The sequence below is a fragment of the Lissotriton helveticus genome, chromosome 1_1 (assembly GCF_964261635.1).
Source record: "Lissotriton helveticus chromosome 1_1, aLisHel1.1, whole genome shotgun sequence".
NCBI classification, from domain to species: domain Eukaryota; kingdom Metazoa; phylum Chordata; class Amphibia; order Caudata; family Salamandridae; genus Lissotriton; species Lissotriton helveticus.
Genome location: NC_136057.1, coordinates 2,103,190,025 through 2,103,262,113, shown reverse-complemented (window position 1 = coordinate 2,103,262,113; position 72,089 = coordinate 2,103,190,025).

Below are 72,089 nucleotides of genomic sequence, written 5' to 3'. Positions count from 1 at the left end.
AGATAATGATACAAATAGTTCAACATGATTGTAGAAACATTATTTTTATTTATGTTTCACAAATAAAATGTTATTTCATTACAAAAATCTTTTTATTACATTTGGTTTTATAAACATATTTTATAAACACAATGATAAGCAACTACACAGAAGCATTATTATTTTCATACTTTTTGTACAAAATGAATATTATTTATTATCTCTTTTACATATTGTAATTTCATAAAGAAATGTAGAAATAACAAAAGTATTTTTTACACTTTATTTCAATACATAAAATATTTATTATGTAAGTCACATATTTTAACACATTTTTCTATTATTATAATTTTTGACAATGTAGTTATATTTCTATACATTGTTAATATAAATATTATTCTTTTCATAATATGTATTTATTACATTCATTTACATATTTGTTAATCAAATCATTGTAGGATTAAAGTAAATATTTCTTTACAATAATAGAAACTTAATGTTCATTTTTGCATATTTAGTGAAGTATATATATCATATTTTATACTTGGGACTATTTTATTGCATTTGGGTGCTTTATTTTGTAACCGGGTAAGGTCGTTTTGGGTTATTTGGAAGAAGGGCTGATCGCGGTTGGGAGACACTTCACGTCGCTTCAGGTAAGGTTTATTTTATATGTTTTATGTGTATTTTAATGATGTTTTGAGATTAGTGACCTTATATTTTGTGTTGTTGAATGTGAAGGAGGTATGTTTTAGATTTTGAAAACAGATAATTACTTATGGTATATACATGTAGTGTTAGTTAGTTAACTCATTATATATAGAGTGAATTTTAGTCTTTTACGGTATATCTACAAGTGAAATCCTCTATTTTAATATGTTTGTACCTAATTACTAGCTAATTAATGTGGGTGGGAATGTCTGTTTTCTATGTTTTTGTCATAGGTGTACGCTACATCGGAAGTTCCGGTTTTTTTAAAGGAAGTGTTTGTTTGTTTAATTCAACACTGCTTTACAAACACTTCTTTACATTTTTCGGTTTTGCTGGAGCGATTCTTTCTATTTTTCAAATTTTTCGGGTTTTTTATGCTTATTCGATGGCTCTGGATAACGTGGATGTCTTAATTTTGGAACAGTTGTATTTTTACATTTTTTTTTGGGTTAATTTGGGACTACCTGGATTACTTTGGTGGACAAGGAGGTTATTGGATCGACAACATGATTGGTAAGTCCTTGCTTTCTTATTTTGTGTGGGTGGGTAATGTTATTTTTATTATGGAATAGTTTTTTACTTGTTATTTAGTTTTAATGTGTGCATATATTATAATAATATCTCTATATATTGCATACATTAAATACTTTAGAAGCTCACGTTACATATTTTTCCATACTTAGGTGATACATTTATAACATTTTGGGAATTAATTAGAGTAGTGTTTTGGCAATGATATTTAGGTATTCTATGCCTTTTGTACTAGGGTAAAGTTTAACTTGTTCTTCCAGGTACTTGTGCATTTGTTTATTTTGCTTTGATGTTTTAGGGACAAGTTCAGTTACAGATTGGTCCATTCTAAATTCCTGGTAGCTCTGTTCTTTCTGTAGGCATTTAATGAAATGTTCTAGAGTAGGTTTGGTTCTGCCAGTTGATTGTACAAATGCATTGTGCCAACCTTCCACTGCATTGTTAGTTTTTGAATGTCCGTTAAGGGTACTTCTGTAAACGTTCCACCAGGATATGAGGAATTTGGGATTTTGTCTGTGGCCAGATCTGTGGAGTCTGCCTACCCAGGTGTCTTCAAAGTAGTCGAGAAATGGACTTAATTTAGCTTCATTTTGTTTGTAGAAGGGGCTGTCTATAAGAATGTTGTAGTGTTCAGCTACGTCTGTTTCAGGTACATAAGCAAGTGCAATGAGTTTTTTAATTTGGAAAGCAAAAGATGAGTTTGTAGCATATTCGACACTTAGGGTAGTTTTTTGAAGGTGTCTCCATAAACACTGGTTTAAATTATAATAGCAGCCTTGAATGCAGGTATGGGGGTGGATTTTTATGATAGTTGAGAGCATTGCTTGCTCAAAATCAAGAATGATACTTTCAGGAGAAAAATCATTAGTTTTTTGTTTAATTATATTTATTAATTCCATATACGTGGAATTATTTTTGTTTGGTAATAGTGCATATAGCAAAGGTATGTTGCAGTTGTGGTAGAGGCCATGTATTGTGTATAATTGGAAAAATGGTTTGGGACAGATGTTAAATGTTCCATCCATCATCCAATATTGGCTTTGCTGCAGTTTAACTAAATTCATACTGGTACCAAAAATTATAAGCCTTTTGTCATTGTTTTCGTTGTCGTAAACTATAAATGGTTGTTTATTTAAAGTTATTATTTGGTTAGCAGTTAAATTTATATCCTGATATGTTCTGGGAGATGGTGTTGTAGAAGTAGTAGCTTTTTTAGTTCGTGCTATAGTTCTTTTTAAGGAGAGGATATTTGGCATTTGAGTTGTGGCAGTTTTTGGGATTTTAGGAATGGCTTCTTTTAAAATGACATTTGTTTGCTTTTGGGAACCTGTACTAGCTTCTTTTATATTTTCCAAAGCTGTTCTAACTTCTATTTCAGTAACATTAGGTGGATGATTGTGTTCCCTAGTATACAGTACTGTAGCTTCTTTAGTTGTTGCTCTGCCATAGCACTTGTTAGAATAATATTTACAACATTTCCAATTAACTTGCATGCCATATTGCTTTTCTTGTGTATAAGTGTAACCCATGTAGCATAGTAATAGTTTTCCTTTCTGGCTGGTCACAAATTCGGCTCCTTCGGTCATTTTGTACTTTGTATATCTATAAAATGTATATATAATAGTTAATGTCAAATTAAATGTGATAAATAATCTATGTTAGTGATAAGTAGGAATGTTTATACTTACGTGTTTTTAATTTACAGCACAATTAGGAGCTGCTTGCTTCTTTAGTTGGGGATAATTGTTTGTGATGTTGTAGCTGTTATGAAAAACATGAAAGTAGTATATTATTAATTAATGTTTCGGTACATTTGCAATGTTAGAGTTCATTTCTACTACAAAAGTGTATCTTCATGATTCACATTGTGAAGATACTTACATATTTTTTTAGGTTGGTCTTTGCCAGTATAGTTGTTTCTTCAGCTTCTGGAGAGTAGTTTGTAGTGTTATCTTAAATAAAAAAGGAACATATGTATTAGAATAATCACCATGTTGGTATGTTTTTTAAAAGATTATCTGGTAATTATGTTCTTTAATATACTTACTTTGTGATTGTTATCTGTATTATTCAGAATGTGGAGTTCTGTATTATGTCTGTATATCTATTCGTTGTGTTTGCTCTGTAAATAAACAATATATAATAGAACATAATTAGAACAGTTCTAAATGTTTGTATTGTTTTTCCACATTTATTTCAGTTGCATAATACTTACGTAGTAAAATGTATTGGAGAAATAGTACTGATGTCCTTAGTTCATTAGTAGTGCAGTTTTCAGTAGTAGAATCTACAGAAAAAAAGAAATATGTGGGGCAAAAGTCATTATTTCTGTGTGTTTAGATGTATGTGCACATAATGAATCAATGTGAAATTACTTACATAGTTATTAGAATCTGTATTCCTAGGGTTTGTTCACAGTTATTTTGAGTAGAATATACAGTACTCGTTGTATCTAAAAGAAATAGTTTCATATAATTATTTAGCATGTTAAGTAGTATGAATAGCAAAGGGGCACTGGGTATTTAGCAGGTAAGTAAGTAGTATTAGCAAATAATGCATTTTCTATTTTATTTACTTACTTAGAAGATGTGATAGTAGGTTGATAGTCTGGTTCTTCTAGTTGTTGTGCAGCAATTCGGATAGAGATGAATCTCCTTCAGTGACTTTTGGCAAGTAGTTTGTGCTTAGATTTTAATTGTTTATATAGGGGAGTGTCAGTAGTAATTACTTTGGTATTGGTTCATATAAAAAATTAGGTTTGTGATTGGTTAGTTAGTATATTTGAATTTCAGTTGTGATTACTTTGTAATAGAAGTGAAAAACAAAAACAAATTATAAAATTATACAAAGTAGTATAGAATATTTTTATAGGTGTAGGTGATATAATTATACCAATAGGATATTTTTGACAAATTAATAGTGTGTCTATAGTATTAATTTAAGTATTGTGTGTTTATTTAGATGTGAAAACATATAAAACGTTAATTAATTATGCAAACAGATGCATATAAAAAGTCGATATAGCTGATAATCCGATATTGAAGTGCACGATATTTTTGATGTCGATATTATAGTTAATGTCATTATTTTTTGTAGATAGCGATATTTTTGTTTTCCGATGTAAATGTAGTCGATATAAAAGTAAACGATGTTTTTGTATATCGATATTAAAAAATCGATATTTGTGTATATATCTAGTTAAGTATAGGAACCCGATATTTTTGATTTCGATATTTTTGCTCCGATATTTTTGTACGTCGATATTGTGAATCTCGATATTTTGTCAGACATTCGTCCAGACATTAGTACTTTGTTAGTAGCAGAGTCACTGGGACAAGCATTTTAATATTGAATGAGTCTTTAACTACATGTTGTGTGGGTTAGCTGTAACAATTTTATAGTATTAGGGTCACTTTGGTTGGCACAAAAACAATTATCAACATGGTCCAGGTATTCTCCCTATACCTCCTTGGGCTGAGTGCAACAAAATGATTTAACAGGATCTATCGATTGAACGACTGATTAAAACTCAGGCAGTATCACTTTTTGTTTAAGTAGTAGGGCCCCTGAGTCCAGCATTTTAACTCTGTGTGAACTTCTACTCTTTTTTGTGTTATGTTTTATATAAATATTGTTTTGGCTAGTTACAATAAACTTACAGTATTATGGTTGCTGTGAAATGCTCCCTAAGAGGGAATCCTGGTAGGCATAAAATATTTAATGTGATCCAGCGACAGATGTACTTCTGGCCAGCCGCAATACTTTTGTCGCAGAAGAGCTAACTTTTCAAGGACAGCTCACTTGCCTAGGCATTAGCACTTTTTTATTATTAGGGATGTCACAGCAAGCACTTTAACACTGTATCATGTTAATCTGGCAATCCTTTCAGTAATTTATATGGTGCCTTAATTTTCACCCTCCGATCAGTTTTACCTAATGTATTTTTTTATGTATTTGTATTCCAGAGCTGACCACTTTTCAAGAACCGGCATGGCTTATTGTTATGGTATGTTTAAACTAATGAAATATGCTATTAACTTTAAAAGTATTTACATTTGTTATGTATGTTGTATGGCCTGTTTATGTCAGGCTGATACAATAAATAAACTTGAAACTTGAATTTGTTCTTGCTTGCCTGCCTTTCCTAAGGGGATCGAGTGTGCTGGCGCACTCTGACATCAAGTTTTTGAACGTGGTTATGTCATTCTTTAGGTTGTCCGTGATGGCAGGCTGATTGTATATGAGTGCTCGAGTCCAGTTCACCTCTGCTATCTTGTTCCAGGTGCATCTAACGTTGCTGCCTGGCTTCGGCTTTCTGGAGTGGGGTGCGTTGATCTGAAGTGTAAAATGGAGTGTTCTGTCAATGTAAGCAGGGTGATGTGGTTGAAAGTGACCTTGTTTCTAGCTGTGAACATGGGGTTGAAGATGTGTTCTGGGTGGAGGGTCAGGCCAAGGACGAGCAGTGTGAATCTAATGTTGTTGAGTCTCTTGGAAAGGATGGTGGAGTTGGGATCCATTGAGTCATTGAGATGAAGGTTGTAGTTAGCGAGCAGTTAGAAGTCTTTTGATCTCATGGCAATGTGGGGATGAAGTCAGGGAAGAGGTTGCTGAAGGTGGTGCAATGTCCAGCTGGTTGGTTTGCGACGATGCCTGTGATGGTCATGGCTAACTTGTAGTCAGAAATGTATGTGTTCCATGAATGTGGTGGGTTTGTCAGTAGAAGTGGTGCAGGGAATGGTATCTCTGTGGATGATTGCAAGACCTCCTCCAGGTTTGTGGTGCCAGTCTTGGAGGGTGATCGTGTAGCCTGGAGGGATGGCTGCGGCAATGGCTGGGGTGGATGACGTGTTGAGCCAGGTTTCTGTGAGAAAAAGGATGTCCAGGGAGTGTGTCTTGGTGAGGGTCCAAACCTTGGTGGTGTGCTTGCAGAGAGATCTAATGTTGAGAAGTATGCATGTCATATGAGGTGAGGCAAGTGTGGGCGGCGGAGTAGGAGTGTTGTTGCAAGAGAAGTGTCAGTGAGTGCATGAGAGCTTTTCTGCTATTGAGTGAGGTGTGGCACAGAAGCAGCTGCCATGGCAGTGTCTGGGGTTGAGTGCTTGCAGGTCAGAGGATGTGTAGGGGTGGAGGTCAGGTGGACCAGGGACTATGATGCTGGGTGTAGTCCAGGCACTTAGTCCATGTCTAAGCAGCTCCTGCACTTAAGTAGCGCCTGGGTGGGGGAGAAGCACAGTGGTAGGGCCAGTGAGGCACGGGAAGCAGAAGGACAGAGAAGGCACGAGGAAGATGTAGGAGAAACAGATGAGGAGAGGGGGGAGGTGGGAAAGTACTGAAGGGGGAGCAGGAAAGCCCCTGAAGAGAAGGGAGAAATAGGAAAGAAAAGAGGAGAAAAATATTCATGGCACAAGAACAAGGCAATGCACAAACAGGCATAAACATGAGGCAAAGCAAGAGTAAAAGGACAGCACATGCGAGAGTGGAGAGAAGCGAAAACTGTGAAGAGTGCGACATGAGGGTCAAAAAGGCCAAGAGGGAGTGAGGCAGATGGGCTGAAGGCGAGAGTCCAGAGAAGGAGGCAAATAAGGGGGGACCATGAAAGGCGAATAAGTGAGAAACCAGAGACAAAGTTAAAAGTGTGAAAGAGAGCGAGTTTAAAGCAGGCACAGGAGCGAGTGAGAGAAGGAGCAGAGTAAGGTGCAAAAGTGAAAGTTGCCCAGGAGCAAGCATAAGAACAAAATCAACAGCAGTGAAAGAGGGAAAAAGGTGGAGCGCAATGAGGCAGGATCTCGAGGCAGACAGCTGGGTCCAAAAGGGCCTTAAACTGGTCAGAGGACCATTCCAGGTAAGTGGAATGCAACCTAGGCACCTGCTCAATGAATTTGCGGAGCGGCCGCCATTAAGTAGGTCCTTGGAGGGGCAGCAGCACGGGTATGGCTTGGGAGGGGCAGGAAGCAGAAGAAAGGTGAAGGCATGAGGAAGATGTGAGAGAAAAGGTAAGAAGAGGGAGAGGCAGGAAACCACAGGAGAGGAGAGTCAAGGGAGGCCCTGAGAGAGGGGAGAAAGGAGGAGAAAATCAGTCACAGGCTCAGGAGTGAGGCAAAGCACAAATGGGCACAATAAACAAGGTGAAGCACAAATGGGCACAAAAACTAGGCGAAGCACGAGTGAAAGGGAAGCACATACGAGAGAAGCAAGAACGGCTGAAAGTTTGACATGAGGGTCGAAAAGATCATGAGTTAGTGACGCAGATGGGCTGAAGGTGCTAGCCCAGAGAAGAAGGCACAAAAGGGGTGAACATGAGTGGGCAACAGGCGAGAAGTCAAACACAGAGTTTAAAGAGTGAGAGAGCGAGTCAAAAGCAGGCACAGGAGAGAGAGTGAGAAAAGGAGCCCCGTAAGACCAGAGAGTGAAATTAGCAGAGAGGCGAGAAGGAGAGCAAAACCAACAGCAGTGAGAGAGAGAGCGAGAGAGGTGGAGGCAGTACCTCAAGGCAGACATCAGGATCCAAAATATAGACTGGTTGAAGGACCAGTCAAGGTAAGTGAGCGCTGAGACCCTCTGAGAGTTTGGAAGGCCACTAGCAAAGAAGACACTACGGGAATATGTAGAAGGAAGTGGAGGAGAGAGGCGTCAGGCTTCCTGGCTTAACGCCTCTCTCCTCCACTTCTGAAACGAAAGGCTGCACCATATTTACAAGAATGTGGTGCCGTTTTGCGTTTCCCCTAAAGTCATTTGTATTGCTAATGGTATTGTGTTATAGCTATGTATTATTTAGTGTATGTATGTGATATGTTGTGGTTGTATGTTGTTGGAATTGTATTTGTTAGCTGCGTAGTAGTTTAAAGCATAGTGTTAGGAGTACAGGAATGCTCATGGGTGAGCAGCTGCCTAAGCGATGAATGAGCTGTGGGTATGTAAAGACTCTGGCTTCGCAGTCGGCGTTTTACATTTCTGCCCTTGTGCTATTGTCTTTTTTATATTGTAAAGTGGAGCAACCCTCGCCTGTTTTATGTCTGATGTTGCAACAGTAATGTTGTATCTTATCAATGGTGCATCTTCCCTTTAATATGCTAATGTCTCATGCCTGCTTACAGGATTCTAGAATGTAGAATCCAGATAGAGTCAGAGCTGACTTGGTTGCTGAAGGAGTTGGTCCTTGATGCCTGTGGGGTTGATCTTACCAATAAACTATCATCTCCTCTACACTTCGTGTACCTCCAGTCTTTTCAGTGGCGACGAGGATGGGATACAGAACCAAAGATTTCACATTGGACTATCTGGAAATGAATGAATTTATGAAGTATTATTGAGAAGATTTTTTCTCATCTCACGGAAATCTTCAACCCCCGGGCTGACATATCATCAACAAGGTACCTTTGATTATACAAATAACTCCCGGTGGACATTCAACTATCCATTTTCGTTTGGATGTCGTTCGTATGCTGCCTTTGAATTGTTGACATCGCGCTTTGGATGAAGAGCGTTTTTGAATGAAATGCATTTTTGCTTCGTTTTTATTGTGACCTTGATGCCAATGATCAATTTTTGATACCAGTGATCGTGTCATGATGACCCTGTGAAACTTTAAACATTATCTTGAACGGAACATCTAAAAAAAAAACGCCACTGTTTACTTACAGTTCAATCGCGTGTATCTTTCAAAGGTGCTGCGCGCTTGCTTCAGCGTTCTGCTTCACCCGCGCCTCCTTCCTTTACACGCGTCATCTCACATCCGACGTGGAGTGCGTCACAGCGCAATTCTGACGCACGGCAGCCATCTTCAATCACCATAGTAACCACAAACAAGCAACCTGCAGCGGAGACATCGTTTCTCTTGAACTGAAAGCGGTATTTTATTTTGACAATTCTGTACTGAAATTGAACACGATATATTGAACTATGAATAAGAATTTTCAACAAACATTACCTTAGAAATTTTCAAGCGAGTGAACCTGAAGGCAAACTCACAAGAAATTCAAAACTTAGCATTTCTATTCTATTCATTCTGAACTGTGTCTATCAATCCACAACTACATTAATTTTTTTTGTTATTTTCATCTGCATTTATAATGGATGTCAACTCTGTCACCGCTCCTCCCAAATTTCTTCAAAATCCTGGTTCACCTTCCATGAATTGGGAGGATTGGTCTGAATCGTTTGAAACATATTTAGAAGCTATAGGGGGGGATGTGTTTTTACCATCTAGGAAATTAGCATTACTCAAACATAATTTAGGGGTGGAAGGAAGGAAAGTTCTAAAAACCTTACCTGCAATTAATCATGTTGTATCCACTGTTGTTGACACCATAGATGAAAGTAGTGAAACCAGTGAAACTAGCTCCAACGAAACATCTATAGATGTTTATTCTGAAGCTTTAAAAGCATTAGAAGAAAATTATGGAAAAAAAAAACAGCATTGTGGTGGAAAGACATAGGTTTTTCTCCAGGGCACAACTACAAGGAGAAAATGTTCAACAATATGTAGCTTGTTTAAGGTCTTTAGCTATAACTTGTAAATTCAAAGATTTACATGAAGAAATAATTCGAGACCAATTTATTAATAGAGTTAGAAACATAAAAATTCAAGAGCGTTTACTTGAACTTAAAAATCCTTCGTTACAGAAAACTTTAGACACCGCTAGAAAAATGGAAAACACGTCTCATTATGTCAAAGAGTTAAGTTCTTCTCAACAGAAAGATAGTGAGGGATCCAATAGCGTCAGTGTCATAAGCCACGGCAAAATGAAAAATGATTTTAAATCTAACCAAAAAGACACAAAAGTCAATTTCTCAAAAAATAAGGGTAATTTTGGCAGGCGAGTTTGTTTCAGATGTGGTAGTCAGAAACATACTGCTGACTTCAACAAATGTCCTGCTATTAAAATTACTTGTAGCAAATGCAAGAAAATTGGTCATTTTGCAAAATGGTGCCGCACTGGCGATAATAGTAATTGGAAACGCTCTGTTAATTTTATTGAACCGCAAGATGAGAGTGAAGATGATGATAATGTAAATAGTGAAATTGAAGTAATGGTTATACAAGATGATTCTGTTTGTGAAATTTCAGATGACTATCAACCTCCCAAGTGTATTGTGAGGATAAATGATGATGACATGGCTCTGTGGGCAGATTCATGCTCGCCATATACCATTATAGATAAATACATGTGGGAAAATGGCAGTAAACCAGCTCTAATTTATTCAGTTGCGTCTCCTAAAGGGTATTGTGGTGTAAAACTACCCATAATGGGGTATTATGATGCCCGGTTAACGTTCAAGGGAAGATCCTGTTTAAGTCCTGTATATGTAGTTGAACAAGGACGTGCCTTATTGGGGTGGAAGGATACAAAGAAAATGGGCTTAATATTAGATCCCAACCATCCTGATCAAGTGCTATTATCCCAAGATTATATTGATCAAGTCTTGTTGACTGAGGATAAACATTTATCCAAATGGGAATCTGTTTTTCCAAAACTGTTTAGCAAAAATCTAGGGTGTTTAGTTAAATTTGAACACAAGATCATCCTTAAGTCTGACAACAAACCTGTAGTTCATAAAGTGAGGAATGTGCCATTTGCTTTACGAGGTCCGTTGAAGGAAGAATTAAATAGACTGTGTGAGGCCAATGTAATTGAGCCTATCGAAGCATCTGATTGGCTTAGTCCTATAGTTTTGGCTCGAAAAACCAATGGAAAGATTAGGATGTGTGTGGACCTGAGAGATTTGAACAACAATATCTGGGTTGACCGTTATCCTCTTCCGCACATTAATGAAATGATATCTAGTATAAAGGATGCCATGTATTTTTCATCTATCGATTTGTCTAATGCTTATCATCAGATTAAGTTACACGAGGATTCCAAACATTTAACATCTTTCATCACTCCCGAAGGTGCCTTCCAGTATCTGAGGATGCCGTTTGGATTGGCTTCTGCATCTTCAGTATTTCAAAGAGTTATGTGCAACATCTTAAAAAGTGAGGAACATGTAAGAATTTTTCAAGATGACGTGTTGATTTGGGGTAATGATTCGTGTTCTCATGATAAGAATTTACATAGTGTTCTTAGTAAACTGCAGGATGCTGGGCTAACTGTGTGTGGAGAAAAATGTAAATTTGGGGTGAAACAAATCGACTATTTGGGTCACACTATATCAAATGAAGGAGTTAAGCCGAAATTGAAGCTATTAGATGCCATAGAGAAAGCTCCGCATCCGATCAATAAAGAGCAGCTACGATCTTTTTTGGGACTAGCGGAATATTATTCCAAATTTGTTCCTAATTTTGCGGACAAGGTACATGAATTAAGGTTATTGATGAAAAAAGGAGTGTCATTTATTTGGTCTACCTTATGTCAACTGGCTTTTGATAACATCAAGAAAGATATTACTAAAGCAGTGGCTTTGAAGCCGTTTGATCCTTGTCATACTTCGATTATAGTGGTTGATTCAAGTGCGTATGGTTTAGGTGCTGTTCTTATGCAAAGGGGCAATGAAGCCTCTGAGAGGATTATCGCTTTTGCTTCTCGCACCCTTAAAGGAGCTGAACCATCTTATTCTGTAATTGAAAAAGAAGCTTTAGCATGTTGGTGGGGGGTAGATCATTTAAGACATTTATTTGGGGTACAGCGTTTGAGGTATGGACTGATCATAGACCATTAATTGATATTTTTACAACCAAAGGTGCTTCAAAAGCCACACCTAGGATTGTGAAATGGTCTTACAGACTGCAGGAATACAATTTCAAGATAAAGTATGTACCTGGTCACAAGAATATCAATGCTGACTGTCTTTCACGTCTTCCATTGAATAGTGATACTGTTAGTGTAGATGATGACAAGGATGAGTGGTTAATTGCCAACATTGAAGATTCATGCAACAATGCTATAAAAGAACAAGAGTGGATAGATGCTGTAGCTATGGATGACGTTTTGCAGCAGATGATCAAAAAATTGCAAGAAGGTGTGGATCCATCCACGTTAAACAAGACAGATTTGGCTGATTACAAAATGGTATGGGGAGAGTTATCTATGGTTGGTGGTATTCTTAGAAGAGGTGACAGGTTGGTAGTGCCTTCTTCTCTTAAAGAGAAGATGTTAAATTTAATGCATGAAGGGCATAGTGGCATGACCGGCATGAAAAGGAGGGCTAGGAATGATTTTTGGTGGATAGGCATGGACAAGGATATAGAAAGATGTGTCAGAAATTGTGTGGCATGTATGTGTAGTGATAAATCTCACAAATCACAAGAAACAACTATTTCTGCGACATCTTTTCCTGATAAACCGTGGGACAAGGTTGCCATGGACATCTTTGGTCCTTTTCATGTGAAGGGAATTGAGGACAGATACGCCATTGTTTTAGTTGATTTCCATTCCAAATGGCCTGAAGTGGCTTTTGTAAAAGACATTAAGGCTTCCAACATTATTGATTTTTGTGAGGAAATTTTTAGGAGGGAAGGGTATCCCAGCGTGATTCTGTCTGACAATGGTCCACAATTTATAGCAAGTGAATTTGCTGATTATCTCAAAATAGTGGGCATCAAACATAACACTACTTTAGTCTATAATCCAAGGGAAATGGCTTAGTAGAAAGATTTAACCATGTTTTGAAAGAATGTATTCAACTTGCTAACAACAATGGTGACAACTGCAAAGATGCTGTCAAAAACATGTTATGGTCTTACAGGAACACTCCACACACTGCTACTGGAGTATCTCCTTTCATCCTTTTAAAGGGACATGAGGCAGGTTCTAAAGTCAAACCCAAATGGATGTTGAAAAATCATGATGGGACAGTAAAGGACGACACAAAGATATCAGATAGAGTGCAAGGGTACCAATAAAAGTATGTTCGTGACCATAATGTCAGGGTGAAGACATCATTGAAACCCTATAATTGTGGTGATTGGGTACGCACACAACGCATGGAGAACAGGAAACCTGGTTCTGATGAAGATCAGCAAAATGGTCAGGCGATTTAGTCGATGTTTCTTAAGTAATTTTGCCCGGCGTTAAACGCCTCTAATACCTTATGAAGATTTATCAAATAAAGAGGCAGGCGCTGGAGACAGGAAGACAGGAAACACGTTTTATTCCGACGGAGCAGAACACATCAGATCAGACAACAAGGTATCGTCTCGAGGTGCTCTCTGACAGCCTTTCTGAGGCCTGGCCTTTTATACACTGGTTTATGACATGTGACCACTCTTTATTACAATAAAGACATTGTGAAGTAGTGAAAAATGACATCCTCGGTATCCCCCCCCCGGTTCCGGCTCATTCCAACACGTGGCTACAGTAGAGGTCCTCACCCCCCCCCCATACAACAGGAGGGGGCTATCACGCAGCTGAGTGTTTCGCCGATTCCTTTGGAATGTGTGCGCCTGATCGAATCTCAAGGGGTGGGGAGGTCATGATCAATAGTAGCTCTTTTGAAAAGGGTCGAGTGCATACAGTAGTGGGCAATAAACTGTATCCTCAGGCCAAGGGATGACCAGCGGTTCGTACAGACAATCGGGCTCAGAGGAAGGGGTCATCAAAGGAGAGGTATTCATGAAAGAAAGGATCAGTGTGGATAATCGAGCGTAGAGGGAGGGTTTATCAAATGAGGGGTATTCATGGAAGGAAAGGAGGTGTTGGTCAGGCGCGAGGTGTGATTCCCAAAGACAGAGTCATGCGGAAGAGGAGGGTTCATGACTTGCGCATGTGAGTGCGGGGTCAGCCAGAGTGCATGGGGGAGGCTTGCAGGGTCAGGGAAGTGCGCTGATGATCGATCGTGAACAGGGAGACCATGGTACCTAAAATGGTTATCGTGTATGTTCATACGTGGGTCTGAGGAATGGACAAGATGGCGCAGATGATGTTCAGTTCACGAACTAAAATTCCACAGTCCTCCCTTTTAACATGTCTCGCCAGCTTGTCAATTCGGATGTATCCCCATAATCCCACGTATTTCTATCTCATGGAGGGGACTCATGTGCTCAGTTCTAAAGTTCAAAGTCTAAGGGCACATACAGTTAGAAATGAGTGAACACAAAGGTGGCAGACATTGAATACCTAAGCAACACCCACACAGTATCACAACTGGTATCAGTATAAATGTAAACAATCTCCATCCCCAGTCCTTCAAAGTGTCCCAAAACCAGCTTCCAAGCGACCATCCTTCTTGCTCTTGGTGAACTTCTGAGGATAGTCTGTGGAGGTGTTCAATTGCTTTGTAGACTGAAGGCGAGTTATCTGGCACGTAGGTGCAACAGCTGGAGCCGATGATGCGGCATGCTCCTCCACGGTCGGCCAGAATCACATCTAGAACAAGGCGGTTTTGGAGAGCCACCAGGCGGACTGCCTGAAGCTCAGCCGTGTTGTTAGCGAGGATGCCAGCCGTGATGTTAATGGTTGTTTCTACTGCCTGAGTCAGGTGTCGGATAGCGCGGCTGTTTGCCATTGGTCCCCACAGAGGAACAAGTCCCTTTGCTGCATCCAGGAACTGTGCTCCGGTGGAGTCGGCTTGTCCAACGTCTCCGGCGCGCTTTTGCCGGTGATGGTAGGCTGAGGACACATACGTGGGAGGAAGAATGAAGGCGATGTAGCACGTGCCCCTCCAACCTTTCGGGAGCCAGGTGTAAGCTTTGGTGCCACAAACAAAGTACATATTCGGAGAAGCAACAAAGGAAGGGGGATCAACTGAGACCAATGTTCTGGTGATGCGGCAGGAACTGTGACCCACCAGTTGTGTTCCCTGGCCTTCGAGGCACACGAGTCCTGTGACATTGATGACAGACAGGGCCACGGTCAGGGTGGCAGCCGTTTGCTTCCGCAGGTGGGAGAAGGTGGGTCTGGCTGGATTGTGGAGCACTTGCATTTCGACTCTTTCTTTGGCAGGGATGTTCATAAGGAAGGCGGAACCTGAGGCCACAGGACAAAAGGGGGCAGACGTTCCTCCTGTTTTGTTCAGCCAGAACCCAAAGTAGAAGTGTGACACTGTCTGACCAGAAGCGGCGTTGTCCTTGTGGCTCTCCTGCAAGAGGATCAACCAGGCGAGGCAGGAGCCGTGAACTGAGAAAGGAGAAGGGATGAAAGGTATGGAGTGTTCAGTGGCATGCGGGAGCAACCCGCAGATCCAGCAGTTCGTGGCATTAGTAGCAAGGTTGTGCTGGTGCAACAGTTGCACGAAGGAATTGTTCCAGAACTCCTTACGCCTTTCTCGGAGCTGAGGCGAAAGGGAGATCAGGTGATGTTCCTTCATGGTGGTTGGCTGTGCAGTGGTCAGCAATATTTGATGAGCGGGTGTGCTGTCCTCCAAGATCCAGAAGGAAGTCATGAGGAGGAGGCAAAAGAGGAAAACAATGAAGAAGGCGATTGTCTTTGATCTGTGCAAATTGTCAGCCTTTGGGTTCCTATAGTGGGTATTTCCGGTTGCGTCCATCATCTTCTTATCTGGCGCTTCCATCATCTTCTTGTCTGGCGCTTCCATCATCTTCGAGGTGCTCGGTAGTGGGCAGAACCACAGACTCTGTTTAGCTTCTCTCCGGGTGACCCTTGGTTGTTTTAGGCCACCGTTCTGAGATTTTAACTTAGTCCGTGGTCTACTTAGCCGAAGCTCCCCCCTTTCGACGCAGGAAATACCCTTCCCGGGATGGCACAGTGGGATCAGAGAATTTTGTAAGTTCAAGTGCCTCGGTATCAGGATAGCAGTTCAGTGATGGCCGGTCTTTGTTCAGGAGCTCTTCTTGGGTGTCGACGTTTTCTGTCGTGGCCAGGGTCGAGGAGACTTTCTTGCAATGATGGGCGTGCAGCCAGTGCCTTTTTCCCTCCACTCGAAGAGCCGTCCGAGTGGTGATCAGTACTTGCCAGGGGCCCGTCCACCGGGGTTCCAGACTCTTCGCCCGTTGAAAGTTCCGGACTAGAACATAATGTCCCGGTTGGATATCGTGACCGGGGCCCCTGGAAGCATCGGGGATGGCCTGCTGCACCTGTTGATGAATGACAGACAACGTTTTAGTTAATTTGCACAAATAATCTGACAGCAGGACGTCGGGGACGTCGTGAATGGAGGTTGGTTTGGGGGCAGTCCAGAGGTTCATTGGTCGCCCAAACACCACCTCGTAGGGGGTCAAGTGGTGCTTAGTGGGAGTGGAGCGCATCGATAGCAATGCCAGTGGGAGGGCATCTGGCCACTTGAGTCCTGTGGTGGCCACTATCTTTGACAGTTTCAGTTTCAGTGTAGCATTGTGTCGCTCAACTAGGCCAGCGGATTGGGGATGGAGACCGCATGGAACCTTTGCTTTAGCCCCTTCAAGATTAGTTGGATAACTTCAGCTATGAAGTGGGGGCCATTGTCGCTCCATAAAATTCGACAAAGGCCGTAGCGAGGGAAAAACTCTTTCAGTAGTACTTTGGCAGTAGTCATGGCAGTGTTATCACGGGTTGGATAGGCTTCCACCCATTTGCTGAAGGCGCATACAATGACTAGTACATACTTCAAGCCTTGGCATCTCTCCAGCTGGATGTAATCCATCTGAAGGACTTTAAAGGGGTGGTCGGGGGTCCCAAACCCTCCCCGGGGTACCACAGTTCCTTTCCCGGGGTTGTGTTGTAGGCAGATAAGGCACTGCTGGACCAGGCGTTTGGCTGAGTCGGGGATTTTGTTGTTGTGCCAGACTTTGGAAAATGAGTTCAATCATGGGGGCAGAACCTATGTGTGCAGGGGAGTGTGCCATAGTCAGTATGGGGATCAAGTATGAGTCAGGCAGCAACCACTTGTTTGTGTCTTTTGTCCGCCAGCAGCCTTCGTCGTCCTTTAAACCTACCCGTGCCCCCTCAGTCAGTTCGTGAGGTGTGCTGCCCGACTGGATGTCCCTAATCGTTTCCCTAGCGTCAGTCCATTTTTCTGCTTGTGACCTGGTCACATACATGCGTGTCGTCGTCCTATTCTCAGCTGTGGTTCGGGCAGTGATGTCGGCCAGTGCGTTTCCCTGTCCAACTAAGTCCGTAACCTTCTTGTGTGCCTGACATTTGATCACTGCTAATCGTTTGGGGAGGAGAACTGCTTCAATCAGGGCGGAGACTAGATCTCCGTGAAGGATGGGCGTGCCGTGGGACGTCAGGAATCCCCTTTCCCTCCACAAGAGCCCAAAATGATGAACCACCCCGAAGGCATACTGGCAGTCCGTGTAAATGTTCGCCGTGGTTCCTTCTGCTATGATACATGCTCGTGTGAGGGCAATTAGCTCTGCCGCCTGTGCGGATCGTTGCGTGATGCGGGCTGTTTCAACTACTGTTTGGGCTGTTGTCACCGCATAGGCAGCTGAAGTGGAACCGTCTGGGAGTTTGATACAAGAGCCGTCTACCCATAGCTCTCCATCAGGGTCTGTAAAAGCAGTGTCTCTAAGGTCAATTCTACTTCTGGTCTGTTCGTCCGTGAGGGTCACACAGTCGTGTATAGGGGGCACATCGGGGTCATTTTCAGGCAAGGGCAACAGTGTAGCAGGATTCAAAGTCGTGCACCTCTTCAGAGTGATGTGGGGTGCAAGTAGAGTCAATTTGTATCCCGTCAGTCGTGCACTAGTCAGGTGTTGAGTCTTGGTCTGGTTCAAAAGGGTGTCAACTGCGTGGGGTACTAACACCGTGAGAGAGTTTGAAAGTACAATTCCCTCACTCTGACGGATAGAGACAGCAGCGGCGGCTACTGCTCGAAGGCAGGCAGGTAAAGCTCTGGCGACTGGGTCAAGAGTGGCAGAGAAGTAGGCACAAGGGCGTTGTTTGGAGCCGATGGGCTGAGTTAGAACAGACAATGCGCATCCCTCCCTTTCGTGAGTGAAGAGAGAGAAGGGCTTGGAGTAATCTGGTGTTCCTAGGACGGGTGCAGAGCAAAGGGCGTCTCGCAACTCCTTAAAGGACGCTTGGCATACGGGGGTCCAAGGGAGTGGGAAGGGAACATCTTTGGCCAACAGGGAAAGTAGGGGTTTTATGATGAGACTGAAATTTGGTAACCATTGTCGGCAAAAAGAGGTAAAGCCCACCAATGAACGGACTTGCTTCTGTGTTTTTGGGATGGGGGTGTCTAGGATGGTTTGGATTCGGTCGGGTGTAAGTTTCCTCCCTTCTTTGGACAGGAGATGGCCTAGGTATGTCACTTGAGGTTGACAGAACTGCAGTTTCTTTTTGGAGACTTTGTGGCCATTCTCCGCAAGAAAGTGCAAGAGTTGGATAGTGGCCGTGATTGCAAGTGGAGTGGTGTCGGCCGCCAAAAGGATATCATCGACATATTGGATCAACACCACTCCATCTGGTAGCTGGACGGCGTCCAGCTGTCTTTTGAGGGCCTGGCTGTAAATGCTGGGACTTTCAGTGTAGCCCTGAGGAGCTCTACAAAATCGGTACGAACGTTTTTTTTAAGGTGAAGTCGAAGAGGTAACGGCTGTCTGGATGGATGGGGATAGAGAAAAATGAATTCTTGAGATCAATAACGGTGAAGGTGGTGGCAGTGGACGGGATGAGGGTCAGAATGGTGGTGATGTCTGAGACTACGGGGTACTGCGGCACTACCACTTTGTTGACTTCTCGCAGGTCGATGATGAAGCGGTACGCTTTCTCATCTCCCTCACCTTGCTTCTTAACAATGGGTAGGATAGGGCTGTTGCAAACATTACTAACCACTTCCTCTACCACTCCTGCATCTACCAGGGACTGAATAATCGCTACCAATGCCTTCTCGCCTTCGGGCGATATCCGGTACTGTGGGAGTTTCGGGAGTATGGCGTCTGGTCGAACAGTTATGTGCACAGGATCGATCATCATTCGTCCTACATCCGAGTCGTTTCTGTCCCACAGGTACAGGGGTAGGGTGTCGAGCAAGGTTAGGTCAGCATCAGTGATAGAGTACATATGTCGTGCGGGGCAGGATCTGGACATGCTCGGGTTGTCGTACAGGATGACTCGGACTCCATCTGGGGAACACCTAATAGTAGCTCGGAAATGTTTTAGTAGATCAATACCCATAATGGCGTCAGGGGAGTTGGAGGAGAGCAGAAATGTTGTGTCCGTGGGGTTGTTTCCTAGGTCAAAGGAGATAGGTACAGACAGGGGATTAGTGGAGGGCGTTCCATCGAAACCTATCGATGTAATGTGTGAGCCAGACAAGGGTGCCCTTGGAATCAGTCGCTTTGATAATACACTACGTGTCGCTCCAGTGTCTACCAAAAATGGAGACTTTGTACCCAGGACCTTAGCGGTGACGTAAGGACCTTGCTGGTCAACACAGAGCTCGACTGGATCCCTCCCTCGCCCTTGGCAGTCCTATGCAAAGTCGTGAGCATTGTTGCAGCCGGACTGTTGGCACTGATTCTGTCGGGGGCGGTCAAATGTGTTCGGTCTGCCAGGTTGGTTACTGTTGGTGTCGTGGGTGTGCCCTCGTCCCTGCCCTCTTGTCCTGGGGCCATTTGCCATGTCCCTTGTCTCGTTATTCTTAATCGTTTCTCGGAGGACCGGGCATTGAGACTTCCAGTGGCCAAATCCTTTGCAAAACGCACACTGGTTCTCATCGAGGTCTGTTCGTGGAGCGCCGGGTGTGGGTGTGCGGTCTCTAGGGGGTGCATTTCTAGGGGCATTCGACTGGTAGTTTCTCCTATACTGCTCCCTTCCTCTAGTCACTCCCTGCAATTGAGCAATCATCACTCGTTCTTTTAAGTCCTTTTTCTTTCTCTCAGTCGCCCTCTCCTTCTCGTTCTTTTGGTGTTCGTAATACTGAGCCATCTGAAGGATAGCTGCAGGTTTGGAGGCCCCCCAACTACTCTCGCTTGTCTGTAACTTCTGGGAGACCTCTTGTAATAGCCCCCTTACGTAGTTTTGCACGAATAGGTGTTGTCCGGTTGCGGTGGTCATGTCTTGGCCACTGTAGTCGGAGAACACTGTCTCAAATCGGGAGAAATATTCCGATACGTCTTCCTGGGGTTTTTGACGGCAAGCCGTGACTATCGACCAGTCTACCTTTTTCTCTGGGATCAATGTCTTTAGCTTCTGCACTATTTTGTCCGGGAGTTCCAGTATGTCTTTTACAGGTTTCATACCGGGCTCTCGCTGCCTATCTAGTTCACCGAGTTGATTCCAGGTATGTCCGAACAGATCCGTGTGGTTGGCCTTCCGGATTTGCTTCCACACGTCAGCCGGCAGACATAACCCAAAAAACAAATCAATGTCCCCTAGAGTCATTATGGTTGAGCCCAAGGCTGTACTTAGCTCGGTATAAAATGCTGTCGGGTTCTTTCTTAAATCGGGCAGGGTTTGCCTAAAGGTTAAAATATCTTGTCGATCCCATGGTTGATAAACCCAGTTGTACACAACCCTCCCTTTTGCATCTGTGTGGTTAATATCGTCGTTTGTTCCCTGACCTCTTGGGGGAACCCAGTAGGGGGTGGCTTCTCTGATAGGCATCATAGTGTTGGCTACTTCTAATGGGGGCTCAGCCATTTCAGAGACTGTGATCTTAACCTCTGGTTTCTGTTCAGTGAGGTGGCGGAAGACCTCAAGCGTTTGCATGAAGAGGTCCGTCACATCATGCTCAGTCCCATCTCCAACATCGACCTTTCTATATAGAGTCGTCAGTTTAGCAGGACCCTTAGTTTGATACCTATCCTCATATGCGTTCAGGGTGTGGAAGCTGAACCGTAAAATGAAATGCCGCCTGTGGCTACCGGCATGTGATTTGTACATATCCATCGCATATTCTTCGCTCTCTTTCCGTTCTACCAGTGTCTTTGCTATCTTATCAATCCCATCCCGCTCATCTTTGCTCAACCTATTTGGTCTTGCCGTTAGCTGCTTGCTAGTCTCGAGTTCATCTGATGTTGTTACCGATGTGGCCGGTGCGAAGGCCGTAAGGGCCGGGGCACTAGCGCTAGGGTCACCCTCGCCCGCACTCAGAACTGGTAGGTGCTGTGCCAGTGGCTGGCAGGGGGCATAAGGAGGGGGCATGTAGATGATCGGACGACCTAGCAGTAACTCGTCGTTTGCCCGTTGTTTGGAGGGCATCTCTGGGTAGAGCGTAGAGGGGGTCCTAACAGGGCATTGGCCTGTCGACCCTGATTCTTGCGTTTGTCTAACTTCCTCTCTCCTTTTTATCTCTTCATCTAGTTCCTTCGCTGCCAGGTGGGCTGCCTTTCGTAATTCTTTCCCTATTTTTGTTTCTTCTCTTTTCCTTCGTTGCTCTGCTTCTTTGCGCCACATGCCGATACTATCGAGCATAGTGGGTGTTACCTTATTTATTCTAACAGCTGCTTCTAGCGCTTTTATTTTATGATCATCAAAGGAACCTATCAGTGGCCACTGACTTTCGGGGTCCTTTTTCGTATATTTATGCCATAACTTACTATAAGCTATAGCGACTAGTCCTTGTTTAGTGAACATGTCCTTATTAGGGGTGCCTTCCAATGGAGCTGGATGGTTCATCTCTAATAAGCGGTCCGGGCTGATCCAACTACTGACCAATGGGGAGAAGATAGGCATGACGGGTTACAACGGGGACAAAAGTCTGCACTACCTATCCTTCACTACTTCGCGAAGACTAGACAGAATATTTCTATTCTATAGTATTCGCAAACAGGGAATACCCAAAGAGAGAACCAATATCGAACAATTAATGTTCGTTCAATCAAACAATCAGTGGCGAGAAAGAAATAGGCACGACGGGTTACAACGGGGGCAAAAGCCTGCATTACCTATTCTTCACTATCTGCAAAGGAGGACAGAATACTTTTTACCCTTCCCCGTTTGTAGACAGAGAATTCTCGAGAAAAACAATCCTCGAACAAACAATGTTCGGGCAAACAATCAATCAGTGGGGGAGAAAAGATAGGCACGACGGATTACAACGGGGGCAAAAACCTGCGTTACCTACCCTTCGCTGCATGCAAAGGAAGAGAGAATACTTTTATCCCTCTCAGTTTGCAGACAGAGAATCTCCAAGAGAACCAACAATTCGGAGAGTAATACTAGTATTTTCAATCAAACAATCAAATATTTCTTAGTTTGTCGTGTTACACGACCTTACCCGGACCGTATGGACAGTTTCCTGTCTTCCGATTCCAGCGCCCGATCGTCCACCACTCTCTGTTACTACCGCGGCACTCCTGATGGTGCCCAGTCAGGACCGTAGATCACTCGGGGAGAGGTCTGCTCGGAACCAGTGAAGTTCAGATGATCGGCTGTCAGACGAGGGTCTATCGGCCAGGAGCTCTTCCGATCGTTGCAGTCGTTCACTCTGTCATTGGGACCTCTCCCACCGGATCCACGTGTCGCTGATGGGCCCCACACGTTGGGACGCCAATTGATGAAGATCAGCAAAATGGTCAGGCGATTTAGTCGATGTTTCTTAAGTAATTTTGCCCGGCGTTAAACGCCTCTAATACCTTATGAAGATTTATCAAATAAAGAGGCAGGCGCTGGAGACAGGAAGACAGGAAACACGTTTTATTCAGACGGAGCAGAACACATCAGATCAGACAACAAGGTATCGTCTCGAGGTGCTCTCTGACAGCCTTTCTGAGGCCTGGCCTTTTATACACTGGTTTATGACATGTGACCACTCTTTATTACAATAAAGACATTGTGAAGTAGTGAAAAATGACATCTTCGGTACCCACCCCCCCCCCCGGTTCCGGCTCATTCCAACACGTGGCTACAGTAGAGGTCCTCACCCCCCCCCATACAACAGGAGGGGGCTATCACGCAGCTGAGTGTTTCGCCGATTCCTTTGGAATGTGTGCGCCTGATCGAATCTCAAGGGGTGGGGAGGTCATGATCAATAGTAGCTCTTTTGAAAAGGGTCGAGTGCATACAGTAGTGGGCAATAAACTGTATCCTCAGGCCAAGGGATGACCAGCGGTTCGTACAGACAATCGGGCTCAGAGGAAGGGGCCATCAAAGGAGAGGTATTCATGAAAGAAAGGATCAGTGTGGATAATCGAGCGTAGAGGGAGGGTTTATCAAATGAGGGGTATTCATGGAAGGAAAGGAGGTGTTGGTCAGGCGCGAGGTGTGATTCCCAAAGACAGAGTCATGCGGAAGAGGAGGGTTCATGACTTGCGCATGTGAGTGCGGGGTCAGCCAGAGTGCATGGGGGAGGCTTGCAGGGTCAGGGAAGTGCGCTGATGATCGATCGTGAACAGGGAGACCATGGTACCTAAAATGGTTATCGTGTATGTTCATACGTGGGTCTGAGGAATGGACAAGATGGCGCAGATGATGTTCAGTTCACGAACTAAAATTCCACAGTTCTTCCAAATGGTCTAAACCTAAACAAATTATTTATACGGTTGGGAATTTAGTCAAACTTGATGATGGAAAAAAATGGAATATAAGGAGTGTAACAAGATGCAATGATCTAGAGTGCAAGTTTCTTACAGGTCAGAAATGTGTCGATTTAGCATCTGATTCTGCAAAATCTTCTGATTCCAGTTCAGGTGTGAAGGGGAGATGTGTTCGTCTTAAATCTAAACCGGTTTTGATGAAGGACTATGAATGTACGTAAATCACATGTGTACTCATTCAATTCTTTTAATACAGTTTAGATATGTACTGATATTCTTTTAGATTTTTCAGTTTAAATTTCATGCCTCTCTTTGGAATGTATTTCATCAAATGTATGCTTCAGTTTTCAACTTATTTAGATTTTTCTTTATGTAGTTCATTCTCTGTTTTATTATCATTTAGGAAGGGAGATATGTTGTATCTTATCAATGGTGCATCTTCCCTTTAATATGCTAATGTCTCATGCCTGCTTACAGGATTCTAGAATGTAGAATCCAGATAGAGTCAGAGCTGACTTGGTTGCTGAAGGAGTTGGTCCTTGATGCCTGTGGGGTTGATCTTACCAATAAACTATCATCTCCTCTACACTTCGTGTACCTCCAGTCTTTTCAAGTAACAAAACATTGGAGACACAGGGCTTTAAGTGGGCAGGGTCGCTCCGGATTTCAGACACCATAGCATTTTAAAACGGACATTGAAACGGGCCTCTTTCGGGCCCTGTATTCATGTTTTTACCTCTTCATGTATAAGGCACTGATCTATTTCTGAAAAATGGAGGTAAAAATCATTTAAGCATTCCATGTCGCCCCTGCTTATATTTCACAGCCTTTACTTAAACTGGCATTTGCTATGAATGTTTGCTTTTCCAGGATGCTGTGGGAAGTATTTTTTTCTGACAACGCATTACTCTTGTCTGGTGCATAGCTTGAAGAGAGTGCCATCCAGGTGTTTACAACAGGTTGCCTGCGAGTTTTGGCTGAAGGCAGTGTCAGTTTCTCTCAGTGTCTGTTAGGGGCAAAAAGGTGCTCAGAATACGTGCTCATCCAATCGGGCGACTCTTTAGAAAGCGCAGAGAGCCATGATCCCGTATGCCAGTCGCAGTTGTGATTCTATGCAAATGAGTGTGAGTACGGTGATACTCTATGGGAATTTTAGTGTACATGTTTATCCCATAGATATATAGGCCTTGCCCGTTTCAAGGACCCTAACTTATTTTTATCGCACTTAAAAACCTGGCGACCCGGATTACTCTTGTTTGCACTAGTGTAACATGTCTGCAATGCAGCGGGGCTCTTTAAGGAGGACAGGGCAGGAGGAGCGCGGACTCCGGGCAGGAGAGACGTGGACTCCGGGCAGGAGGCTTGTGTGCACGGATGAGACAAATATTTACTCTGCAGCCACTCACTTCACAGCTAATGTGTTCTCCGGAGCAACCAGGTGAGAGAGGGTCACATGGGAGCGGCTGTTTACCGCCTCCGGCCATGAATAGGCCAGGCCCCCCTGAACTCTCCCCAAACAAACAAACACACAGACAGATCAACAGGTCTGACCCCCAAAGGGTGGAGTCTTCAACATGTCTGTCTGCTGCTCAGGAGGTTTAGTGCTGTCGACATAAAACCTGAAAAACGCCCAACACAAACTCACATTGTATTTATATTCTCCATGGTCGCTGCCACTCACACACATACACGCACTTTATGAATTCTCCAAGGCCACTGCAATACACATATTTTATACAGTTTCTAGTGTACCTTTGTTTACTCTCTGCCCACATCTCATGGTTCTGTTTTTAATCTGTTTGCCACTTTCCTACCCACGGTTTGTGCCTTGACTTGTGGCACACACTCAGTGTCCTTCCTTGGGACGCTCTGGAAATAGAAGAGTGTACTCCTTACCCCCCCGCAGAACTCCTCCACCAAACACATCCTGCACCCGACAGCAGAGCTCCTGAACTGTCCTGTCTTCGGTAGCCACCCTCCTGCATTACTGAGGCATAACTTCAAGTACCACAATGCAAAGCAGAAAAATAAAAAACATGATCGTTATGTGCATCTTGTGAATTTGAGGCGCCCACACATTAATCAGATTGTGTACTTGCAAGTGAGAAATACTACAACTCCCAGAATGCACTTCTTTATTAAGGCAAAGCCTATGACTGGAAAGAATGGGCTCGGTATAAGTAACTCAGTCTTTCCATCTTAGGAGTGGGTGTCACGCCCAGCCACAGGTTTTTTCGATTTCCATTCAGACACATGGGACCCTGCATTTATAATGACTTTATTAAAATAAATGCCAACAGCGCAGTGTGAAATGCAGCACTGGACCATCCCATCACAACCGGCGTGGGAGACCGGGAGACTTTTTCATCATGCTTTCACTTTAAGTCGTCGTAGTGCCACTCACTTCTTGCACTCTGGGCTGTCACTTGTTTTTATTAAATTGCAGTGCTGATACTAACTGTAATTATTTTTGCCCTACATTTTTCAAAATGCTGATAAAATGATGCCTTGAGCACATATGAAAAATTAAACTGAGTCTCCTTGTTCCTTCATGGATAATTCTGTATAGATATCCTTGATATTTGTCTTTAAATAATACCAGTTGGGATATTGTCCATTGTACATAATTCACTTTAAGTGAAAGCGCGATGCAAAAATAAGCAAGCCGTCGCCGTTGCGGAAAGGACGTAAAGGTGTCGGTACACTGAAGTGAATGCCGCAGTAGGAAGTTAAATAAAACAAGCTCTCAACATTGCGCAAAGGCAACAGCGTGTTTACATTTGCAGCGCACTTTCAGTTGAAGTGAAAGCGCGTTGCAAAAATAAACAAGAAGTCACCATTGTGGAAAGGCTTTCTCCTTAATGAAAAAACAAAGTGCATACACCAACTAACGAAGGAGAGAGTGTCACGCCACCAGTAAAAGATCCAGTCTACGTGGGCGGGGATAAAAGTGGACAGGCTGGTAACCAGGAGGGACTAAAAAGCCTCGGGTACAATCATAACACCCCATTTAACATAACTGGTGATGCAAAATGACGTGCACCAATGGAAATTCCGGGCAGTGCCGAAAGCGAACTTCTGAAACCGTATGGATTCCAAGAAACCCTCACAGAGCGAGCAGCTTATGCGCGCTGCAACACCAGGCGAGACCTAAAAATGTTCCCTGATTGAAACATTGACGACAGAAAAGCACTGCGCGAGAGCACAGAAAACAAGGATTATCTTAGGGGTGTTTGCATCTCAACTCCACTCACCTTCTACTTTTATGCTGGTTTTGTTTAAATGCTTATTTAATATAAGTTTAAACAAATACTTTTCTGCTAATTTTAAGTACTATTCCAGACACTTTTCAATTTATGACCTCACTATCACATGACAGGCAATAAGAATATGAAAAACTTCCCAGTTCAGTTCATCCTGTTCCTATGTCCCCGCCCACCTGTGAAATATTGCAGACCCTTCAGAGAGCATGTGTGAAACCTGCTATTCGGGTTGCAAGTTTCCAGTGCAACACGCTTAAAATGCACTCAATAACATTTGCTTAAGTACTACGGGGCTTATTTACAAGCATCTTGCGCCACTTTTGCGTCACTTACAACATGAGAAAAGTGACGAATAAGTGGTGCAAGGGGCTTGTAAATAAGCCCCCATACATTTAGATTGACAGGACCACCACCTACCAAATATATTTTCATTCACTTTACTTAATTTCTTGAAAGTCCAGACAAATATATTCACAGGGAAGTAAAAAGACTCAGCATAATTGTCAGGGTTAATTTTAAATACCTCATTTAGAACCGTGCCTAAGTTTTATCAAACAGCATTATATCCTTTCACGCTGATCTCCAAATTAATTATTCAAAAGTTTTAAATGGAGGAAGTACTGCACAGCACATTTTTCTCTGAGTCTGACGTGACTACACAATTAGAACTGTAATTTTCCAAATTACGGCCTAAGTGCGTGGCTTTAAGTAGGCCAGGTCTCATTGATGCTGAGCACCGGCAGTGTTTTTAAATGGGGGCACGAAACGTGTCCCTATCAGGCTCTGTTTTGTGCCCTGGCATAGGCGATCTGGTTTTTTCTGGACTGCAGTGACAGCAGGCACATGGATGTGCGGGGGCTCCCACTGCTCACTTCCCACTAGTGGAGAAGTTACAGAATAACGTCATGCCAGGTGAGCCTTGTAGGGAAAGGGAAATCCTTTAAAGAGAGTCATTTTCTCTCTGGATTTCCCTTCTCTTTTTGAAACTCAGGAGCAGCAACATTGTCCTGGTGTCACCAGGGCTTTAAGTTGAAGCTATTTCAATATTATATTTAATAACAAGCCATAATTGCTGCTTATTCAACTAACACCCATTGACAAAGCCAATAGTCCTGACTTTTAGGTATGATATTACTTGTTGTATTATATTTGGATGCAATGACAGAAACAGCAAAATACAAGTCGGGCGGCACACTATGCAAAACACAGATTTTTATCTTAGGTGTTTATAAGCCATGCCCTAAATTACACTGGCCACGCCCCTTTGAGAGACCCCCCCCCAGGTTTTTCATCCCACTTAAAGCCCTGCCTAAGTGTACATCTTTAGTAGTCCTTCTAGCAGTTAAAACTTTTGAACTGCTGTGTAAATGCTTTGGGTACATTACTGATAAAATGTTCTACTATTCAATATTATTTAGCAAGTGAAACTGCCTTGAATCAATTCTGCATTTTTTAGTAGACATTTTTGGCCCCTATTTTGAGTTGCCCTGAGCGGTGTTCCCAGGCGGGACACTGCTCCAGATAACTCTGAGTGGTTCAGTGTTTCTGACCTCAAATTACTGGATCTGGAATCACCAAACCCGGTTCAACTGGGTGAGAATTTAGACCCATAAAAACCGTGGGAGGGGGTCACGGTCTGTAGCATAGCATCCCAACACCCGCTCACTGCCTCCAACTCTACGGAGGGAGCAGGTGATGCCACAACTTAATGGCTCCTATAGCTTCCTCCCTGTCCAAATCCTCTGATCCAGCACTGCCGCCGCAAATGTTTACTTCTTGCTAAAAGCAGGTGGCTAAGTTCAGCGTTAAACTCCCTGCAATTGGAAAACCATGCGTTAAGCGTGATGGTAATCCCACGTCTGACAGGTTATTCCCCGTTCCAGGAAGTTTAACATGTTAATTCCAGCTCTGGCATCTACCCATGGAGTTAAGAGGTAACTCCATGGGGAGATCTTAGAGTGCTCCACTCAAGACCTCAATAAGGAGTGTTCTGGTGCTGGTGTGGTGTGTATTGCAATTCTGTGCAAGCCTTTTTTCGCTATAAACCTACAACTAGTGTAGAGAGAAAAGAAAATTAACACTCTCTATCTTTGTGTTAAATACTTGTAGTGCTATTGATGCCTCACATATACCTTTGTTCATTTTTGTGATGTACTTTACACCAGAGAGGTTACTGGTGAGTTGGTGTTCACCTAATGCTGGGCACTACTACTCTTGTATAACCTCATAATAGGGCAATGTCATATACAAATAAAATAAAGGTATTTGTACTTTTCTAAAATACATGTTTTTATGTTATGTCAATGGAACTTACCACTCTACCTATTGGATATATCTTTTTTTTCTCTTGATTATCTGGCTTAACTGCAGCCAGGGTGGCTCATGGTACAGTGTCTCTCCCTAAATTGTTGATTTCCTACCTCCGCTTTGATGGAACACAGCCTTGTAGGTTTTCTCCTTACTTACTCAGTTTTTGATGCAGGATTTATGACTGTCTTGTTTGGTGCTGCGTTCAGCTGCACTTTCTCTGAGATGTCTTCCTTCCCAGATGACAGTGAAATGGTAGATTACAGTGTAGGGTTAATTGTGGATGGAGTCCTATACTTGTTGAGGTAAGAGGAAAGATCCAGACATAGGACAAACAGCTTAGTCCCAAGAATGGTGAGGTGAGTAGATGTAATGGTGGAGACCTAGTCCTGGGGAAAGGGGAACTTGAATTGGAAACTCAAGCAAAACAGAAGCCAGAGAGAGGCAGGCCAGCAAAATAGATGAGTTTCCAGAACACTCATCAAGGTCGTAAGCTATGAAATTAACTGTCTAGCCAGAGCGAACAAAACATGGAAATGACTTTGCTCAGGAAACATCTGTCCCCCTTTCTCACATTACTGTTTTTGAATCATTTCAAAATATCCAGTTCTCATGATTTTATTGATTTTTTAGGAACATGCCTAGATATGCACTTAGAAAAGAATAAGCCACGAAGGTATTTAAATAAAGGACTCGGGACTATGGAATAAAGTTGTGCTAGCCAGATGAAAAAAGAAGAGCTATGATAAAACAATGGTTGGACCTAAGAAGAGCCATGACTGGCTGACAATTTCACAGATCATGTATGACATTCAATGTTTCATGTGTTTTGCAACCATTGCTGGACTATGTGAGATGATGTTTTCACATTTTCATTTAAAAGGATATGTTAAGAGCATAGTGGTTTTTATGAATATGTACTGGTACCCATATGAGGAAACATTTCTAGAATTATTATCACTGATAATGTGAGATCATCTTTAAGAAAATATGCATTTCCATATGTGACTTCTTGGATTCAAAATCAAAAATATGCACTCTTTTTTATTTCTAGTAGTATTAATAGATTAACTGATAAACGGATTGCTTGGTAGTGTATATCTAATATGTCTTACTGAATGTTCGATAAAACAAATGGGATCAACGCTTTGAAAAATTTTGAAATTACATTCATCAGAATCAATGTCCCAAGATCTCCAAAGTTAGGTCCATGTGGTGTTCAACCATTTGAGATTTTCAGTGTGTCGTGTCAGCATGAGATCAAGGTACGTACAAGCTGATCCAAATGGGGGCAATTTGCTTTGTAAGTGGTTATCCTAAAAATCAGGCAGAGATCAACAGCTCTCCTTGACCTGTGCTGGATAGACCTCCAAAACCTTTAACATTGATAAAAGTAACCTTTTGTAGGATTCACACTGTAAACTGAAATATATTTAGAAATCAAGCAACGTCTGAGGGGTGAAAGTTGAAGCAATGCTCTTGAATGCTAGATTGCAAAAAGTATGTCTTGATGTGTTGCATTAGCCAAAAGGCTATCACTTAGCTGTTATAGAAGTAGGAACTCATTCGAAGGTACCCAGTTCTCCTAGATCATCCAGTAATTGTAGTAGTAGTTAAGGAAATCAGTATTACAATTTCAGATGTAACTTCATGCAATTGTGGTGGTTCATTTCTAAAGTGACCCTCGAGTGCTCATTGTAATCCCTGTTAAATGTAGTTACTGATGTCTCAGTATAGAAAAATATAGGGCAGTGTTACAAGAAAACATAACAGGGACTCTGTAATGAAGCCTAACGAGCATGCTATATTGCTGCATGCAATATTCCCTGTTTTAGTGCCAGTCCCAATCATGCAAAGTGATACCACCATCTTCCTATAGTCAGTCTCATTTTAGCACTTTCGGCCACATTAAAGTTTTCGCTATGCAGAGCAATGACGCTACTGGTTTGGTAAATCAACAACTATATCTTTAAAAGAGTATGGGGCAGATTTACAAGCCCCGTGTGCCATTATTGCGCCGTCGTTGCGTCACTTCTGTGGCGCAGCAGCGGCGTAAAGCTAGCGCCATGCTGCGACGGATTTACAACGTGACGCATCTAGGAAGATGCGTCATGTTGTAAAGCCCTGTGACACGTAAAACCTGCGTCAGGTTTCATGTGGGCGTTCCGGCGCATGGTGTGTGTTCCGGCGCAGGAACGCCTCTGAAAAGTGCCTGAGTGAAATCTACAAGATTTCACTCAGTCACTTTTCTGACGCCGCTGTGTAAAAACCTTGCTCCTGCTTGAAGCAGGCGTAAGTCTTGACGCACCACGTTGTGTATGGGCAGGCCACAAGCATTGCTGGAGTTGCGTCGTGCTTGCGACACAACTCCAGCAATGCACCACTCTTCCAATGGGAGATGCGTCACGCATCTGTTTATCCTTGCGCCATGATTCACCACACTTACAATGCGGCGCATCTGTGGTGGCGCAAGGGTAAACTTACATGACGCATCTTATCTGGCGCATCTCTGCTGATTTGCAGGGATGCGCTAGTCGTCATAAATCTGCCTTATTGAGTTTAATTGCTTTTTACAATGGTTCTTTTCATTAATAAAGTACATTGTAGCCTTTAAATATTGACTGTGAAACACGAGATGCACCTTAGTTATTTCTTAAATGAAAAGTGGAATATTTTATGCCCCTTAGGAATTTCAGAAATAATAGTGTGTACACCTTTTCAGAGAGTATGTGTGTAATTTACCTTTGGTAATGCTCTGTTTCTTTATGAGGTAGTAAATATTTAATTATATTTTGCCGAATTCAAGCAACAATCAGCAATATGGGATTCTTTGCATACTTGGTGCAAACATTAAGTACTACAGAATTCACCATCAATAAGATCGAATATTGCAAACAACTAGATGTACTTGGTCTGACTCCTCCATCTCTTTATCAGTAGGCCAAGGTCAATATATGCCCTCTCTCATTTAACACTCTCATTACAAGTGCCCGCGGTAATTCAAAGGAGACTAGTCACAGTAGTTTACGCCCCCGTCAGTATTACAAGTCTCGCTGCAACTCTTCCGTTTGGGTGTTACTATGTTGCTGCTAGAAGCTTCAATAGCTGAAGGCAAGGTAAACTTCCGGGTGAAAAGCCAGGGAAATGAGGAACAAAAGGGTATGTTGGATACAGAGCTACGAATTCCAAAGTTATTCCTCATTTCTGAGGGTACCTTCACTGAGCATGCGTAGTTACTTGTAATTACTCTCTCCCTTGGAATCACAGAAGAATCATAACTCTCTGTAATCCCTCCTCGCCTGGAACCACCAAGGCCCCCTCCACGGTATTCAATCCATAGGTGGAATAGCTCCGAACTCCAAAGCACTCCTAACAAGGCTGCCAGTCGCCATGATGTTCTCTTTCATTTTATTCAGCTCGTCTGTCATTCCCAGCCTCATTGACTGCCGTCATTACCTGTCTTGTGTCAATTTTATAGTATGAGGGTAGAACATCAATTTAAAAATAAAATACAGCAGAGATAAGGACTGTAATGCGCTGCATTGCTTCATGGCTGACCACATAATTTCAGAATGATACTGATTTTGTTTATATGCAATATAATCGTTCACAAGCCTGCATCTTGGCTTAAAGCATTGCAAAGTGGATTTTTATGAAAGGTATTATAAAGGACTCCTTGTTTCCCTGTAACAGATTTGAGCATTAACTGATCAGAGTTCAGATAAATAGTCTTTACTCTCCATTAAAATATTTAAAAGCCTTTGGTAAGAAAGAGGCACACAGATTCTTCATTCCTGTTTAATGAACACTTGTTGGCAAGTCTAACAGTTTAATAGCTTTGTGAAATGAATTCTGTGAGAGCATCTTCCATTTCGCTGTCACACACTGGTCCAGGTGCTAGGAATTTATTGTGAGAAGCATGTTTTTGCTCATTAGTTTTGTATTTGATTACAGAACAGTAAAATATGAACCAGCCAGTCCCCAGGCATAGCTCTGTACACTGAGATTAGTCACTGCAAGTCATCCTGCGTTCTCTCAGAATTTATACGGACAGATCGAATAGGTATTTCCTAAGTAGCTTTAAAAGGACAGCAAATGTATCTTTAATGGGTTTTTTGGGGCATAAATTCACTAATGACACGCATTCAAATGCGCATTTGTAAAACAAAATATTCACTACTGTGTTCTGTTTTATTGTTTTAAATGAAATTCAGTAAAATATCCTATTAGCTCTGCACAGTAGTTAAAAAGCAACTGGCAAATGTAAGAATGGGAGTTCTTAAGTATATGCAAAGTGAAGTATTTTCAAAGCTTTTTTCACGTTAATGTGCTAAAATGTCATGGTAGCATCAGCATTTGTTTCCAATGCTATAACTCCTAGGTAGGGCGTCAATTTCTCAGGCTTCCCTAGTGATAAGCATTCCAGGGTATTCTACGAATCAATGTTCTCTTCATCATATTCCTGCACTCCCCTAGTCTGAAGAGGTGGCTCCATCTAATTTAGGCCCCTATCCTATAATCTAGGGCTCAGTGGCGGCACCCAACTGCCCAGAAGGAAAAATGAAATGGTAACGTACAGTTATTATCATTTTATTTTCCCTATTGCAGTCAGTGGTGGAACGCAGCGCGGCTGGCCAGAGCAGGGGGGGGGGGGGGAGAGTGGTGTGCACTCCCTAAGTGCGCAAAAACTATTTGGCTGGCCCTCTTAGGTCGACCAAAGAGTTCATGCATACTTTGCATGTACACAGCCTGGTCAGCAACATACACAGGCTCCCTGTTCCAGTCTGAGTGCTGATCCATGGCGTGCAGACCTATAACAACGCTGCATTGCAGCATTGTGATTTGCTCAGAGAAGCCTGGTGCTTCCTGCTGCCACCAACCAGGACAGGAAGATGAAGAGGATGGAGGAGAGGCGGCGGCCAGCCATTAATTGGAAATTCTTTTTATTACATGCCTCCTCCCTCACCACCCCATCCGGTAGCAGCCGCTACTGCTAGGGCTTCCTTTGTACCTATGACTGTAATGAGGAGACTTACTCCAATTGGTTCAATTGGAAAGCATAGACGAGTGGTCTCCAACCTGTTCTGTATAGGGGCTACTTATGTTCTGCTTATATTCAATGAAAATCAGCCTAAGGTACTAATATTATTTAAGTTTTAATAGTGATCACATCAGACAAGAGTACATTAGTGGCCACCATATGCAAGAATACCAGCAGTTATCACCTTAGTGCACCTGGCACGGTTACCAGCAGTAATATAAAAATGCTTTGTCGATGTGGAATGCCTCTACATGGGCAATACATAACATGCATAGCTGCAAGGCCCTTGGCACGAAGTTAATATTAATATTAATAAGGTTCTCCAACAGGGAATCATTTATCACTCAAATATTAGCTTTAAAATATTCTGTTGCGGTTGCCTGATACAAATGTTAATATTTCAACATTTTAGACCATACTCCTCTCCTTCAAAATGTGTTTTTAGGAACCTGCTCTGGCAGGTTTTTGGCTTAGGCCATATCAGACTTGACACTATAACTGAACGTATGATGGCGACTGAAGTGTCACACAAATTTACTGTAATCAAAATTCAGTTAGATCATCACTTAACCTTTCCCGTGCTCATGACGAGCTCAGCTGGTCATGAGGCACGGTGCTCCGGTGCTCATGACGAGCTGAGCTCGTCATGAGCCGTGGAACGCTCACATGCGGGGATAATTCCCCTGCTGTGCTGAGCGTTCCACGGAAACGGGTGTGGCCGTGATGAGCTCAGCACGTCATGAGCACACGAGCACTGTGCCTAGCTCGTCATGAGCATGGGGGCGCTGTGCGCGCCCTCTCACCCCCAGTACAGCGGGGGAATTACCCCCGCTGCGAAGGGGTTAACACCTACTATTACTTTTAAATCAAATCTATCCTTCATTTATCCTCTGATATTTTATCTGTGCCTGATTGAATTGTATGCCAGAATATTGTGTAAAAAATATCGGATTCGTAATTATTGCATTTTTGGGATGTTGTTTACAAAACTATCGTCCCATTGGATTTACTATTAGTTCCAATGTGGCAATATTTTTCTAAACAATATTTACAACACTATTTATGTTAAACATTATTTTAACTATATTGATTGTGCATTGATGAATAATGCAAAACTAGTTGTTTCAAACTGTGAGGGAGAATTGTGGGTTCTTAGAAAGGTATGGCATTATCTATTTTCAAGATCTCAAATAGTTAAGGAGAGGCATTCTACCTCAGTCTAACATCACATTTTCACATCTGTTTCCTCAGACTGTTTATATTCTTTTTCACCACTCAAAACATTCTAATTTTTAACAGGAACATTTTGGTAGACAATTAGGGGTAGAGTTGCAAAGATTTGAGGCAACGCAATGCAGTAAGACAATTTGCTATGCTGCACTTTCTGAAATGGTGAGGGCAGGGATGTGCAATTTTTCCTAAGATATAGCGCATTGCTGCTCTTCCTCTGAAGCTTAGCACCAATTCAGGCACCCTTCCACCCTGGTGCAAGGGTTCCTGCATTACAGGGAGGATTTTGGTTGTGCAGGAAGGGCTACCTTCCTGCACCAAAACAATCCTCTGAGGCATTTTCCTCTTTTTTGTGTGCTTAAAAAAGAGGTAATAACGAGGAGAAATAAAGATATTTCTCGTCAATTCGCCTCACTTGAAAAGTCATAGAATTTGGATGCATTCCCAGGTTTACTAGTGTATGGCCATCTGTGAATGCACCAAAAGCCATGGGTGGATGCGCTTTAACACCTATGCTTCACCCATGGAACATCTTCCCAGAGAAGAGTATTACAAGGCAGCGACTTGCGCTGCCTTGGGTTACTCCAGATTTACTATGCCACGCAGAGCCATGTGAGGTAGTAGTAAGGTAGAAAATCTAATTTAAGGGCTTCCCTGTCACAAGGGCAATGCAAAACCTTCATAAATCTGACCCATAATGATTTGTAGATCTCCAATTTAAATGCATGGTAGTAGGTTTTTATAGAGGTACAGAAAGCCAGATTTAATTTTTGTAATACAAAGATTTGCACTTGTGTGGATAGTGAACCTTGAAAATGGGTTGCATGACAGAGGCACGCATGGCTAAACCATGCCTACCTCTACAACGCTGTCTCAACAACTAATGCATCTGAACAAGGCATTCCTTAACCATGCATGCCTCTACCATGAAATGTCATGGTAAAGGCATGACTGGTAAAGGGATGTGTGGTAAAGATCATACTCCTGCCCCCCACCCTGAGCCTTTAAAACTACCTGACCCACACCGAGCCCTAAATCTACCCTGACCCTCTGAGCCATAAACACTACCCCGTCTCCCTCTGAGCCCTAAAATGACCCCAATCCTGAGCCTTAATAACTACTTGCCCACCTCTGAGTCCTAAACACTACCCGACCCCACTGAGCCCTAAACACCACCCTGACCCCCCAGCCCCAGAAACTACCTCAAACTCCCTAAGCCCTAAAATCTACTCAAAACCTACCTGAGCCCTACAAACTACCCCAACCCTTAAAAACGTCCCCACGCCACTTATCAGACACTTGTCCTCTCGTGATCCCACCATCCAGACAGCACACTGCCTTAGCCACGGATATGTGTGGTTAAGGCATATGCGTGTTTAGGGCAAGCGTGTATCCGCTTGCAAGGAAATAGCATGCGTGGCTCAGCCTGTAGTATATAGGCTGTTTCCCTTGACATTGAGCTGCTGTTTGGTTATATTTCATTTTTCTAAATACATCCTTAGGGTTTACAATGTTTCAGAGAACAAATACTGCCTATTTGTTCATGTTTTGAGGTTCTGGAAAGTCCAGGAGATAGTACTGAAATAACTTTTAAAAAATCTTCTGAATTTGTTTTGAACCAGTCAATATTGCCTCTGTTTGTTTTAAAATGTGTTTGGGAATAGTCTAATACAACTCGAAAAAATATGTTTGATGTGTTTTTGTCCTGTTTTTGTTACTTTCAGTTCATAATCTATGAGGGGAAAACAGATTTGATGATTTTTTTCTGATATTTGGACCTGTTTGGGCTTGAAAATACCAGTCATCAGAGTAAAATGCTGGTCAGGTGGCAACCCTATGTGGTAAGGACGTTCAAGAATCCAATACGTTTAATTAAAGCTCCTTTATTCCAAAGAAAACTGCACCCACGACCAGACACTCACGCCGCATACCAGGATATCAGACAACTGACCAACGTTGTCAGAATCCTGGCCTGCCGCCTTCAGCACTAGAATGCTGCGCTCAGCACTAGATCGTGGAACACACTTTCAAAGATACTTAACATTAGTAGGCATCCTCGAGCCAGGCTTTCAGCACGAGGATGCTAAACATTCAGAACACTACACCCTTATTTTTAATTTGGTTAAAATATAATGAAAAGATAAGATGTTCAAGTATATATTCATTGTTTACAAAATGTCTGTTTAACTTATAAATTAATGCATTTTAAAGTGAAATAACACTGCAAATCAGATAGAACAATGAGGCACCTATTTTCAAACAGGATGAAAAAAACGTCATAAAATACACATTTTTCATAGACTGAAATCACCTACATAAATGATACAAACACATGGTAGGAATGCTTTGATGACTCATTTATTTCAACAACTGCTAGCATGATGAGAACCATTTCCGTGTGCCTAATCAGACTTCTGCACAGGAAAGTGAATGATTCTAAAGCTGTCTTCTCAAGCAGCTTGACTTCCTGTGCAGACACATTGTGAGAGCTAAGTGAATGCTCTAGTTCTTTATTAGAACAGTTGTGAGGGAAAGAAGCTGTAGTGCTATGTGGATTAACACTATAATGAGGCTTGTCTCAGGAACCAACTATGAATCTCCTGGATAGATAGCAACCGGCTAGGAGCCAATCAAAATGCAGCACAATAAATTACAATAATACTTTGAGCCTGAATGATTTTTGTAGATGCCTATTGAACAACATGTTGTCCTCTATAATGTAAGATACTTAAAGATCTCCTCCGCAGAAGTGAAACTTACTTTCAGGCAGACTTAACATCTTTTTTGGCAGAGTTTATTCACCTGTCATAAAGAATTACTCACTGTGGGTGAGTGTAACATCTGGATGGATATTTTACAAGTCCACCGCATCTAATCTCCTGCAATCTCTACATGCTTGCAGTTTTAATCAGTATTTAAATGCCTGATTCAATTTAATTCGCACATACATCTTGAAAGTTTCACTGTCAGTCGGTGGTTAATGTGGGCTGATGGTTAAAGGTGGTGGGCACCAGCACTCAATTGTGGGGACCAGAAGTTATATTTCCTCATCAATCTTTAACGTAAAACAAAAGAGGGAAAGGCATTTAAAAGAGAGAAAGAACGCAGAAGGGAAATGCAGAGAAACACTGACAAAGGTTGAAAGCAGGGAAGAAAAGAGCCCAGAAGAGCTAGATAAAGAGACAGGAAATGTATAGTGGTGGAAAAAGAGACAAGAGGTGAAATCAATACCTTGGGTTTTGACAACACCACGGCACACTCCTATGAAAAACATTGAACCCGCGTACTGATGTTTTTACAAATTAAGCACTGGAACGATCACACCTCAAATATTGACCTACATCTATTTTTCTCCTGATTATGCATTATCTACGAAAACAATTACATGATTTTTGTTTGTAACCAATTTAGAATGAAGACCACACTTTTGCAATTTTCCCAAAACATTTTCATGAAAATCTAGGAAGCACATTCAGAAAAAAGTCTCCTCTTTTCAACAATACCCTGTCTGCTAATTCAGTGCTTGAACCGTCCAGCAAGCAGGTCCAGCAAGCCTCAATATTGCTGCTACTTGTTAGGCGCTAAAAACAGAACATATTAAAAATATTGAAACTGTTCAGCCGGCAATGCTATCAAAATGAGGTTTCATATACATACTGCAAAGCGAGTCAATTGTTCATGCCAAAAAAGTTTTCAATGGTCATGTAACAGATAACTACCAGCACGAAATAAGTTTATTTCGGCCTCTCTCAACATAATACTTCATCTAGACTGCTAGAGGAAGTGCTATTTCCGTTCCCAGTTTTCTCTTATCTTGTCAGAATTAAAAATAATAATGATAATAAGATATTGGATCAAAACATCAGGCCTTTACATTTAAGGCTATAGGGAGACAACAACATTTGAATATATTTCGTACAGGCACAGATATTGTTATTATGTATGTATAAGCCCTTTGGTCGGCAAAGAAAAGTAATTAACTGTTCAAAAGAGAGTGTCAAAATGAAGCACAGAGTCAAAACTGAGTTGCATATGGCCATGTCTGAACTGGGGTACCTTAGTGAGCAACATAACGATGGATTAAACCCAGATCTGTGACTGGGGGTGAATGTTTTGCCATTGTGCAACATTCCGTCCATCATCTTGTGTGTTTTGCTGTTCACCCTATGTGGGAAGGGTATGCCCAGACGTGGGTCCCTTGCTCACTACGCCACTGGAGTCAAGCTATCCTGGCTGAAGATGGCTGATAGCCAGGAACCGGTCCAAGGATGCTTAATTCCGGTCCAGGGAGGACATGGCTTGGCAGTTCGGGCTGGACTGTTCCCATGAGGCACAGGGTCAAGGCTGATTTGCATATGGCCATGTCTGAAATGGGGTGGCTTGGTGAGCAAAATAACGATGGATTAAACCCAGATCTGTTACTGGGGGTGAATGTTTTGCCATTGTGCAACATTCCGTCCATCATCTTGTGTGTTTTGCTGTTCACCCTATGTGGGAAGGGTATGCCCAGACGTGGGACCCTTGCTCACTACGCCACTGGAGTCAAGCTATCCTGGCTACAGATGGCTGATAGCCAGGAACCGGTCCAAGGATGCTTGATTCCGGTACAGGGAGGACATGGCTTGGCAGTTTGGGCTAAACTGTGCCCATGAGGCACAGGGTCAAGACTGATTTGCATATGGCCAAGTCTGAACTGGGGTGGCTTGGTGAGCAAAATAACTATGGATTAAACCCAGATCTGTGGCTGGGGGTGAATGTTTTGCCATTGTGCAACATTCTGTCCATCATCTTGTGTGTTTTGCTATTCACCCTATGTGGGAAGGGTATGCCCAGACGTGGGTCCCTTGCTCACTACGCCACTGGAGTCAAGCTTGTTGTGAATGTATCTAGGACCCTAATTAAATATTCCAAGATTCATGCCCTTATGTGGTTATAACAAAACATATCCTTATAAAGGCATAAGAATCATGTCCATATTTAGTCATAGCCAATGCAGTCCAAATACGGCAAGGCTACTCCCATAGACTCCTAGAAAGTACAACGCGTTCTTTAAACAAACAAAACCAGCCCTATTTTCCTTTAAGGAAACTGGCCTGGGAAAATAAGGTTTCTTTTGTTTTATGTAATCAGAGAGATGGTGGTATCCTGACCCTTGTAGGCCACAATCCCAATCGTATTGGTTTGCAATTTGCGACCAATATAATTAATATCAATTAATTATAACAGACTTCAACAGCCTCTAATACCTTATTTTGTAAACTGACATATTAATGCATAGGCAGGTTAGCAAAATAAGTTTCTATTTGCAAAAGGACTGGTTGCAAATTGTGACTGCCTATTGAACCCAGAACAATAGTATACCAGTGGCAGGTGGCACGGATTGGGGGTGGCAGGGCATAGATGGCGGGGCAGAGAAGGAGAGAGGCAGGTGGGTGGGAAAAAGTTTACTCTTCCTGATGAGACCCAGAAAGCACACAGGTTCCCCTGGCCTAAACCAATTGGTCTGAGCACCATAGTTCGGCACTCAGACAGGGACTGGGAGCCTGTGCACGTTCTCCACCCAGGCTGTCCCAAAGATGGCTGGACAAACGCTCATGCACACTTAGAGAATGCCCACCACTCCTCCCCCTGCCAAACACTGCCACACCTACAACTGAGCCACTGGGGAAAAATACATTGATAATAACATTGGGTTATTATCATTTTTTTCACCATTTTGTACTGCTGAAAAGCATCTTAGCGGAGGAGCCACCCCTGTAGTAGCCTTGGGCCTTAATTCCTAAATTGCTATTTAATTTTTACTTCCAGCACAAATACTCAAGCCATTATTTAGCGGTCCCAAGATATGCTACATATGTGGGGTCTTTCAATAGCACAACTGTGCCAAACGTAAAGAAGGCTTCTCTGCTTTATAAGTGTCTGACAGATGACTTAAAATGTATCTTTGTTACCATTCTTTCTTGCCCTAATACTTATCAAGCTTCATTAAGCAATGTATCAGTGAAAACAAGAGTAAAGATACAACCACTGCATCCTGTTTTAAATACCTGGCTTTGAGGAGAGGCCAATCAAGCAACAATAAGCAAAACGGCTTGACCCATTGCATGAGCCAAGTACAAGTGTTTCAGGCTTTCCAACAAAGGATGAGAGTCAAATGCTAAAATAATGTGCCACTATATTCCAAATAAGACTGACATTTAGTTTATTGATAGTTATGGTCAGAATGACCTTGCCAATCCCCACTGGCCTCCAAGAAGTGAGTGAACCCATACCTAGAAGTAACAGGTTATTTTCCAATATCTTGGCTACTATTATACAGAAGGCTGTGGTTCTTTGGTGTTTATGTTGTGTTCTGTGATGTTACCTTATCACAGATCTCTGCAGGGTAGAAGATTGGCAAAATGTTATGTGTCTGTTTGAAACTGGAAGGATTATGAGTGAGATATTGCACCTGTGTCTCAATAAAAACACTTGAATTTTTACACATTTTCTGGATTTTTTCTCATGCCCTAACCCTTATGTAGATCTGAGAAGTAGTAATCCATATTCTATATCAATGTTTTAATAGTAAGTGTTCGTAATGTTGCTGTAAACCAAGTCATTCTAAGACATATAATTTGCAAAAAAACTAAACAGCAGGACAAATTGGTTGTAGCAATCAAGTTGTACTTTTTATGCTCATCAGATAGTCACAAAACATGTCATTTAACAGAACATCTACTCAGGTTATAAAGATGTAGTTGAAAAATTGTATGTTGCACAGGAACCAATACACCTTGGTTGGCAACATAATGGCCAAAATGACAAACTAACAAAGGGTTCTAATGGACCCGCCAACATCCCCTTATAGGCTGGTACAGTCATTCACTGCACTAACCTGCAAGGTGATCTCTGCTTCTTTCAAAAGCAACCAGATTGCTACCTGCAAAGTGAAAGACAAACTGACTGCTTCAAAAAGGCACTCTGACTTTAACTAATTCCCTGCCCCACAGGATAGGTATGAGTTTGTGGTTGTCCTGGATATTGGTTTGGGCTGCGTTATGTTGATCTGCATAGCACACTAATCACTGGAGAGGATATCCAGGCACTTGTGCCGGTGTGTGGCTCAAAAGGTGCTTATACGAAGAAGTCTTCTGCTTCTTGTAGAATTAAAGAAGTGAGAAGGAGGCTGTACTCTGTTGAGGGAAGTTGTTCCAAGCCTTGGGTGCGGTGTAGGAGAATGAGTGGCCTCCAGGTTTGCTTTTGCAGATGTCGAGGAGTGTGTGCGAGTGATAGTGAAGCAGAGGGTATGTGTCTGGTTGGTTAGTAAAAGTGTATGCGGCTGTTCAGGTATTTTGGTCCTGTGAGGTGTAAGCACCGGAGGATGAGGATGAGTCTTGCAGCAGTGTTCTGGGTGGTTTTGAAGCTTTTTGAGGAGGGCATTGATTTCTGCAAGTTTCTAATAATCAAGGAAAGTGGCAGACATGATTAAGGTGTTGATGATGTGGGTCAGGGTGGTGCAGATTGGTGGTGTTCGCCGATTGTAGATATGGTGGGGGCATAGGTCCATTGGGGCCCATGAGTAGATGGTCTGCATGATTGAAGCTGTATTCAATTAAATTCAGCTGTATTGCTTCTGGTGAGGGTTGTCCAATCGGTCTGTTTGGAGGTGGGTAGGTTAGCAATTCGTTTTTTGGGGTCATGTTAGTGTGCGAAGTTGTTATAGATGTTTGCGGTTTTGCTGTGGGAGAAGTTGGATAGGCTGTTGCAGAGTTGTTGGATGGCAGCAATGTTGTTGACAATGGCTGAGGGTGAGGTGAAATGTCTTATGACCAAGAAGATCTCCTGTTGGAGCTTCCTTTCACATGGTCCACTATTTATTTTTCCTTGGTATTTCTTATTTGCTGGTGATAACATTTGAGAGCAGCCTTGTAGGTATTTATGTCGGTGGAGTTGTGGCTGGTTTTACATTTCATTTCTAGCTGTTTACTGTGTTGTTTGTTGTCTCAGAGGTCTTCTGTATACCAGCTGGCTTTCTTGTTTGATCTACTATGTTTGTTGGGTTTGATTGGTGCAAGGGACTCCGCACAGTTGTTGATCCAGATATTAAAGTTGTTGATGTCCTTTTGAACGTTGAAGTGGTAACTAATTCGCAAAAGGTAAGCATTCCACTTTCTGCCCTTCCCCTTTGTGAACTGGGATCCAAGCTTTAGGGAGAGTAGGGAATGATCTGATGGGCCCCTTTCAACTTTCACTACTAATTTCCAAAACTGAAGAAATGTTTAAAACCAGCCCTATTTTCCTTTAAGGAAACTGGCCTGGGAAAAAAAGGTTTCTTTTGTTAAAAGTAATCAGAGAGATGGTGGTATCCTGACCCTTGTAGGCCACAATCCCAATCGTATTGGTTTGCAATTTGCGACCAATATAATTAATATCAATTAATTATAACGGACTTTAACAGCCTCTAATACCTTATTTTGTAAACTGACATATTAATGCATAGGCAGGTTAGCAAAATAAGTTTCTATTTGCAAAAGGACTGGTTGCAAATTGTGACTGCTTATTGAACCCAGAACAATAGTATACCAGTGGCAGGTGGCACGGATTGGGGGTGGCAGGGCATAGATGGCGGGGCAGAGAAGGAGAAAGGCAGGGGGGTGGGAAAAAATTTACTCTTCCTGATGAGACCCAGAAAGCACACAGGTTCCCCTAAACCAATTGGTCTGAGCACCATAGTTCGGCACTCAGACAGGGACTGGGAGCCTGTGCACGCTCTCCACCCAGGCTGTGCCAAAGATGGCTGGACAAACGCTCATGCACACTTAGAGAGTGCCCACCACTCCTCCCCCTGCCAAACCCCGCCACACCTACAACTGAGCCACTGCGGAAAAATACATTGATAATAACATTGGGTTATTATCATTTTTTTTCACCATTTTGTACTGCTGAAAAGCATCTTAGCGGAGGAGCCACCCCTGTAGTAGCCCTGGGCCTTAATTCCTAAATTGCTATTTCATTTTTACTTCCAGCACAAATACTCAAGCCATTATTTAGCGGTCCCAAGATATGCTACATATGTGGGGTCTTTCAATAGCACAACTGTGCCAAACGTAAAGAAGGCTTCTCTGCTTTATAAGTGTCTGACAGATGACTTAAAATGTATCTTTGTTACCATTCTTTCTTGCCCTAATACTTATCAAGCTTCATTAAACAATGTATCAGTGAAAACAAGAGTAAAGATACAACCACTGCATCCTGTTTTAAATACCTGGCTTTGAGGAGAGGCCAATCAAGCAACAATAGGCAAAACGGCTTGACCCATTGCATGAGCCAAGTACACGTGTTTCAGGCTTTCCAACAAAGGATGAGAGTCAAATGCTAAAATAATGTGCCACTATATTCCAAATAAAAACTGACATTTAGTTTATTGATAGTTATGGTCAGAATGACTTTGCCAATCCCCACTGGCCTCCAAGAAGTGAGTGAACCCATACCTAGAACTAACAGGTTATTTTCCAATATCTTGGCTACTATTATACAGAAGACTGTGGTTCTTTGGTGTTTATGTTGTGTTCTGTGATGTTACCTTATCACAGATCCCTGCAGGGTAGAAGATTGGCAAGATGTTATGTGTCTGTTTGAAACTGGAAGGATTATGAGTGAGATATTGCACCTGTCTCTCAATAAATACACTTGAATTTTTACACATTTTCTGGATTTTTTCTCATTAGATGCCCTAACCCTTATGTAGATCTGAGAAGTAGTAATCCATATTCTATATCAATGTTTTAATAGTAAGTGTTCGTAATGTTGCTGTAAACCAAGTCATTCTAAGACATATACTTTGCAAAAAAACTAAACAGCAAGACAAATTGGTTGTAGCAATCAAGTTGTACTTTTTATGCTCATCAGATAGTCACAAAACATGTCATTTAACAGAACATCTACTCAGGTTATAAAGATGTATTTAAAAAGTTGTATGTTGCACAGGAACCATACACCTTGGTTGGCAACATAATGGCCAAAATAACAAACTAACAAAGGGTTCTAATGGACCCGCCAACATCCCCTTATAGGCTGGTACAGTCATTCACTGCACTAACTTGCAAGGTGATCTCTGCTTCTTTCAAAAGCAACCAGATTGCTACCTGCAAAGTGAAAGACAAACTGACTGCTTCAAAAAGGCACTCTGACTTTAACTAATTCCCTGCCCCACAGGGTAGGTATGAGTTTGTGGTTGTCCTGGATATTGGGTTGGGCTGCGTTATGTTGATTTGCAGAGCACACTAATCACTTGAGAGGATATCCAGGCACTTGTGCAGGAGTGTGGCTCAAAAGGTGCTTATACGAAGAAGTCTTCAGCTTCTTGTAGAATTAAAGAAGTGAGAAGGAGACTGTACTCTGTTGAGGGAAGTTGTTCCAAGCCTTGGGTGCGGTGTAGGAGAATGAGTGGCCTCCAGGTTTGCTTTTGCAGATGTCGAGGAGTGTGTGCGAGTGATAGTGAAGCAGAGGGTATGTGTCTGGTTGGTTAGTAAAAGTGTATGCGGCCGTTCAGGTATTTTGGTCAAGTGAGGTGTAAGCACCGGAGGATGAGGATGAGTCTTGCAGCAGTGTTCTGGGTGGTCTTGAAGCTTTTTGAGGAGGGCATTGATTTCTGTAAGTTTCTAATAATCAAGGAAAGTGGCACACATGATTAAGGCGTTGATGATGTGGGTCAGGGTGGTGCTGATTGGTGGTGTTCGCCGATTGTAGATGTGGTGGGGGCATAGGTCCATTGGGGCCCATGAGTAGATGGCCTGCATGATTGAAGCTGTATTCAATTCAATTCAGCTGCATTGCTTCTGGTGAGGGTTGTCCAATCGGTCTGGTGGCCATCTTGTTTGGAGGTGGGTAGGTTAGCAATTAGTTTTTGGGGTCATGTTAGCCTCCGAAGTTGCTATAGATGTTTGCGGTTTTGCTGTGGGAGAAGTTGGATAGGCTGTTGCAGAGTTGTTGGATGGCAGCAATGTTGTTGACAATGGCTGAGGGTGAGGTGAAATGTCTTATGACCAAGAAGATCTCCTGTTGGAGCTTCCTTTCACATGGTCCACTATTTATTTTTCCTTGGTATTTCTTATTTGCTGGTGATAACATTTGAGAGCAGCCTTGTAGGTATTTATGTCGGTGGAGTTGTGGCTAGTTTTACATTTCATTTCTAGCTGTTTACTGTGTTGTTTGTTGTCTCAGAGGTCTTCTGTATACCAGCTGGCTTTCTTGTTTGATCTACTATGTTTGTTGGGTTTGATTGGTGCAAGGGACTTGAGGTTCTTTCATTTTGACTCCATCTTACATTTGTCGTCAATTTGTGTTGCCTTTACACAGGCTGCTCTATTCATGAAGTGTCTCTGCCCTTTGGACTGCAACGTGTTAAAAACCCCCTCTGTCCTTGTTTTGAAAACCAATCTCAGACACCAGCTGGCCTAACTGCAAACAGACATGTTCCTCCATTACTGATTGACCTATAGGTGCTGTAGTTTATTGACTTATGGGTTGGGCAGAAACACACTTAAGGGGGACGGTCTGGTTACATGATGCCTTGTTTTGAAGGTTTTCCTATTGGCTAATATTTTGCAGATCTTGTATGTCCATATTAGGTATTTTGCATGCTTGCAAAAGCTAGGACTGCCCCTTACTTTTGTGCTGAGCTTGTAACCCTAAGCATATAAAAGGCCTCTGTGTTTTGTACTCTTTAGACTGCCTCATTCAGTTGCGAAGGCTCCTGTGTGACGTAGTCTCACTTAATTAAGTTTAATAAAGATGTCTTTTCATATTACAGCTTCTGTGCCAAGTTCTTTGTATTAGTGAGACCCCTGAGATTGAAGATTACAGTTCTTCAGACTCCACGCAGTTGTTGATCCAGATATTAAAGTTGTTGATGTCCTTATTTGATGGTTGTCTGAGTAGCTAGGTTGATCCGTGGTGAGGGTGCTGAGGCAGTCTGCGTCTGTGATTTTGCATCAGCTGTGGCTCCGAATGCTGAACCAGGTGGTAAGGGTGTTGAGTTTAGGTGTGTTCATTTTGAAGTGGAGGATGAAGTGGTTGGTCCACGTGATCGGTGTTGTGGAATTGTAATTGATGCTGTTGCTTGTGGTAAAGTCCAGTGTGTTTCCTGCGATGTATGTTGGTTCTGAGACCAGCTGGGTAAATCCAATGTTGCTCAAGCTTTTGAAGAATGCTGTGGAGCATGGGTTGTTTCAATCTTCCACATGAAAGTTGATGTCACCATGGAGATTTCAAGCTCTGGAGTCAATGTTGAGTGCATTATCCTTAATATCAATACGATGCTTGACTTAAAGGCTGCATATAACCTGATCTGTAATAGGCAGGATGGTAAACTAAAAACTTTAATGGTATATCTGCATGGGCTCTAATATTATAAAGTTTTGCCATTTTTACTCTCTTCAACACGCCAACAGGGCTGTCACACGGTATAAACCAAGGCTTTTCTGGTTTAAGAGACCAAATCATGATAGTTTATTAAGGTATTAATTGTTTCACATTTCTTGAAGAGCTTGGTTAAATTATTGGGCTATGTTTTAACCCAGAAGTTGTCAATATAAATTAACACAAGATACAAGCTGGTCAACATTGTCAATGGTCAAACAAATGCTATGCTTCATTGATTTCACCAAGTTATATTAAAGGAGTATATCTACATTTTTCACAATCATTGCACTCATAAAAATGAAACTTGACTACAAGAGTGTTACCTAGGATTGGTCTACTGAAGTTTAACTGGAAATATAATCTATTAAACATTAACTTCGCAAGCCTGCAGGACTCCGGTCTCCAGTATAAATCGTCCAATCTTGAGTCGGTTGGAGCTGAGATCCCCTACCTTGCATGTCTAATTTGCATCCATGCCAAGATGAACAGATACTGGTTTTCCTCTCCCTTGAAGAAAGTTCCACAAAACCCCTTGCATTGCATTAAGAGTGTCATGTCACCTCTGTTAAAAATTGGGTCTCTAGTTAGAAGAGGTTTGTGCCCTGTCCAAGCAGGGACCACAATCCTAGTTAGGGTAAACTAGATACACATTTTAAATTAACCTGTGCTCACCCTCTGGTAGATTGGCAGAGAGCAGGCAGGCTTAACTTAAGAGGCATTGTGTAAAGTATTTGTGTAACACACACACAATGACAACACCACAAAAAGACTATTCACAGATTTAGAAAAATAGAGAATATTTATCTGAATAAAACAAGACCAAAATGACAAAAATTCCATCAGTAGATGTCAAGACGTGCATTTTAAAAGTAGGTGCAAAACAGTGCTTAGAAGTCAATAGCACTAAAAGGTTACTGGAGGTTGCAAGGGACCAGGGTGAATCAAAAGTTCAGGCCGACTGTGATGGAGGGAAAGCCAGCTTCGAGACTCATTCAAGTCCAGCTGAAATGCAGTACGTTTTGAGGCTTACAGCGGACTAAGGAATATGGCGGCTTACAGGAGGCTGACATGCAGTAACGCTTGTGGATTACGTCTTTATTCTTAGGATTGTCACCTATCACAGTGAATAGAAGAATTTTTGGAATTTGGAATGTATTCTACATATTGAACAGTTTGCGCCGTGATTTAAGCAATTGTGAAATCTCTATAATAGTAGGAGACTAACTGAAAGTACTTCCCTGGGGATATTTGTAATAATGGAATGACGCCTTACGAGTTTGGAGTACTATGATATAATGATCCTGGGACCTCAGTGACCATTATAAGGATTCGAGCATTCTGAAATTTGCCCTGAGGAAACCCCTTCTAGGACGAAACGCGTTGGCTGTATTGTTCCATCATTTGACACCACTAGTGGTCCAAGAAGCCATTAAAGGATCACTTTTGATATCACTGAAGAGTCCAGATTGATTCATTTTCTGCACATTTGTGCTTTGAAATATTAATGCACAGCAGCTACAGAACACACTTCTGAGGAACAGGACTGGAGGGGCACCTCAGGCAAGGGTAGAACTCACAGATGGCAGCACGAGCAGGATTGCAGGTAGTCTTTTGTGTCCTGAGACTTAAGAAACAGGACACAAGCCAGCAAGTCCTTAGAGTCACTCTGGGGTCAAGTGATAAGGATCCAGCCCTTGTCCTCAGCAGGTCAGAAATCAGCAGGGCAGTTCAGCAAAGCAGAGAAGCAGTTCCTCAGAATCGTCAGTCAAGGCAAATTGGCAATCCTTACAGCACAGCAGTCTTTACTCCAGCAGGGTTCCACCCAGGTCCAGTAGTATACTGATTTGGTAGGGTCAGAGCCCCAGTACGTATACCCAGATTTTCCTTCGAAGTGGATAGCTCCCCTTTCATCCCAGCCCTGTCTGCCACCCTATGTGTGGGGGGTAATCAGTCCTTAGTGTAAGGAGGGCACAGCTTATTTATATGTAAGTGTGAGCTCCCTCTCTCAGTTTCTGCTCAGAAAGGCTATCAGAATGCAGATGAATGCAGACGAGTCCTCTGTCACACCCAACCTTCCTGTACTTGTGGCTATCTGGAGGGATTACACAAAGTGTAGCTGTCAGCCAGCCCAGCCATGCATTGGGACGAGCTGCAGGCACACAGAGCAAAGTTAAGAGCAGTATAATATCCACTTTCTAAAGTGCCATTTTTTAAACTAGTAATGTCAAATCCAAATGCACCATTAAAGGGGACTTATCATTACTATTCCAAACATATGAACATAATTTAGCTAGTCCTTTCTAATCATGAATCGCAGCTTTATCATGTTTTAAGGAATTCTCAATGCTAGCCTATGAGAGGAATAGGCCTCATGGTAGAGAAAAACAAATTTAGCTGTTTGTCACTACCGGGGACATGTAAAACTGACAAGTACATCTCCTACCTTTTACTTACACAGCACCCTGCCCTTAGGGCTGCCTAGGGCCTACCATAGGGGTGACCTGTGTGTAATAATAAGGGAGTTTAAGGCTTAAGGAGGAGTTTTAAATTCCAAGTCGAAGTGGCAGTAAACTGCACACACATCCTCCGCAATGGCAGGCCTGAGATGGGCTTGAACGGCTACTTGTGTGGGTGGCACAACCAGTGCTGCATGCCCACTAGTAGCTTTTAGATTACAGGCCCTGGGTATTTGTTATACCATTTTACAAGGGACTTACAAGCAAACTAATTATGCCAATCATGCATATACCAATGTCACCATGTGTTGGGGAGAAGCACATACTCCTTATCACTGGTTAGCAGTGGTAAAGTGCTCAGTGCCCTAGGCCAACAAAAAGATACAGCAAAAAGTGGAGGTAAGTTATTGTTTTGGCGCAATTTTATATAAAAAATATTACAAAATTTTTCAAAATCGGTTAGGAATTTTTCTTCTGTTGTGTTTTGCCTTAATTACTATTTTGGTACTGCATACATATTTTCCACATTGCCTCTAAGTTAAACCTATCTGCTCAGTGCCAGAGCTATAATGGAGTTGGTTTGGGGTTTATTTAGTGATTTGAGTGGTTCACCCTGACAAGGGTTGTTATTATTACTTAAGGTTGATCCTCACTCAGCTAATGCCCCAATTCTAACAGGCTGTTTTCCGCTATCTCTGGCTAAGGGTAGTGATAGTCTCAAGCTGCTGTGTCCGCATCTCTGGACTTCTTGGCTCACTGCAGGCTTCCTCTCAGGCAAGGTTAGAGGTAGAAGCACCAGAGTTTCATCAGGGCCCCAGTCAAGAAGAAATGGGCATCAATCAGCTCCACCTTCTGGAAGCACCAACACCTTCATGGCAGGTCTATGTCCAAAATGTGCATCACACGCTGGAGAGAAGCTCTAGAAAATGTTTAAATTAAGGCATCATGGCAATGACATGCAGAATCAATGCATCCTCTAGATTCAAAGGAAGCAGTCAATCAGGCGGGAGCATGCTTTCCCTTTTCAGATAGGAGGTTGGAGAGGGCCACTGCTCAGAATGCAATGCTGCAGCCAGCTTTGTGCTGATGACTAGGTATGCCTTACAGGGGCTGCTCTGAAAAAATATTGTGTATTCAACCTTGATACCCATAAAAACAAAGTATGGCAGAGGAAGAAGTAGTGTGGGCGGGGTTGGTTATCTTCTGTGGATGGCATCCATCCTCTGTTTTGCAGTTGTGATTCTCAGAAAGATAAATGTTCAGGAAGAGCTCAGGGTAACACTCATGACACATGCATAAGAAGCAATCACATAGTATATACCATGTGCACATTTTTCAATATTCGGAATCCGTTTTTTTAGGGCTCGGCCTACGTCACCACGAAGTGGGGCGGAGCTCCGAGCTCCTATTGTTGAAGAAAAAAAAAAAAGAAAAAAAAAGGTTTCTTTAGGGCTTGGCAAAGAAACATTCCTTAGTGCGCGGGCTTTTTTTATGGCATCTGCATAGTGATTCGTCTTCGCTGTGCTGTCTTTTTAGTAGCCTTGACGCGATAGGCTATATGTAATTTACGTCCGTCATTGTTGGCATTTTCTGTGCGGTTACGCGCACAGCAGTCCATTCATTTCAATTAGGAGCTGTCAGGGTGCCGCGATAATGTAATGCAGATGTTGTGGGCGCGTTCACCAGTCTGCTGTGAATGGCGGCGTTCGTGCTTTTCCTGTGTTTTCTTTCCGTGTAGGGCAGACGTGAAAGGCATGGTCTTAAGAGCAGAAGGCCATATATCTTCAATTATCTCGCTATAACGGCGGAGATAATTGAAAACATATGCCTGCAGTGGCGCGCGCGCGAGGCCGAGAGCTGGTATCTTCCGTTTCACCTTCAATCTGTGGAAAGAAAAGAAGAAACGGAGACGATTCAGCGTGTGGTCTGCATTATACGAGAAAATGCATGTGTACCTTTAAGGCGAGGAAATGAGGCAATGGCTGTCTGGGGAGAATAGCAGTGTATTGATACATAAGTAGCAGGATGACAATAACTTTTTCCCATATATTCCACACTCCATTCCGCCGATATAACTAACGGGTATTACTATTACTCTGTTTATTGCTTTTCAGTGTACTGACCTTGGAAGGATGAAGGGCTCAGCTCTCAAACATGAACTGGGCCCCAGATTACCAGCGAGGTATTAGTTCCCCGTTTGCACTGGTATGCTAGTTTGGGTCCGTGTGCCACATTACTGAACAAGATTCAACAAACAATGCCAGAGAAAAAGGGACCCCGAGGCACAGATATAGGCAGGGACTCTCGGGACAAACAGAAAAGAAGCACCACCCTCGCGTAACCACGTCTTCAAAATTCAGAGTTCAGAATCAGAGTGCAGTTTGATAGTGCAGTTTGATAGTGCAGTTTGAGAGTGCAGTTTGAGAGTGAAGTTTGAGAGTGCAGTTTGAGAGTGCAGTTTGAGCAGTTTGAGCGTGCAGTTTGAGCGTGCAGTTTGAGAGTGCAGTTTGAGAGTGCAGTTTGAGAGTGCAGAGTGCAATTTGAGAGTGCAGAGTGCAGATTGAGAGTGCAGAGTGCATATTGAGAGTGCAGAGTGCAGATTGAGAGTGCAGAGTGCAGATTGATAGTGCAGTTTGAGAGTGCAGTTTGAGAGTGCAGTTTGAGAGTGCATAGTGCAGATTGAGAGTGCAGAGTGCAGATTGAGAGTGCAGAGTGCAGATTGAGAGTGCAGAGTGCAGAGTGCAGATTGAGAGTGCAGTTTGAGAGTGCAGAGTGCAGATTGAGAGTGCAGAGTGCAGATTGAGAGTGCAGAGTGCAGAGTGCAGTTTGAGAGTGCAGAGTGCAGATTGAGAGTGCAGAGTGCAGATTGAGAGTGCAGAGTGCAGAGTGCAGATTGAGAGTGCAGAGTGCAGATTGAGAGTGCAGAGTGCAGATTGAGAGTGCAGAGTGCAGTTTGAGAGTGCAGGGTGCAGAGTGCAGATTGAGAGTGCAGAGTGCAGATTGAGAGTGCAGAGTGCAGATTGAAAGTGCAGAGTGCAGAGTGCAGAGTGCAGATTGAGAGTACAGAGTGCAGATTGAGAGTGCAGAGTGCAGTTTGAGAGTGCAGAGTGCAGAGTGCAGATTGAGAGTGCAGAGTGCAGATTGAGAGTGCAGAGTGCACATTGAGAGTGCAGAGTGCAGATTGAGAGTGCAGAGTGCAGAGTGCAGATTTAGAGTGCAGAGTGCAGATTGAAAGTGCAAAGTGCAGATTGCAGATTGAGAGTGCAGATTGCAGATTGAGAGTGCAGATTGCAGATTGAGAGTGCAGAGTGCAGTTTGAGAGTGCACAGTGCAGATTGAGAGTGCGGAGTGCAGTTTGAGAGTGCAAAGTGCAGTTTGAGAGTGCAGAGTGCAGATTGAGAGTGCAGAGTGCAGATTGAGAGTGCAGAGTGTAGTTTGAGAGTGCAGATTGAGAGTGCAGTTTGAGAGTGCAGTTTGAGAGTGCAGATTGAGAGTGCAGATTGAGAGTGCAGTTTCAGAGTGCTGTTTCAGAGTGCAGTTTGAGAGTGCAGATTGAGAGTGCAGTTTGAGAGTGCAGTTTGAGAGTGCAGTTTGAGAGTGCTGTTTGAAAGTGCAGTTTGAGAGTGCAGTTTGAGAGTGCAGTTTGTGAGTGCAGATTGAGAGTGCAGTTTGAGAGTGCAGATTGAGCAGTTTGAGAGTGCAGTTTGAGAGTGCAGATTGAGAGTGCAGTTTGAGAGTGCAGTTTGAGAGTGCAGAGTGCAGATTCAGAGTGCAGTTTGAGAGTGCAGAGTGCAGATTGAGAGTGCAGTTTGAGAGTGCAGATTGAGAGTGCAGTTTGAGAGTGCAGATTGAGAGTGCAGATTGAGAGTGCAGATTGAGAGTGCAGAGTGCAGATTGAGAGTGCAGATTGAGAGTGCAGATTGAGAGTGCAGAGTGCAGATTGAGAGTGCAGTTTGAGAGTGCAGTTTGAGAGTGCAGATTGAGAGTGCAGATTGAGAGTGCAGATTGAGAGTGCAGATTGAGAGTGCAGAGTGCAGAGTGCAGATTGAGAGTGCAGAGTGCAGATTGAGGGTGCAGAGTGCAGATTGAGAGTGCAGAGTGCAGATTGAGAGTGCAGAGTGCAGATTGAGAGTGCAGAGTGCAGATTGAGAGTGCAGAGTGCAGATTGAGAGTGCAGATTTCAGATTGAGAGTGCAGATTGAGAGTGCAGAGTGCAGTTTGAGAGTGCAGTTTGAGAGTGCAGAGTGCAGATTGAGAGTGCAGAGTGCAGTTTGAGAGTGCAGAGTGCAGATTGAGAGTGCAGAGTGCAGATTGAGAGTGCAGATTGAGAGTGCAGTTTGAGAGTGCAGTTTGAGAGTGCAGTTTGAGAGTGCTGTTTCAGAGTGCTGTTTAAGAGTGCAGTTTGAGAGTGCAGTTTGAGAGTGCAGTTTGAGAGTGCAGATTGAGTCTGCAGATTGAGAGTGCAGATTGAGAGTGCAGATTGAGAGTGCAGTTTGAGAGTGCAGTTTGAGAGTGCAGAATCAGAGTGCAGATTGAGAGTGCAGATTGAGAGTGCAGATTGAGAGTGCAGTTTCAGAGTGCAGTTTCAGAGTGCAGATTCAGAGTGCAGTTTCAGAGTGCAGTTTCAGAGTGCAGATTGAGAGTGCAGTTTGAGAGTGCAGATTGAGAGTGCAGATTGAGAGTGCAGATTGAGAGTGCAGAGTGCAGTTTGAGAGTGCAGTTTGAGAGTGCAGAGTGCAGATTGAGAGTGCAGAGTGCAGTTTGAGAGTGCAGAGTGCAGTTTGAGAGTGCAGAGTGCAGATTGAGAGTGCAGAGTGCAGATTGAGAGTGCAGATTGAGAGTGCAGTTTGAGAGTGCAGTTTGAGAGTGCAGTTTGAGAGTGCTGTTTCAGAGTGCTGTTTAAGAGTGCAGTTTGAGAGTGCAGTTTGAGAGTGCAGTTTGAGAGTGCAGATTGAGTCTGCAGATTGAGAGTGCAGATTGAGAGTGCAGATTGAGAGTGCAGTTTGAGAGTGCAGTTTGAGAGTGCAGAATCAGAGTGCAGATTGAGAGTGCAGATTGAGAGTGCAGATTGAGAGTGCAGTTTCAGAGTGCAGTTTCAGAGTGCAGATTCAGAGTGCAGTTTGAGAGTGCAGTTTCAGAGTGCAGATTGAGAGTGCAGTTTGAGAGTGCAGATTGAGAGTGCAGATTGAGAGTGCAGATTGAGAGGGCAAAGTGCATAGGGAGTGCAGAGTGCATAGGGAGTGCAGAGTGCATAGGGAGTGCAGAGTGCATAGGGAGTGCAGAGTGCAGAGTGCATAGGGAGTGCAGAGTGCATAGGAATTGCAGAGTGCAGAGTGCATAGGGAGCGCAGAGTGCATAGGGAGTGCATAGGGAGTGCAGAGTGCATAGGGAGTGCAGAGTGCATAGGGAGTGCAGAGTGCATAGGGAGTGCAGAGTGCATAGGGAGTGCATAGGGAGTGCAGAGTGCATAGGGAGTGCAGAGTGCATAGGGAGTGCAGAGTGCATAGGGAGTGCATAGGGAGTGCAGAGTGCATAGGGAGTGCAGAGTGCATAGGGAGTGCAGAGTACATAGGGAGTGCAGAGTACATAGGGAGTGCAGAGTGCATAGGGAGTGCATAGGGAGTGCATAGGGAGTGCATAGGGAGTGCAGCGTGCATAGGGAGTGCAGAGTGCATAGGGAGTGCAGAGTGCATAGGGAGTGCAGAGTGCATAGGGAGTGCAGAGTACATAGGGAGTGCAGAGTGCATAGGAAGTGCAGAGTTCAGAGTGCATAGGGAGTGCAGAGTGCATAGGGAGTGCAGAGTGCATAGGGAGTGCAGAGTGCATAGGGAGTGCAGAGTGCATAGGGAGTGCATAGGGAGTGCAGAGTGCATAGGGAGTGCAGAGTGCATAGGGAGTGCAGAGTACATAGGGAGTGCAGAGTGCATAGGAAGTGCAGAGTGCATAGGGAGTGCATATGGAGTGCATAGGGAGTGCATAGGGAGTGCAGAGTGCACAGGGAGTGCAGAGTGCATAGGGAGTGCAGAGTGCATAGGGAGTGCAGAGTGCATAGGGAGTGCAGAGTGCATAGGGAGTGCAGAGTACATAGGGAGTGCAGAGTGCATAGGAAGTGCAAAGTGCAGAGTGCATAGGGAGTGCAGAGTGCATAGGGAGTGCAGTGTGCATAGGGAGTGCAGAGTGCATAGGGAGTGCAGAGTGCATAGGGAGTGCAGAGTGCATAGGGAGTGCAGAGTGCATAGGGAGTGCAGAGTGCATAGGGAGTGCAGAGTGCAGAGGTAAAATTACAATACAACTCACATAATACCACTACACACCACATGCACACACTCCATCACACATGACGAAAACACATTGCCATTTACAATACCATTAGCTCAAACTCAAATAAATCCGAGCCCGATTGCATTTCTAATGCTTGTTTCAAAAGTTATGATCCGAATGTTGGCAAATGCCAAAAATATACAAATAAAATAATGATTCCTCCATGTCTACCTCAAGTCCCTAGACCTAATTTACATGAGGAGGCAAGTAGCAACCTCCTCTGGGTACATGTATGCAGCCCAAAAACAATATATAGGCAACATGTACGACTTGTGCAGATGGGCTAAGTGAGCTACCACAATGAGACTACAGGACTAGAGGTCAATGAATGGTTTCCAATTTTAAGCAACACCGAAAAAGTGTCTATAACGAGAACCACTTTGCTGTTTAAGAGATTCGTCAAGATCTGATGCCCAACCAACTGCTGAAAAAATGTAAAAGACAGGGAAAGTTTCAGTGGCAAAGGAAAAATGGAGACTGCAAACACAACAATGATGGACAGAATGTGGATCAATGTCACACATTCACCCCAGTCAAAAGATCTGGGCCCAAATCCATCGTTTTTCCACTCCACACCACCCTGGGTTAGACAAAGGAAAAATGGAGAGCGCACTACTGCAGAGTTTGTTACGGATGTTTATTCTCACAGTGATCGGGCCTCCATGAAGCTGCGTCATAGGGTACTTCTACTTTTGGCCCTCAGCAGCTCCTCCGGAATACGCCGCTAACAGGCACAACCTTCTAAAAAGATGTTAGCTACAGATAGTCTAGTTAAAACTGAAAGAATAACACCACCTTGATCAGAACAGACTAGCTGCCTGCTGTCTTCCTGTAAACTAGGAAATTCTGTGCCGAATCCTAAGGCCAGTCAGGCATGCCTGTATAGCCTGCTTTTTAGCCCTGTGACTTCAGGGGGGCCTATCTACCATGTAGCCCACCATTCCTCTCGTATACAGTTGTGGGCCTCCTGACAAGACGTGTGCGCAATTGCAACACTTGTTTTCAATTATTCAACAATTTTCACGCAAAAGTATGTGGAATTTAAAAAAACGAAATGTCATACTAACTCTTGTGAAAATCGCATGTGGGGCTATGCCTCACATTCAGAAGCTATCGAGATATAGGGAAGGGGATAGTTCAAGGAGAAGTGCCTTCTGCAAGATATTTTCTGCTTGAACCACTCTCCTAAAAGGGTGCAAAGCATTTTTTACAACTGCGAAATTCGCTTAATTTGAAGACCTTTGCATAAAACAAACTTTGCAACTTTTGTTAGAGTAATGAAAAATGCTCACTGGTCTATAGTCCTGAATCCTTCTCCATACTCTAAAATTGACTATTTCAAGAATAATCGTACTGATGCATCTTGCTAATAACAAGCATGTAACTCAGCGTTGTTTACATAGCGCAAATTTGAATCATTACAATCACATTTTTATGGAGTCTTAGCATAGTGCCCACACCGCCAGTGCTCGCCCGCTATGCCAATTCACTTACATACCAATGAAACTCATGAAACATATTTGTGGGAAAGAACTGTTGCAGGTTTATTTCGTACAACAGGTATATAGTTTAAGGTGGGTCACCTTACAGGCAATCCAAAGCGGCAGCCCCTCGCTGACCCGCATGCCTAAGGAGACGATGCTCTAACGGTGCTGCATATTACCCTTTCGTTATACTCCCGCCCCCCCTGTCAGGGCGGAGAGATGAGGCACACCCCCGGTCGGTTCAGGCCCCCCGACCGCCCGAAGGACTAACGGGGCGCCGACGCTGTTTCCTGGAACCTCCTTCGGCTCCAGGTGCTTGGCTCAGGCACCCTTACTGTGCCAGGCAGAGGTATCTTGACTGTATCCTTCTGCCGCAGAGGTACCCTTACTGTCCATCTGCTTCCAGATCGCCCTTACTCTGCCACAGCTCTGGAGGAGGCCCACGTCGATGACAGAGCCCCCCACCCACCTAGTTACCTGCAACCTGCCACTGACAAAGCCTCTTATACGTCTAGGAGAAAGACTCCATACCCAAACCAGCCAAGTGCACCCCGTCACTCTCGTAATATCCTTCAGTTCCTTCTTGTATCAGTGCATGCCTAATGAACCCCAGGCCCCTCCTCTCCATAAACTTCTGCATGGACCTGTTGACCCACTTGCGGGACTGTTCTATTGCACCAAATGATCGTGCACCCCTACAGGCTTTGCGAGGGACAATTTCTGACCACATCAACTCGGTGGCTCCTAATTGGTTAGTTATGGCCGTCACATCCTTCTGCATGGTTTCGGTTAGGGCCCTCCTCCCCACTGTGACCAGATCATTCCCTCCCAGATGAATAATGAGGATGTTGGGAGGACCACCCCGTGCTGCCAGACATTGTTCAAGCTTGCGCCGTAGTTGACCCCATCTCATTCCGGGAAAACCCAACCACAGTATTTGTGTCTTTGCTAGGACCCGATCCCAGCTCCTGGATATCGCCCACCGCTCCAGCCTGGGAATGTACGAATGGCCCATCACCCACACGCAACAATCAGCTGCAAGAAAAGACAGCATTGAAGTCACACTAACAAAGGGAGAAGACCAAAGGCTGTACATTCATGCTTTGTTTATTATTGAACACTGCACTCCACACGAAAACGCGATAAACACTGCACTCCACTCGAAAACGTGATCCTACATAACTTTGTCCTCTAACATTTTTCACGTGTGCTTTTAGCATATGTTACATGTACTAAACACATGGCCCTCCTGGCGGCCAGATTTCTTCACGGGCGGATGTATCGCTGATAGCAAGAGGATGACCACCTCCCTACCCTCTTAACACCTTCCTACCTAGCCCTGCCCTGAATGCGGCGGTAGCTGCACCTATCCTGAATGAATGACTGGAGAATTTCTGACCTGCGGCTGACAAGCCTGCCTTAGCCAAGACTGTGGCCATTGCCCGCTCCAACTGGAATTTAGTAAGTGGTGAGCCGTCAGCATGTCTTAGGAAGTGACCTGCCAGCAGCGGCCTGATCTTTAGGTAAGCCCTAACCATGGCAACCGGACCGTATCTGGAGTCTTCCAGTGCCTGTAACGTGATGGACACTCCCTTCCCCGCCTGGTCCGTCTTGGATTTACGTATCCAGAGTACTAAGGAGTCCCTGGCACAAACGTCCATCATATCCAAGGCTCTCCCTGATCAATCTGATTTTGATTTGGCCACCAGCTCACTCGCCCTAAAGGCGCCAAAGAACGCCAAGCAGAAGGTTGTCTTACAAAGCTGAGCTTCGAAAGCTGAATTTGTAACAGATGGCAGCACGTCCATCATGCGCTGCAGCGCGGGGAACTCAATTCCTGCCCTTCTGTCGGGGAGCCTGACTTCATCCCTAGCCCCTCCCTTCAATGCTGCCCTAATCTTAAATGCACACGTGGGGTCCTCCTCTCCACTTAATTTGATCTCGCGTTTGAGCGCCGCTGTTAGACGGGGACCTGGAGGGTCGGCCGAGCACAAGGGGAGAGGCCTCCGGTGAGGGCCGTCTCCAGCGATCGTACAGACAAGTAACTTCCCCCCCCACAGATGGACACCACACGAAGATCAGAGTAACACCTTTTATAGGCAGTTCTTGAAGTAAGGTAGTACGATACAAGGAGATCAGGACACGATGATCCTCTCAATTCTAGTCTCTAGTAGGGGAAGGGGGTAGCGGGACAGTCTTGGTACCTACGGGTACTGAGGTGAAACGGCGGTAGCTCACAATCCTCGAGCTCGGTGGTGGGACGGGTCGGACCGCGGCAGCGCCAGCAGGTCCCGAAGAGATCGTAGGTGGCAACGGGCCGCGGCAGCGCCAGCAGGTCCCAACGAGGATGGAAGGTACAACGGGCCGCGGCAGCGCCAGCAGGTCCCACGAGGATGAAGGTTGGAGAAGGCCGCGGCAGCGCCAGCAGGCTGGACGATAGTTCACAAGGCAGGGCTGCGGCAGCGCCAGCAGTCCGTCAAGGATGAGTTCTTCTCGGTGTCTCTCGACTCCAGGATACAACTGCCTTCCTGCTCTGGGGCTGCCTCGGTTATAGGTCTGGCGCCCTTTGATGTCCGGACCCTCGCACTGGGAGGTCGGGAGGTCCGGGATGAGGGAGTCCAGACACCCAGCAGGGGGGTGGAGCCAGCACCCGGGGAGGCTGGGGGCGATCGGCACCTGGCGGGGGAGAGCCATCGACACTTCTTTCTCCCATTAGCCTGCCAAGTGGTCCGTTCACCTCCTGGATGGATGGTGGTGCCGGGATGGCGGGGCCTGGCCGGGCCCAGGGTTGGGGTCGAGCTGAGGCCACGCGGCCGCGTGGTGCAGTGTCCAAGATGGCGGCTGGGCCGGGCAATGGGGCTGACGGGGGCCCGGGCCCGTGACACAGAGATATCCGGGAGCAGGCGTCCCGGAGGGGACGGGTTGCGGGTTGCTTCTGCGGGTAGCCCCCGGAGAGCCGGTGTCTGGGCCCTGTCGTGCGGGGAGGGAGCGAGCCCTTCGTGGGGCCTGTCCAACATGCGTCCCCCCGAGCTGAAGGCGGGGAGAGTCACCCATCCTCTTGGGGACTCTCCTCGTCGAGGCGGAAAAAGCGGGACAGGCCATCCGCGTTGGCGTGGTCTTGGCCAGGGCGATGCTCCACAGTGAAGTCCATCCCCTGCAGGGAGATGGACCATCGCAATAGTTTGGGGTTCTCCCCCCGCATTTGCATTAGCCATTGCAGGGGCCGATGATCTGTTTGTACCCGGAAGTGGGTTCCGAAGAGGTAAGGCCGGAGCTTCTTGAGGGCCCATACTACTGCGAAGGCCTCTCGCTCAATGGTGCTCCAGCGCTGTTCTCGGGGCAGGAGGCGTCTGCTGATGAAGGCCACTGGTTGGTCGACTCCCTCGGGGTTCAGTTGGGAGAGGACGGCCCCGATGCCATGGTCTGAGGCATCCGTCTGGACGATGAACTCACGGCTGTAGTCGGGGGCCTGGAGCACAGGAGCGGTGCACATGGCGGCCTTCAGCCTCTCGAAGGCCGCTTGACAGTCGGGAGTCCAGTTGACTGTTTTTGGGTTGGTCTTGGATGTGAGTTCCGTGAGGGGCCCCACAATGCTGCCATAGTCCTTTATGAACCGCCGATAGTATCCGGTGAGCCCCAAGAAGGCTCGGACCTCGGTTTGGGTTACGGGGGGGCGCCAGGACTGGATGGCAGCGATCTTGAGCCGGAGGGGGGCCACCAGACCGCTCCCCACTTGGTGTCCGAGGTAGGTCACGGACCCCTGGCCGATTTGGCACTTGCTGGCCTTGATTGTGAGGCCGGCCCGTTGGAGGGCCTGCAGGACCCCTCGGAGGTGGCGGAGTTGGTCTGACCAGTGGCGGCTATACACCGCGATGTCGTCCAGGTATGCGGCGCTGAACTCTTCGAGGCCCGACAATACCTGGTTCACAAGTCGTTGAAACGTGGCTGGAGCGTTTTTCATGCCGAATGGCATCACTCTGAAATGGTAGTGTCCATCCGGGGTGGAGAAAGCGGATCGTTCTTGTGCCCTGGGGGTGAGGCCGATCTGCCAGTAGCCCGCCGTCAGGTCGAAGATGCTTAGGTAGCGGGCCGCCCCCATGCGGTCAACTAGTTCGTCGGCTCGGGGGATGGGGTGAGCGTCGGTTCGGGTGACAGCGTTCAGACCCCGATAGTCGACGCAGAACCGGAGCTCGGGTGTGGTGCCCGGGGCCGCAGCTTTGGGGACCAGTACAACCGGGCTGGCCCAGGGGCTGTCAGAGGGTTCGATGACTCCGAGTGCGAGCATCTTGGAGACTTCTTCTTGGATGCAGGTGCGTACCCGATCTGGTACCCGGTACAGCCGGTGTCGGATAGGAGGACTGTCGCCAGTGTCCACGTCGTGCAGACACCAGGGGGTGACCCCGGGTGTGAGGGAGAATAGGTTTGCAAATTGCAGCAGGAGGGCCCGACAGTCTTGGCGCTGCTCCGGGGTCAGAGCCTCGGAGAGTTGGACCCCGTCCACCGAACCATCTTTTTCCCCGGCCCCCAGTAGGTCAGGGAGGGGCTCGGAGTCCTCTTCTGCCCCACTGTCTGTAGCCATCAGCAGGCTGAGCTCCGAGCGCACGAAGTGGGGTTTGAGTCTGTTGGCGTGGAGGACCCGGAGGGGGTTCCGGGGGGATTCCATGTCGATGAGGTAGGTGACGGGGCTCTTACGCTCGATCACCTTGAAGGGCCCCGTCCATTTGTCCTGTAAGGCACAAGGTTCGATGGGGGACATCACCCATACCTGCTGGCCCGGCTCGAATTCGATGGAGGAGGCATGTTGATCGTACCACTTCTTCATGTCCTCCTGACTGGCTTCAAGATTGGCTTTGGCGAGCTCTCTGAATCGCCGGGTCTGATTACGGAGGGTCAGGAGGTACTTGTAGACGTCTGGAGGGGTCTCCAGGGGGGCCATTTCCCACTCTTCTTTAACTAGGCTGAGAGGCCCGCGAACAGGGTGTCCGTACAGGAGTTCGAAAGGGCTGAAGCCGAGGGACTTCTGGGGGACTTCTCGGTAGGCGAAGAGGAGGCACGGTAGTAGCACGTCCCACTGGCGGCGTAGGGGTTCTTCCAGCCCCATGATCATCCCCTTGAGAGTGCGGTTGAATCGCTCGACCAGTCCGTTTCCTTGCGGGTGATAGGGGGTTGTGAATTGGTAGGTGACTCCGCACTGTTGCCATAGGGATTTCATATATTTGGAGATAAAGTTCGTGCCCCTGTCGCTGACGACTTCCCTGGGGAAGCCCACTCAAGAGAAGATCCCCATTAAGGCTCGACCTACTACTGGTGCTGTTACAGTTCGAAGGGGAACCGCCTCAGGATAGCGGGTGGCGTGGTCCACCAGGACCAGGATGAATCGATGCCCTTGTGCTGTTCGGGGGTCCAGGGGCCCCACAATGTCTATTCCCACCCTTTCGAACGGGGTGGTCACAACGGGGAATGGTTGAAGAGGTGCCTTGAGCTTGCGGCCGCTCTTCCCGCTGGCCTGGCAGGTCGGGCAGGACCGGCAGTGGGTGGAGACGTCATTTCTCATTTTCGGCCAGTAAAAGTGAGTCACCAGGCGGTTGTATGTTTTGTCTTGCCCCAAGTGTCCAGCCAGGAGGACATCATGGGCCAAGTTCAGAAGGAAGTCTCTGAAACGGAGGGGCACCACCAGCACTCGACTGGCCCCCAGCTCCGCTATTCTTTGTTCGCTGTACAGTAGGTCATTGTCCCAATAGATCCAGTGGGCCCCTGCGGTGTCTCCTGTGCCCTGGGCGAGCGCTTGCTGTCGCAGTCCCTCGAGGGAGGGACATGTCTTTTGCTCTTGCCGGAATTGTTCTTGGGTGGGCCCCCCTTCCTGACGCCACTGAGCCAGGTCCGGGAGGTCTTGGGGTTGAGCGGGCTCTTCGTGGGTTTGTTCCGGGGTGTCCGCAGGGATGGAGTCTCCCTCTGAAGCGATCGGGGGAGGAGGTGCTGGCCAATCGGGTTCTTCAGATCTAGGGATGGTGTCGGCGGCCATGGACCGGGTTGTTACGCACGCCCAGCCCGGGAGGCCTAACATCCCCAGGTGCTCTCTTCTTTCAATGGCTGCCCACGGGGAACTCTCGAGATCGTTCCCCAGGAGGCAGTCCACACGGGCATCGTCGCGGACAGTCACTTTTAACATACCGGAGACTCCTCCCCATTCGAAGGGGACGCAGGCCATCCGACACAGGCTCTCTGAATTGTCGGCCGATCGGACGGGGCAAAGAACGTTTGGCAGGATTTGTTCTGGGGTCACCAGGTGACAACGGACGGCCGTCACACTGGCCCCTGTGTCACGCAGGGCTTCGGCCTTACGCCCATTTATGTTCACCCACTGGCTGTATTTCCTGGTGTTGGCTGGTAGGGGAGCCCGCGGGATCAGGTCTCTTCCCCCTAGGCAGGCCAGGGTCATGGCGGCAGGTTCCCACTCGGGCTGCTCCTGCTCATACTCTTCAGGCTCTTCGGAGACTTGCTCTTCTCCTAGGGCGGCGGCAGCCACCTGGCGGGGTCCGGGGGTCTGGTTCTTTGGGCAGGTCGGGTCACTGGCATAGTGGCCGACTCGCTGGCATCGATGACACGTAACGTTGGCTCGGAACCCCGGGCGCATCGGGGGGTTGCCCCGGCCGACCGGGGGCGGGGTGTTGTTGACGGGAGCGGCCGGGACGGCGTCTCTGCCCCGGCCCTGTCCTCCTCCTCCTCCTCGGGGACGATGATGACCTTGGTTGGTTCTGTTCTGCTCGTTTGGCCCACTCCGGGTCACTCGGGTGCTCTCCCATCGGTCAGCCTCGGCGGCGAGCTGCCGTGGGTCAGTCAATTTACTGTCGAGGAGGTGCTGCCTGAGCTCGACGAAGCAGTTGTTGGAGAGGTGCTCCCACACAATGAGGTTGAAGAGCTGTTCGTAGGTTGTTACGTTGCTACCCTTGATCCATCCCTCGAAGGCTCGGCTGAAATAGTTTACATATTCTATCCAGGTTGTACCCGGGATCCGGGTGCAGTTGCGGAACCTCTGGCGGTACATCTCGGGCGTCAGCCCATATCGACTGAGGAGGGCGGCCTTCATGTGGTCATAGGACGTCATTTGATGGTCCGGAAGCTGCAGCAGGGCATCCCGGCCTTCATTGACGAATCTCCCCCATAGACCGGCTCCCCAGTCACTTCGAGCGATCCGGTGGGCAGTCATGGCGATCTCGTAGGCCTTGAACCACTGCTGTATGTCGTCGTTCCGATAGTATTCACGGACCACATCCTTGGGGATGTGGACCTTCTGTTCGGTAGTACCTGGGGGGCGCGGTGGCTCGGGCACCTCTAGGTCTTTGTTCTGTTTGCGCATTTCTATCTCTGCTAGCTTGCACTCGTGTTCGTATGCCAGTTTTTTTTCTTCGAGTTCTCTCTGTCTCTGCTTTTCCTCTCGCTCTTCTTGGAGCCGTAAGTGTTCTAAGTTCATCTTTTGTTCTGCCAGTTTCAATTCTCCGTCTAATTTGAGCCGTGCCAGCTCTAACTCGTGTAGTCTATTTTTCTCTCGTTCTCGGATCTCTTCCCGGGAGAGATCCGTTCTCCTTTCTTCCGTCAGAGTGGTGTTTGTTTCCGGGGCTTCGGGGTCCCGGGGTCCGGCGATATTTGTCTCTGCCCAGGATTCTAGGGCGTGTTTGAAGTCCTCTTTCGTGCTCAGACCGGTGGTGGCAATGCCTAGTTCTATGCAAAATTGTTTTAGCTCTCGGTGGTTGTACTCTTCCAGTTTTTCCATCTGGAATTTCTCTGCAGATCCGCTCTCTCTGGTCGTCATTGTGGATTAGTCGTAGGGTGAGTTACTCTCTGTACGGTTTACGCGTTGGTTCGGATCCCGCCGCTGGCCACCAATGTTAGACGGGGACCTGGAGGGTCGGCCGAGCACAAGGGGAGAGGCCTCCGGTGAGGGCCGTCTCCAGCGATCGTACAGACAAGTAACTTCCCCCCCCACAGATGGACACCACACGAAGATCAGAGTAACACCTTTTATAGGCAGTTCTTGAAGTAAGGTAGTACGATACAAGGAGATCAGGACACGATGATCCTCTCAATTCTAGTCTCTAGTAGGGGAAGGGGGTAGCGGGACAGTCTTGGTACCTACGGGTACTGAGGTGAAACGGCGGTAGCTCACAATCCTCGAGCTCGGTGGTCGGACGGGTCTGACCGCGGCAGCGCCAGCAGGTCCCGAAGAGATCGTAGGTGGCAACGGGCCGCGGCAGCGCCAGCAGGTCCCAACGAGGATGGAAGGTACAACGGGCCGCGGCAGCGCCAGCAGGTCCCACGAGGATGAAGGTTGCAGAAGGCCGCGGCAGCACCAGCAGGCAGGACGATAGTTCACAAGGCAGGGCTGCGGCAGCGCCAGCAGTCCGTCAAGGATGAGTTCTTCTCGGTGTCTCTCGACTCCAGGATACAACTGCCTTCCTGCTCTGGGGCTGCCTCGGTTATAGGTCTGGCGCCCTTTGATGTCCGGACCCTCGCACTGGGAGGTCGGGAGGTCCGGGATGAGGGAGTCCAGACACCCAGCAGGGGGGTGGAGCCAGCACCCGGGGAGGCTGGGGGCGATCGGCACCTGGCGGGGGAGAGCCATCGACACTTCTTTCTCCCATTAGCCTGCCAAGTGGTCCGTTCACCTCCTGGATGGATGGTGGTGCCGGGATGGCGGGGCCTGGCCGGGCCCAGGGTTGGGGTCGAGCTGAGGCCACGCGGCCGCGTGGTGCAGTGTCCAAGATGGCGGCTGGGCCGGGCAATGGGGCTGACGGGGGCCCGGGCCCGTGACACAGAGATATCCGGGAGCAGGCGTCCCGGAGGGGACAGGTTGCGGGTTGCTTCTGCGGGTAGCCACCGGAGAGCCGGTGTCTGGGCCCTGTCGTGCGGGGAGGGAGCGAGCCCTTCGTGGGGCCTGTCCAACAGCCGCCAAGTGGCCGCACACCCATGAATGAGCTTTGCCAGTCTCATTTGCCCATACTACGAAAGTCTCGACCTGTTCTAATGGACTTAGGGCTGATTCTCCCAGGGACTGGGTTACTGCCCGGAAAGTGGTCAGCTGGGCCGCATATCTTCTTCTGGTGGCCTGAGCCAGAGACAGCTGTCTCATCATCTTCAGCCGCTCCCCCACTGAAGGAGTCGCCATAGTGTTTCCGGGAAAGGTGTCATCGCCTCCCTCGCCTGCGGCCAGGCCTCTTGGAATCGTGGCCACTGAAAGCGAGAGAGAGCGTCAGCAGCCACATTCATAACACCTTCAATATGCCTAGCCCTGAACTCGATGTTATTCCGTAAACCAGCCCTGACTAATTCCCTGAGCAAGCTTAAGACCAATGAGCAGTTGGCAGTCAGACCGTTGATGGCTTGGACCACGGCCAAGTTGTCCGACCACAACACCACTTTCTTGTTGCCCAATCCCTCTGGCCACAGATGCAGTGCAACCACAATGGGGAACAGCTCCAGGACTGTTGTATTCGCTGTCACTCCTTTCTTGCGCCAAGCGTTGGGCCACTTCATGGCACACCACTCTTCACCAAAGATCACCCCAAAACCTTCTCTACCCGACGCATCTGAAAACAGACAAAGGCCTTGGCTGCTTTCCCAGGGGGCCCTCCAAATCACGGTACCATTAAAATTCCTCAGAAATTCATCCCAGATCTGTAGGTCTGCCTTCAACCCAGGACCCAGGCGCACTGGGTGATGTTTCTTTTCTATGTGGGCCGTAGCCTTTGCCAGTCTGCGGGAAAACACCTTACCTGCCGGTATGACACGCGCTGCAAAGTTTAGTTTGCCCAACAGACTCTGGACCGCCTCGAGTGATGCCTTACTCCTCCCCACCATTGCACTAATATCTTGCCTCAGGTCACGAACCTTGTCAGCTGGGAGTCTGGATTCCCCTTTGTTAGTATCTAGTTCTATGCCCAAAAACGTCAGTGTCTGAGAAGGCCCTTCAGTTTTCCCTGGCGCTAAAGGAACACCTAGATGCTCCGTCAGCTCTTCAAAGGCTTGCAAAGCTTCTGCGCATTCCTGGGAACCGTCCTTGCCAAAGAACAGAAATCGTCAAGGTAGTGTGTGACTTGGGACACGCCATGCTTGGTCGTGAGTGCCCACTGGAGGAATGAACTGAATGCCTCGAAGTAGGCGCACGAGACTGCACAGCCCATGGGCATGCAGCGATCAAAAAAGAAAGCCCCTTCCCACTTGAAGCCTAACAAGTGCTGACTGTCTGGGTGAACAGGTAGGAGGCGGGATGCTGATTCGATGTCTGCCTTGGCTAACCACGCCCCCTTCCCCGTCCTCCTAATCATGTCTATGGCCATGTCCAGTGAGCAATAGGAAACTGCACACGCCCCTTCTTCCAGCCAATGGTTGACCGAATTGCCCTCTGGGTAAGATAGGTGATGGATCAAACGGTGTGCCCCGGGCTGCTTCTTTGGGACCACTCCTAGTGGAGAAACTAGAAAATTCTCTAAAGGGGGTGGAGGAAATGGCCCCGCCACCCTCCCCAGATCAGCTTCCTTCCTGCTTTTGTCACTGACAACCTGTGGTAAGTCCCTCGCTGATTTGAGATTCGAAGCGTCCCTTGAGCCCAAGGGGCCTCTGTAGGGTATCCTAAAGCCGTCCACAAAACCATCAACCAGCAGCGCACGCTCCCTTATAAATGGATACACTCTGATAATGGTAAAATATTCTGCAACACTATGGGAGATGGACCTTTGCTTCCCCCTGACTTCTTGGTGTGCTCCGTCCGTATCTCATGCTGTGCCGGTAACCTATTGTCGTGCTCCATCCGCTCCCGGGGCTGCGGGAGGAGGGGTGTTTTGGCCATTGGTACAAGCAATTGCTGCGTGTTGGGCGCCGCATTTGCTAACGCGTCCCTGATTGTAATCTGTAAAACAACACCGCGTTACTCAATGTACAAACTGTATTCATGACACTGCGTTGCTCCATGATGCAAATTGCATCTCATGATCAAAACGCTGTCGCAGGCCCCTGAATGAACCCATTCCTACTGGATACACTGGTACCCGGGTCGGTTTGTGTTACGTTATATTACTCGCGCCTTTGAATTACCTGCTTATCTACTCCTTAATCCTTGTAGCTGCTAGTCCTTGCGATAAGTTCCAAGCGCGATCTGAAAGAACAACGTAAATTTTACTCGTCGCGTACACTCTAGTTTGTGTTCCAACTGCCTCGCACTTTTACTCAAACTGACAATGCTGTTTCATTCCTAGAATTCGATTTCCTTAAGAGTTACCAAAAATTTGATTCCCTTAAAATATAACCCACGTGTTTGTATACAAACCAATCTAAATTGCAAATCCCTCATGTCTTGCGTTTACATTACTCCCTTTGTTCGCGGGCTACCTGTCCCATATTGCGTGAAAGGAGGACGCGCTGGCCTGGGCAGCCAAACCGCTAATGTTGATGCGGCATTCTCCGCTTAGTTTGTCTTCATGCGTATTAACCAGGCGCTCAAATCGCGACGCATTAGTACTATCTATTCCTCATGCCGGTCTCCTAGATGCCACGACTTGAGGTCCCTAACCACAGGAGCGAGGCGGTAACCCTAGTTAACCCCATTAAAAGCGCCGCAGAGTAAGTCAGTTACTTTTACACAGGGACATGTGCATTCACAACAGTAGTGTCCTATGAACACGCTGACTTCTCAAAACTTGTGGCCCTGGTCTACCTTCAGGCGGATGACGCAATATACTTAGCACCGCCTTGCTCAGTTACTTTTGGAAAAAATTGCACTAAGTTCATTGCACTGCCTTGCTCAGTTACTTTGGAAGAACTGCACTAAGTTCATTGCACTGCCTTGCTCAGTTACTTTGGAAGAACTGCACTAAGTTCATTGTACTGCCTTGATGGGTGCAGGCGGTGTGGTACTAAAATAATCCTAAATCCTTCCGCCACTTGTTCCCTTGTAAAGCGCTCGGACACATTCGGGTGATTGTAAGGCGCTCTGACACCTTCGGGTAATGTTCGCACTATACTACATCGCATTAAAAGATTAATAGCAACTCTAAAACCTTCTGTGTTGCAATGGTTTTTGTAAAGCGTTCTTACACATTCGGGTAATGTCACGGTATACCAATAATCGCATAAAATAGATTATCAAAACCTAACTCCTTATGTATTGCACTTCTTTTTTCGTAAAGCGCTCTGACACATGCGGGTCGCGTGTAAAGCGCTCTGACACACTCGGTTAACGTTCGCGCTAGACTGAAACGCATTAAATAGATTACTACAAAACCTAAATCCTTGTGGATTGCAATGGTTCTTTGTAGAACGCTCCGACACATTGGGGTAATGTTCGCGCTATACTAACCTCGCGCTATACCAAAATTGCATTCAATAGATTAATATCCTCTAAATCCTTATGTATTGCAATCTTTTTGTAAAGCGTTCTGACACCTTCGGGTAATGTTCGCGCTATACTAAAATTCGCATTAAATATGTTGACGTCAAAACCTAAAACCTTCTGTATGCAATGGTTTTTGTAGAGCGCTCTGACACATTCGGGTACGTGTAGAGCGCTCTGGCACATTCGGGTAACGTTCGCGCTATACTAAAATCGCGTTAGTTTAATTAATGCCCAGCCTAAATCCTTATGTCTTGCAATTGTTCTTTGTAAAACGCTCCGACACATTCGGGTGATGTTCGCGCTATACTCAAATCATATTATATACATTCATATCAAAACTGAAATCTTCCGAATTGCAATGGTTCTTTTGAAAAGCGCTCTGACATCTTCGAGTAATGTTCGCGCTACATAACATCGCATTAACTAATTTAATATAAAAACCCGCATCGTATCCTAGTCTGTCAAACATCCTCGTCTGTCTCCTCATATGAGCGAAAGGGTGCTTTACGAACGGCACACACAAAGCCTGCCAAGGCTCCCCAGAAGGTTGAGGCCCCCTCCCAGAACAGCCACGCAATGTATAGCGCGTCTATTGCCCATTGAGCCCTGCTAGAACATCCTATCGATTACGGCCCGCACTAGTTAAAGAGCGCTCCCGAAGGCCTGCACGACAACCCCGACTCGGCAATGCCGCTTGGCCGGTAATGGCAGTCGAATCTGGGAAACGCGTGGCCGGCAATGGCGGCCGGATATGGCCAACGCGTGGCCAGCAATGGCGGCGGGATCCGGCCCCAACCCAGCACGGCCTCGCGGCCTTCTGCCAACGTGTGGGCCCCACCTGCTCCCAGCTTTTTGGTCTAGGCCCAAGCGCCCGAAAGTCACACTCCGCTTACATGGTGGTGACCCGGACCATCAGAATCAAAGTCACACATTATCTTGCTGCGCCACCTCTCTCAGTACACGGAGCTCCGCCATTGTCACGGAGCTCCCCCTCGTAACTGAAGCCACGCACATGGAATAAAAGCGAGCCACAGCGCGCAGTTCTACCGAATCTGTGCCTCATTTAAAGTAACGTTTCCCTGACTTCGGCCCACTTCTAATGCTCCATGTATCAGTTTAGTCGTAATGCGAGGGGCTCTGACTCTTTTCAGGTAGAGCCGTGCTATATAAAGTGCACAATTAAGTAAATACATGCTAACTTCCTGCCGCGACTCTTCTGCCGTGTATCTCCTTTAACACACGCTCCGCCATTGTCAGGGGGCCCCTCTCATAACTGAAACCCAGCATCTAACTTCCGTGCTCGCTCGCACTGGCCTCAAAACCACGCCATTTAGCTTGGGGCCGTTTAACATTGGTTTACATGATAACCTAAGTGACCGCTCGCACGGGCCCTAAAACACGGTTTGCTGACGGGTTTAAAATTGGTTTACCTGGGTAATTTTCCGGTAACCCGGTCAGCGTCCCTAAACTGGATACTCCCTCCTAACGTTGGTAAACCTAACCGAACTTCTCACGGCTGACCCGCGACCAGCAACCACCAGCCCCCCCCCCCGTGGTCGATACCACAGGCCCCATCAACCTGGTCATATCCAGGGACCGGGCCGGGGTGAGGCTAATTGGAAGCCACATACCTTGAATTCCGACGAACACGACGTGAGGTAAACAGCGCAGAG